The 72,089-nt window shown below is 36.0% G+C and overlaps 3 protein-coding genes and 1 non-coding gene across 9 annotated transcripts; 3 read left to right on the top strand and 1 right to left on the bottom strand.

Moving 5' to 3' along the window:
• The first annotated feature begins 11,429 nt into the window (after positions 1 to 11,429).
• On the top strand, positions 11,430 to 15,616 carry LOC136218623 (cold-responsive protein kinase 1). Of its 2 annotated transcripts, none has more exons than XM_066005628.1 (7): positions 11,430 to 11,580; positions 11,965 to 12,101; positions 12,400 to 12,515; positions 12,622 to 12,832; positions 13,049 to 13,292; positions 13,901 to 14,051; positions 14,919 to 15,616. In XM_066005628.1, the coding sequence occupies exons 2-7, from the start codon at positions 12,035 to 12,037 to the stop codon at positions 15,348 to 15,350; spliced, it is 1,221 nt and encodes a 406-aa protein (XP_065861700.1). In that variant the 5' UTR covers positions 11,430 to 11,580; positions 11,965 to 12,034; the 3' UTR covers positions 15,351 to 15,616. The 2 variants fall into 2 exon arrangements, with proteins under 2 accessions (XP_065861700.1, XP_065861701.1); XM_066005629.1 differs by having other exon boundaries at positions 11,456 to 11,527.
• A 5,316-nt stretch (positions 15,617 to 20,932) lies between these two features.
• LOC136218622 (uncharacterized) lies at positions 20,933 to 34,619 on the bottom strand. Of its 2 annotated transcripts, XM_066005626.1 has the most exons (9): positions 33,419 to 34,618; positions 32,876 to 33,005; positions 31,671 to 32,158; positions 31,123 to 31,203; positions 30,871 to 30,972; positions 27,774 to 27,887; positions 27,606 to 27,689; positions 21,785 to 21,856; positions 20,933 to 21,612 (listed from the first exon to the last, which is right to left on the bottom strand). In XM_066005626.1, the coding sequence occupies exons 1-9, from the start codon at positions 33,737 to 33,739 to the stop codon at positions 21,343 to 21,345; spliced, it is 1,662 nt and encodes a 553-aa protein (XP_065861698.1). In that variant the 5' UTR covers positions 33,740 to 34,618; the 3' UTR covers positions 20,933 to 21,342. The 2 variants fall into 2 exon arrangements, with proteins under 2 accessions (XP_065861698.1, XP_065861699.1); XM_066005627.1 differs by lacking the exons at positions 27,606 to 27,689; positions 27,774 to 27,887 and having other exon boundaries at positions 33,419 to 34,619.
• Positions 34,620 to 47,959: 13,340 nt separating this feature from the next.
• Positions 47,960 to 48,066, top strand: LOC136221238 (small nucleolar RNA R71). The gene has a single exon (XR_010685015.1). It is a non-coding gene; the product is annotated as a small nucleolar RNA R71 (small nucleolar RNA).
• A 12,469-nt stretch (positions 48,067 to 60,535) lies between these two features.
• Positions 60,536 to 71,507, top strand: LOC136218620 (aspartokinase 2, chloroplastic-like). 4 transcript variants are annotated; one of them, XM_066005623.1, is made up of 13 exons: positions 60,536 to 61,298; positions 61,389 to 61,471; positions 61,554 to 61,594; positions 61,777 to 61,931; positions 62,261 to 62,410; positions 62,515 to 62,610; positions 62,866 to 62,982; positions 63,519 to 63,638; positions 63,714 to 63,806; positions 64,150 to 64,266; positions 64,403 to 64,519; positions 70,722 to 70,784; positions 71,131 to 71,507. In XM_066005623.1, the coding sequence occupies exons 1-13, from the start codon at positions 60,915 to 60,917 to the stop codon at positions 71,227 to 71,229; spliced, it is 1,635 nt and encodes a 544-aa protein (XP_065861695.1). In that variant the 5' UTR covers positions 60,536 to 60,914; the 3' UTR covers positions 71,230 to 71,507. The 4 variants fall into 4 exon arrangements, with proteins under 4 accessions (XP_065861695.1, XP_065861694.1, XP_065861697.1 ...); XM_066005622.1 differs by having other exon boundaries at positions 64,150 to 64,272; XM_066005625.1 differs by lacking the exon at positions 64,403 to 64,519.
• The last annotated feature ends 582 nt before the right edge of the window (positions 71,508 to 72,089 follow it).

Below are 72,089 nucleotides of genomic sequence, written 5' to 3'. Positions count from 1 at the left end.
ATAATGAACTTTGATAATATTTATCAAATTGTAATTTTTTCATCTTATATTAATTTCACATTAGAATTTTATATAATTATACTCTTGATTTTAAAATTTTAAAATGCTTACATTTATTTTTTAATGAAGCAAGTTTGATGATAAGTTAAAGTTCTAATTATTATATAAAAGGTAACAAAATAAATAAGTTAAAGTTGTGTTTTTTTAATGCCTTTTATTAATATTTGATTCTGACTCTAGTTTTCTATTTTTTGTACAGGCTCTTATAACTACCATCTTGGTTATCATTTTATCCGTGGAAGGGTAATGGTAATTTATGATCTCTTAACTATGATATTGTAGTTACATGGAACAACTTAAAGATATTATCTACAAATGTTACTATTAAGTTAATACTATGTTCTCTAATTGTTAACTTGTTGGTTGAGAGCATATTTATGCTTAGAAATGTTATATGTTTGAATCACACGGAGAGAAATGATGATTTTTCTTTCTTATTTTAATGTAAGCGCGGAATTTTTTTTTAAACAAAATATTATGTTCTCTAATTATTTTATTTAGGAGACAATTATACAAAAATATGTTAAATTTTGTTATCTTGTAATATTATTATATTAACATGGTTCAAAATATTGTTGTACCATTCATTTCAAATTATGCACAATTGCGTTGTCACCATATAAAAACCAATATCCACTTAAAAGAAATAATAGAGAAAAAAAAACAACGTTAGATATTCTAGTGTAAAAACTCTTCAACAAAAATAAAAATCACGGACCCTCATCTTAGGCTTTTTAAAATCTCAACTATAAAAGATTTACAATTTTTGGATGGATAAAACTGTAGAAATCTCACTCTCACAAATTCAAAATCCAAGTTAAACTCTCTCTAGTTAACTAACATGAGATTGTGATATTCTAACTATTTAGGTATAAAGCCTATTTATAGGAGGAATACCTTTGAGAATCTCACTTCTTGTCAATGTGGGATTTGGAGAGTTATCCCAACAAATCCTTCCTCTACCCAAATCCCCACATATCTCGAGAGTTTTAGAAAGTGAACTCTCTTTGTAACTGTTATCTTCTTCGTTTTGCTAAGAGACCATCCATTCAGATAATAAATATTTTTTCATTCATGTCTTGCGATATCAACGAACACCTTATAAAATTTGATAGTACCAACATACGTGTACCCACGAGAAGCCAATTCATCCAAAGAAACTATGTTTGCTCTAGCACTAGGTACAAACTTTATATCAGCAAATATTTTGACAACATCATTGTAGAGCTTTAGGGAGACTCTTCCAATGCCTTCAATCTCTATTTTTGAATTGATCCTATTAAGTATGTAGCCAAAACCTCCATCTGCATGTAAAGTGTCAAAACAAGCTCGCCTTTATAAATATGAATTCTAGCAGGAGATTCCAACACCCAACCAAAATGGCCTTGAATAAGATTGTTCGCAGTAGTCAACAAAAAAATCACAATCTTCAACCACATTAGCGGAATCGTCAACTTTTTCCTTACCTTTCATCATATCTTGTTGGCTCTTCAATTCTTGCTTGAATTATGGGCAACAAGATTACATGTGACTAGGTTTATTACAATAAAAGCACTCAACAGTACTCATATCTTTTTTCCTAGATATCGATCTTCGATCACTGTCACCCTTTGAAGGAAAATAGACAAGTCTAGACGCAGCGGAATTATAAAATTTTATCTATTTTATCTATTTCCTTTCCCCAAGATCCGTTAATCGTTATTTCATACAAAGAGGGATCAAACAAGTGTACCTTTTCTGAAGATCAATCTACGGTTGCAAACAAAGTGCCCACAACTTCTCAACTGTGTATCACGAACAATGATAACAACAGAAAAGAAAACGATTAGTAACCAGCCACTGAATAGCAATCTAAATTGATTGTCTCTAAAGGAATCGACAAGAGATCAAAGAGAGAGTAAACGAAAGAGTAATTGAGACGGGATGATGTCGGAATAATTTCTAGCCTCCAATGCTTGAGTTGGCCGAAATACCTAGGGGGAGGGGCTATTTATAGTCTCCTCAAATCCTAACCGCAGTTGTATTAGTTTAATTAATTAATTAGAATCGAATTCAGAATAGGATTACTAATTAGATAATTAAATAAATACGCATTATTATCTTAATCATATCCTAATATAATTAGATAATAATTCTAATCCAATTAGATATTAATTTATATTAGGGATAATTAATTAGAGTTATAATCACATTAAAACTTCTAATTAACACTATCACATAATCATATAATTTAATTTACAATTATAATCCAATTACAATTATTAATTAAATTATATTATCCTCATTATTTACAAATTTCAGCCCATATACATCAATCCCTCTAAATTACAATTTTGTCCTTCGGTTCCAAGTCCTATGTACGACCCATTAGGTTCTTACCGCCGCTAGTCATATATATTTATTGGAATTAATTCAACCTGATTAATTTCATCTTATATATAAGGGAATGACTTCGCGAGTTGTTACTAGCAGAACTTTAGACATTCCCCCAGTGCGATAAGAAGCCAGGTTGAATACTGACGTTTACCTTTCCGTATTAAGTCCAGTATAATCCGATCCTTCATCAATTATATCCTTCACACAATTCTTATAACCACAGAACGTGTCATGTTACATAGAACGAAGAGTCTGTTATACTTGTCCAGGTGGAATTAACTCTGAAAGATAAGTTAGTGAAATGTCCATTTCTATTCTTAACTCTACCACATTGCAAGGATTTCAGTCAATTCACCACAAGTGGCCCTTTGGATATATCTCCTACTTATTAGGAGTGACGAATGCTCAATCTATCATTAACTATCCTGTAATTACTTTATGTGATACCCAACCCTGATCTCGCACACCTCAGGGCCTCCCCTGTAGTGGATCGTGCTCGCACAGAATCAAAGCATCACACTCCATAATCCAGAATCACTAATTAATGATTGTTTGAGTCTAAGGATTACTTATACCTACTAACACCAATGAGATGAACATATATCTCCATATCTAAAGCTTGTGAGATCAGCTCTCTGTCTCGACAGAAAACACTGTTACATGCAAGTCTCAACAGTACTATGTCAACCCCTTTAACATATTACTTAACTTATTATAAAGTATAGTCTCACTTCATGCTTGTATGAACACTTTAGAACTACTTCAAACAAACTTGGGATTACTTTTACTTACAAAAGATTAAAGCCTTTCATATATAGTTAATCATATTATATCTTATTAAAACAAATGATTTAAATAAACAATTTATTCATTAATATTTATATTCTAAAACAATTGTCTATAGGACATAAACCTCAACACCTTTCTTATGGTTCCTCCATCTTGCTCTATCCTCTCCGGCTATGAGAATTTTAGGACCATTAACATCTTCTCTCATCACCCTCTCACTCTCCTTCAATACCATCCTCACATTATTCAATTGCAACGTATTTTTTCCTACTAATATTATTTGCACCGACTTTAAAGATCTAGGCAATGACGCTAAGAAGAGAAATGTTTCCTCCTCAATTTTCTCTCCCAAATTCAATAGTTGATATACTAATTGATTACAATTATTAATGTGGTAAAGAATGTTACATCCTCCGTCCATTCTGAGTGTGTACAAATCCATCTTCAGACACAACTAGTTAGCCAATGACTTCGCCAAATTGGTGCTCTCCAACTCTTCCATATATCTTTAGGGGATGATGACTCATTCAATACAATAATTTTAATCTGGGGAGCAAAAGTTAACTTGGTATTGTTGACAAATTTCCTTTGAATTATACGCCAGTCTTCATCTTTTACACCTCTAGGCTTCCCATCTGCTAATATGATATCAAAGCCCTGATGCATGATGCACCTCGAGCTAATGCTCAAAGACTCACTAAGGGATATGTGTACCCTGTCGTTATCAAGTAATAATCGGGAAAGTCCATGTATCAAATCCACAGGATTTATACCGCAAGTACCAGAGTACTCGGTTTTGGATTGTTATTTAGGCCATGGGTAAATTGATTTTGGGTTTTTGTTTTTATATTAATCTACTCCTAATGTGATCTAGAGCAGTTTATAAATTCCCAATAGTGAAAATGGTGTGATACGATAAAACAAATATTTAAACAACATTCCATTTATGATTATAAAGAATTCAATATGGCATAGACATACTTAAAGATTGAACTGACTTATCCTCCTATGGTACTTAGCACGCAATTCTTTTGTTACAGGATGTGACTAACTCAAAGGGTTCATTAATTTAGGTCTGTTACTGTGGTGTCATCAATACCTACGGTCTCCATATTAGCCTCACAATATGTACCTAGAAAATATTGAGACTTTTGAATGATTCAATCAATATGCTACGCAGACATTAAAGAACTCATAAACATGAAAGCTAAACTAAATAGATAATTGTATTAAAGATGAAGAAAAAAAGTGTCTTAGGATACAACCAATTTAGAATTCATAGATAGATCTATAAAACTAAACAGATACAAGAGGGTAAAAATCCCTTTTGAAATATGTCGACTCAAGCGGTCGTCTTTCTGAACTTGGCGTGGATGAAAACTTGAGAGTCTGTGGAATAATGGTGGATGGAGCTTTTTCAGGTGTTAATGGCATAATGGAAGATGATGAATTAATTCTCAAGCGGAAAGAAATTTATAAATAATTCTGAATGCTCAATCATGAAATTTTACAAAGAAAATGGAAAATGGCTAACCATGACTGAAATTTAATACAACCTAATTAAAAAAACTATAAACTAATTAAAAACTATGAACTTATTTCTAATTCCTGATTACAGACTCTGAACTAAAAACTAATTACTGATTAATGAAAAACTAATTTATTCTCTGAAATAAAATTGCTTCACTTTGGAAATGGAAACCTAAGTGTTTAAATAAAAAAATAAAAGCTCCAAATATCCTAAGAATCTGCCATAAATATTTTTGCAGGATTTTTATTCAAATTTGAAAGTGAGACTGAGTCCAATGAATCTAGTTAGAAACTCCCCTGATTCCGAACCTTAAAAATCTCCACTTTAACGGCTAAAAATCTACACATAATCTCATAAAATATCATTAGATAATTACCCAAAATCAATTAATTGTTTTACCAAAAATCTTTTTTAATTACCAAGTCAAAATTGATTTATTTTTTGTAAGTTAATTTCTTAATTTTGGGTATAGATTAAGCTCAAAATAACATATGAAATATTAATTTATTAAAAGTGGCAAAATACTTGATAAAAGTTAGGAATATTTAACAAAATGCTAAAAAAGTAATTAAAACCTAAAATTAACGAAACAAAGATAAATCAATATGAAAGCAAATAAAAAGACAGTAAACGATAATAAAAGACACGAAATAATCTTTGAAACCGTACTAAAATATAGGGGTTTTTCACCCCTATCAAACATCCTCACACTTAAAAGTTTTACACAAATGAAATGAAAATGAGATTGAATCTTAAAATACAAACGATACCTAGGGTTTTATCATTTTTATCATCGATAAACTGGGGTGTGGATAGAGTTTGATTTGCAATATCTCTGTAAAATTACACATAAATGAAATGAAAAAGTGAGATTACAACTGAAAGTAAAAGAGGATTGAAGCTAAAATTACACATAAATAAAATGAAAGTGGGATTGATACCTAGGGTTTCATCCCAACAAACATGCAGAGAGTGTATTTTGTTAAATGCAGATTTAATGATATGGAGATGTAGAAACCCAACATATTAATTTCAGAGGAAGAAACCCTAAACAGATACTTACCAAGATTGTGTCGACTTGATAATGCATGAGGAGGAAGACGAGTTCAGATGCCATAGATGGAGATGGAACCGGATATAAGAATAGGTTTTCCAGAGCTCGATGAAGAAGGTGAGTGTGAAAGAATTAGGTTTTTCAGAAGGTGAGTGTTACAGAATTAAGCTTTTATATCCCGTATAAAATTTGAGGGTGTTTCTAACTTTGGAAAATTTTTGCTCCCCTATGAAACTTAAAGTTTTGCCGCTTTTTAGTTTTCATACAACAATGACAGTGATTTATAAATAGTGGCATCTGATAATGATGTACCTTTTCGGTTAACATCAAGTTTTTATGGGATGGCAAACGTGGCAGCATAAAGTCACATGTAAATTGAGGTTTTTTACGCTTAAGCTTTCAGATGACAAATATTTAAAAAAAAATATATCACTAAAAAAACAATCAGATGACAGGAAAAAAAATTAATGATTATCATATATCTTGTGTCATCTAAAAAGGAAAATGGTGTAGTGTAGATGCACTACGACATCAACTTTTGCATTTAAATTTTACATCTTCATAGTGTGGAGCATGATTGCTTCCACCTTATCCCACTTGACCCTTCTATCCAATTTGCAACGTTCAATTTTTCTTAATAAGTTCTTCAACTTAACCAACTAATATAGAAATCGAGCTAATTTGGATGATTTATAATACATGTCTATGCAAAATCATAAGTATTATTAATTGTACAAATACAAATAACTAACATATATAATCAAAAGCAAATTTTTGATCCATATAAAATCTCCAAAAAGTTATATCTGATGTTTTGGAATTCTTACAAAATTTTCATAATTTCTGGACGATTAAAAAATATTTTCTGTTAATTTAAAATGATGTTAGAATATTCTAAAAATCAAAAATAAATATTCGATCTGTACAAAAATTATACAAAATAGAAAAATTGCAAAGATATAGTTTGGAAACAATTGGAGACCTAACGACCACTACAGGGCACCACACACTTGGCGTGTGGGATCTGTGCCCACCACATTGACTGCATATTGCCATGTGTTGTAGCATGGTTGGCACGTGTGCCATACGTGGCGGACATCTAATTACAGATGTGTGGGATCCATAGGTGGTGTGTGGGGCCCACAAGCCGTCTTCCCATCATTCGTTGCCTCTAGAACTTGTTCCGATTTAGGGTTTTTGGGTCTCTAATCGCGGTTGGCGAAGTTCATTTGTCCATACGATGGACATAATCTAGGGTTTGAGACACACACTTTCGACGGAGACTGAAATTCGTACTATTCCGAATCAGAAACCCTAAATTGCAAAACACATTATTCTTCGCGATTTTGTGTTGTTTTCACACACACACAACAGTCTGAAAAACATATATACATGCCCAATATCTAATACATATATTAAACTTAGTATGCAAAAACTACATTTTTCTTCATATATGTAGATCAAAACTAACAAGACACGAGATTTGTGGCTCTGATACCAATGAAGGTTTATATCACATATATAAATAAATATGGGTTATCGGGTTACCTCTTATAAAGAAGAAGCTTATTGAGTTTATTGCAGTGGAAGAACAGAAATCATGATCTTTGTATTACCAGTCATGAATCAACTACGCCAAGATTAGTCGGGAGAAAACATGATAGATCCACGAACTAATAGCAGTTGTTGAGACTGGGGGAGAGAGAGGCGCATGGGAGGAGGAGAAAGGAGGTTATAGAACTCTTTTTCTAATCTTGTTTATTAGAGTGGGATATGAGTCTATTTATAGCCACCAACTGAGTGTTAACCATAATTACTTTAACATATAGTTGGTTTATTTCCATTACAAGCTGATTATATTTCATCCGCATCAAAATATTTCTAACATAAATTTTAAATATTGTACCACTATTAGCACAACGGTAAACGTTGTTGCCGTGTGACTGAGAGGTCACGGATTCGAGTCATAGAAGCGACCTCTTGCAAAAAAAAAAAAAATTGAAGAAGTTTAATTATAACGTTTTGGAATTTAGGAGTTAGTTTCCATTTTTTGGAGAATTGGGAGAGCTGGTGTTGTATTATGCCACAAAAATCACGTTTAAAATGAATTATTTTTTTATAACATTGTTGTTTGTTAGATGTTAACTCCGCCTGTGAGGGTCACTTGGTGGCCTTTACAGCCGGTCCCAAGCCCGGACAAAGGAGGAGGGTTGCGGTAGGTTTGTGGCGGCCAGCGTAAAACTTAGCCACATCTTATGACATGAACCAGAATATAAATATCGTTGGGGCGTTCCCTACTCAGCGACGCGCTGCACTTCCTAGACCCGGGTGTAGTGATAAATGTGCAAGGGTTGCTAGGTCGTCGCCCCGAAGCGGCGCGCCACCCCAGGACCCGGGGGTGGTGTCAAATATGCAAAGGTTGCGGGTAAATAAGCTAGTCCACGGTAATGGTAGGGGTAGGGGTAAGGGTAGTAGGTTACGCTTTGGGACATGGAACATAGGTTCTTTGACAGGAAGATTAGCTGAAATTGTAGATGTTATGAAGAGGAGGAGAATAAATATACTGTGCTTACAAGAAACCAAGTGGGTTGGAGCCAAGGCTAGAGAGATAGCTCCTTGGGGTTATAAGCTTTGGTACTCAGGAAAGGATAAGGGTAGAAATGGAGTAGGTATTCTTATTGATAGGGAGTATATTGATGATGTAGTAGCGGTGTCTAGGAAGAGAGATAGAATTATGAGTGTTAAGCTAGTGATAGGGGATGAGGTTGTGAATGTCATTAGTGCATATGCGCCACAAATAGGATTAGATGTGTCTATAAGACAAGCTTTTTGGGATGACTTAGAGGAAGTGGTGCAACAGGTTCCTAGGGATGAAAAAATGGTATTGGGGGGTGATCTCAATGGACACGTGGGTTCTAGGCGAGATGGGTTTGAGAGTGTTCATGGAGGGTATGGTTTTGGAGATAAGAATGAAGCAGGAAATGATATTTTGGAATTCGCATCAGCCTATGACTTGAGTATCATGAACACATGGTTTATGAAGAGAACATCCCACTTAGTGACTTATCGGAGTGGCGGTAATGCGAGCCAAATTGACTTCTTCTTAGTAAGGAGTGCTTGGAGAAAGAGTTATATTGATTGTAAGGTGATCCCTGGTGAGAGTACGACAACCCAACATAGAGTAGTGGTGCTAGATTTTCGAAGTAGGAAATGTATAAGAAAACAAACACCACAAGTAGAGACTAAGATTAAGTGGTGGAAATTGCAAGGGGAGAATCAACAAAAATTTGTGGATGAGATGACCAAAAAAGATATTTGGACTTGCAATATGGATTTAGATATAGATTCGATATGGAATAAGATGGAGCATAGTATAAGGGAAGTAGCGAAGGAAGTTCTAGGGGAATCTAAAGGTAGCATGTCACCGGGTAAGGACACATCTTGGTGGACAGAAGAAGTACGACAAGCAGTAAAGAGTAAGAGAGAATCCTATAAACTATTGGGGAAATGTAGGAGCGACGAGAACTACGAAAAATACAAAGAGGCTAAAAGGGAAGTAAAGAAGGTCATACGAGATGCTATAGCAAAGGTGAATCGGGATCTGTATACAAGATTGGATACGAAAGAAGGGGAAAGAGAAATATATAGAATTGCTCGGATGAGAGATAGGAAGACGCGAGATCTCGGAAAAGTTAAATGTGTGAAGGATGTGGATCAGAAAGTCCTAGTTGGAGATAAGGATATCAAGGAACGATGGAGGTCTTATTTTGATGACTTATTTAATGGAGATCGCCAACAAGATGTTGGAGATATAAGTATCCATCACGATATGATAAATCATGAATGCCTACGGAGAATTCAAAAGGGTGAAGTCAAAATGGCATTAAGCAAGATGAAGTTGAAGAAAGCAGTAGGACCTGATGGCATCCCTATTGAGATTTGGAGATGTTTGGGAGAAAGAGGAATCAAATGGTTGACGACGTTCTTCAACAAAATTTGGAGAAACAATAAGATGCCATCAGAATGGAGGAAAAGTATCTTAATCCCTTTGTATAAGAACAAAGGCGATGTCCAAGATTGTGCCAACTATCTGGGAATCAAATTAATGAGTCACACCATGAAACTTTGGGAGCGAGTGATCGAACAAAGGCTAAGGAGGACGGTGAAGATCTCGGAAAACCAGTTTGGCTTTATGCCAGGAAGATCAACTATGGAAGTCATCCATCTAATGAGACAATTAATGGAGCACTATCGAAATAAGAAGAAAGACTTGCATATGGTTTTCATTGACTTGGAGAAAGCATATGATAAGGTACCAAGGGAAGTACTTTGGTGGGCCTTGATAAGGAAATGCATTTCGCGGAAATATATTGACATCATAAAGGACATGTATGAGGGAGTATGCACGAGTGTACGTACTAGTGTTGGGAAGGCTGAAGAGTTTCCTATTACGATTGGAGTGCATCAAGGTTCCGCACTAAGTCCATTTCTTTTTACCATCGTTATGGATGAACTAACAAGTTCACTTCAAGATGGTATACCATGGTGCATGCTGTTTGCAGATGATATTGTGTTGGTTGATGAGACGAAAGAAGGAGTGGAGAGGAAGTTGGAACTATGGAGACAAACTCTAGAATCTAGAGGCTTTAAGTTGAGTCGAAGTAAGACAGAATATTTGGAGTGTAAGTTTAGCGGCCATAGGAGTAGGGAGGCAGGCACAATCACCCTAGATGGGAGAGTTGTTCAGGCCTCGGATTGCTTCCGGTATTTAGGATCTATTATTCAAACGGATGGAGAAGTAGATGGAGATGTTGCTCATAGGATTAAAGCTGGTTGGTCGAAGTGGAAGAGTGCTACGGGTTTCCTTTGTGATCCCGGAATGCCTAATAGATTGAAGGAAAAATTCTACCGGATGGCAATTAGACTAGCATTGTATGGTACGGAGTGTTGGGCAGTGAAACACGGCCACATCCATAAGATGTCGGTGGCGGAGATGCGTATGTTGAGATGGATGTGTGGTCATACGAGAAAGGACCGTGTGCGTAATGAAATAATTAGGACAAAAGTAGGGGTCACATCTATTGAGAATAAAATGAGAGAAAACCGACTAAGATGGTTTGGCCATGTGAGACGTAGAGTGCTTGATGCGTCGGTTAGGAGAACCGAAGAGTGGCAAAGGGATGTAGTGGTGAGGGGTAGGGGAAGACCTAAGCAAACTTGGAGGAGGGTGATCGAGAGTGATATGAGTTTACTGGGAATTGAGGAAAATATGGTAGTGGATAGGACGGAGTGGAGGGAGCGAATTTGTGTCGCTGACACGACTTAATTTCACGGTTTTATAGGATGGTTCATGTTAGCCGATCCCGAATCATTTCGGGACTAAGGCTTTGTTGTTGTTGTTTGTTAGATGTTATGTAGATGTTTTTCTTTTTCTAAAAAAATGATGTTTTTGAAGGTGAAGATTTCATAATCTCATCAAGTTTGTGTTTGTAAATTGTATTTGCATTTGATAATGAAAAATAGAAAAGGGGGAGGTCTAACTCTTTCGTGGATATAGGGTAGAAGATGCACGTGGCAAATGGACCTGACCCGGTCTTCAAATTGGCCGTTGACAACATTAAAATAATAAGTCAGAAAATTCAAAGAATGCGAGCGTTCCTCTGAGGACTGTCGCTTCTTCCCCTTTCTCTATATCCTCCCTCTGCCTTCTCCTTCAGGTCACTTTACTCTCTTTCTTTGCTTCTCCTGCTTAGATGTTCAATTTAATTTAGTAAGTTACTCCTTCTGTTCATCTGTATTTTATTCTCTGGATTCATTTCTCTCTAAAATAATTGGTAGAGGAAGTTAGCTCTTCACTTGTTCAGATTAAATTAGTTATTTGGAATTAGTTTGCTAGTGTTTAAAACTATGTTTCAATTGGTATGCCTTTCATGTATCCAAACACAACACAGTTCCATTACTCTTGGATGCTACAAGTAACGTCCACAGTTTCACTTGGTCACTCTCATTTGAATATTTTCAGTTCAATTTTCCAAACATTGGGTTGGGCATCACTTAAAACATCCAGATCCCAAAGCCATCCTTTGTGCTCTCTTTTTTTTCCTTGTCTCAACTCTTAATTATAACTATGTATTTTTGTGCTTCTGTTATTCAGGTTAGCTGGTCTTTGATTTCAAGCATTTCTTGGCAGTTGATTTCAGAAAAAACCAGTATACCATACAATTATGAGTTGTTTTTCTTTCTTATTTGGTCGTAAGGCTGATTCTCCACCTTCTTTTGGAGTTGATGAAGGTATGATGCAGCTGAAAAATTAGTTTACTTGAGTTTTTCAACGGCTTAGGCATTATAATCAGAGATTTCGCATGTGTCTTAGCTAGAGAAGTCTTCTTCGATGCTTATTCTTCTCAATAATCATATGCACCTAATTTTGGTCTTTGTTCTTTGATAGTTTGTGATAGAGTTCAATTCAAGTGAATTCCGTTTCTTATTATATCTCTTGTTTGTATGTGAATAAAATGATGATTGATTTCTATATTACACTTCTCACAGCTTTCTTATTTTTTACCAATAATAAAGTTTCTTATTGCAGAAGTGGCAGGCATTGACAATGTTAAACTCTACACCTACAAGGAACTAAGAAATGCTACTCAAGATTTTAGTCCAAACAATAAAATTGGAGAGGGTGGTTTTGGTTATGTATATAAGGTAAGTGTGTTATTTTTTTCTAAAACAAATGCACAACCTGGTAGCGATTTTCTTTTTAACTTTCACTTGTGAGAAATACATATTAAGAAATGATGTGCATGTTCAGGGACGGCTTAAAGATGGGAAAATTGCTGCTATAAAAGTTCTTTCAGCCGAATCAAGACAGGGGGCAAAGGAGTTCTTAACAGAGATTAATGTGATCTCAACTATAGAGCATGAAAATCTAGTTAAGCTATATGGCTGTTGTGTGGAAGGAAACCACAGAATTCTAGTTTACAACTATCTGGAAAACAATAGTCTTGCACAAACTCTTCTTGGTAATCATAAAATATTTTCTTCTTCATCTGTTATCCAATTTGTCAGCTCCTTTTTCTCAGTGTTTGTTGATCTGCTTCTTATTGTCCAATTAGAATCAGTGTATGTTATGTATTTATAGATCTAAAAAACAATAGCATTAGTGTGATGCTCGCTTTAATATCTAATTTTGTTTCAGTAAGCTGAATTCAATTACTCAAGTACCTTTTCCCTTTCAGGAGTTGGTCACATTCAGAGTAACATCCAATTTAGTTGGAGAACACGATGTAGAATTTGTATTGGTGTAGCACGAGGACTTGCTTTCCTTCATCAAGAAGTACAGCCACACATTGTCCATCGAGATATCAAAGCCAGCAATATTCTTCTAGACAAAGACCTTACTCCCAAAATTGCAGATTTTGGTTTGGCCAAGCTTATTCCACCCAACATGACTCATGTTAGTACACGTGTGGCTGGAACAATGTAAGTTTCACCTTTCCGTTATCCTGATTTACCTGTAAATTTATTAAGAGTTAAGACGAGATTTGCATTTAGTTTACGTTGACGGTGATAGAACCTTTTCCCTGTAATATTTGTGTTTGGAATCAAAACACATGCATATTCTGCTTCCTGAGTTCTCGTAAATCAAAAATTTCATCCTAGAGATGGTTGATATCAGCAGATTTGAGTTTATTGCCCCCATTTATTCTAGTTTTCATACATTTGAATTATGTATAATATATTCTTTTAGAAAGTGTTGAGCCAATAACACTCTTCTTGTATGTACATAGATAATTGCAACTCTTCAATCGTTTTCATGAAGTCTTCCAGTCATATAGATTATTTTATTCCAAAACCAGAATAAGTTAGTACTCTTGCCTATTGCATATAACCTGGCTTTTATAAGTAAGCATCGGATTGCAGTCCAGTAAAAAGGTTTGAGATTACTTGTGATTCATCTTTTCAAGCTAAGTTTAAGTTCATTTCTATGTGTTTGTGTGTTTACGCATGCGTGCATCCGTATTTTCCTTATGGTGAGTAGCAGATAGTACCTACATACATTGGTTTAATATCTGCATTTGTTGTTTTAGAGGTTACCTGGCACCAGAGTATGCAATAAGGGGGCAGTTGACCCGGAGAGCAGATGTTTATAGTTTTGGTGTCCTCCTTGTGGAAATTATTAGTGGAAGATGCAACACTAATACTCGATTACCTCTTGAAGAGCAATATCTTTTAGAACGGGTATGAATTTTTCAAGTCCTTGCTATTAAGTATTTTAACTAAAATGCAATAAAATAGCATAGGTGAATTGATGTAAATTTTGATTTCCCAATTTGAGTAGTTTTCTTGAACTTTTGTATGTAATTTTTGCATGAACGCATAATACTAGGAATTAATAAGCACTTAAAAGAACATAAGTTATAAGACAAATAGTCAACATGATTGAGAATCATAACTAGGTTAGGTTCAAACTGCATGAATGGCATTGGCAGGTAAGTGGAAAACCAAAAGCAAAGTTTGTATCCTCCAAAGTAGTTGCATAATAGAGTCGTATTTATTATGCTAAAACTGTAGACAAGTCTCACAATTATAGCTGTCAATGGATTGGATTTCAGAAATTGATTAAGGAGTCTTCTAATGAATTTCTATAAAATACTGCATCAAATCCAATCCAATAATTCAGTACACTTACTCCACCTATATATATACACTAACAACCAATTATGCATTAATTTTTAGTATCCAGGACAAATGCTCTTTTTGTCTTCTTAAGAAATGCGTATAAGTTTGTTTGTATTTACATTCAACTCATATAATCAAAACTAATTACAAAGAGAACTAAATGCTAGTACATATCTGTGTCTAAACAGGTCATGTCTCCTATACTTGTTGACTTGTTGGAAAAAAAAAAAAAAAAAACAAGTCATAAACAATTATTTATTCAATCAATGTTACTAAAATCTTCATCTGAAAGGATATGCTAATTAAGACACCTGCTTCAATTAAAAAGGCGGTGTTGGATGAAATTAATTGGAGATCATGATCTAAAGTTAAATTTCAGGAAAATAGAATCTGCATTTTCATCAATTCTTGATTCTCCTTTTGCAGACATGGGAACTTTACGAGCGAAAGGAGCTGGTGGGGCTGGTGGATACAGCACTGAGTGGGGACTTTGATGCGGAGGAGGCTTGTAAAATTCTAAAGATCGGTTTACTCTGCACGCAAGATGCTCCAAAACTGCGGCCTTCCATGTCCAGTGTTGTGAAGCTGTTAAGTGGCAAAGAAGAAGTAGATGACAGAAAGATTACAAAACCAGGTCTAATCACAGATTTCATGGACCTGAAAATCCGAGGTCCTCCTAAAACGAGATCCCAGAAAAAGACAGCAGCATTTTGGCAGGAGGAAACAAAAGATGAAACAAAGAATGCAGCAGCTTCTTATAATGTCTCTTCTGGGTCTGAAAGCATGGAAGATACAACCTTGTCAACGAGTGCAGGTACAACGTTCACTGCACAATATGATCAAAGTAGTACAACATAAGCGTGTCCTTTTTCATTTATTTTTTTTTAGGTTTGCAATTCTGTGTAAATTGTGATGTTTTTGTTTGCAAACGAAATTTGTAGCATGTAAATGATTAAGTGAAATAGTAATAAGTTACAACAGAATCTTTGTTTATACACAAACAAATAAAAGTTAAGAATCTTTGTCTAATGATGTCATAGGCTCTTTGCTTGTATGTTTGTAACTCATATATTATTTGGAAGAACAAAGAGATTGAAGAATAGAAAGAAACTATTGATTCTTAATTTCATTTCATTTGGGATGTCCTAAAATAACCAAGGGTGGATTATACAAATGCCAATCCTATTTTCTATATACATTTTCTAATACTTTCTTCTATCTCAACAAACAAAACTTAACTGCCCATCTACCAATTATAATTTCCTAATTTTCCCTATAACATTACCATAATTCTTGACATCTCTATCAAATTTCCAACCATTGTATGCAATCCTTAACTTTTAGGCTAGACTATTCCTTAATTTTGTAAATATAGCCGCTAACTCTATTTTTTTAAAATATATTAGTCTTTCAGTTTTGTCTAAATCAATTATTTAATGAGTAAACGATTTAGTAGTCAATGTGTTTTAACCTATACCTATTACACTAATCAGTCCATACTTTTATCTTAATCAACTCTGTAATCCTTTTATATATTTTTTAATATGAAAGTACAAAATTCCTCTTAGTTATACAGTAAAACATCTATATATGAATACTCTATATAGGAATAACCTCTATTTTGTTATAAAAAAACTCGGTCCCAACTTGGACCAGTTATAAATAGGAATAACCTCCCAAACGTTATTTGTTATACACTTTTCAAGTCTCACCTTTAGAAACTATGCCTCTATATAGTAATAATTATATATTTATATGTATATATATAATTAAGAATTCAAACTAAATTATAAAATATTAAAAAACACTATTGAAATTATCTATGAGTTGGAAACACAAACTACAACTTGAAATTATAAATATTTAGTATTCTCATGATGTTTACATTTTTCCCATAAAACTCTTCCAATTATCTATATATTGAAAATCTAAACTCTAAATTGAAATTCTAAATATTTTAATTTGTTCCATTAATGTCTATTGTTATACATTATATATAAACCATGCATGCCTATGATGAAAAATTTAAAATTTTATGTGTTGCCGAACTCTATTTAGTAATAACCTCCCAATTGTTATAAAATAGCTCGGTCCCAAATGTATTCCTATATAGAGGTTTTACTATATATAAGTAAAATGTTGTTTTTTTTAATTTTCAAATTTAATCAACATATTTATAATAAAATGTGTGTAGTATATATACACTAATATTTCTATACTTGTATAGATTAGTATAAAAACATTCCATTATTTGTTCTCATTTTTTATTATTATTTAATATAATATTTTCAAACTAATATTAAAACATATTAATCTTTGATAATTTTATAAAATCGTATTTTTTTACATTTTATTATAGATAATTTATTAAAGATAAAAAAAATCATATTTACAATTTTGTATAGTTCTACTCTTAATTTTATAACTTTTCATTTTTAGTGAAACAGATCCTATCGTAGTAAATTAAGAATTTTAGCATTATTAAAAATCAACAAATCAATTACTATATATTATTATGTGAAATAAAAAAAAAACTAAAATAGAAAAAAAATATATATATCATTAAAAAATAGGGTATAGGTTGATTATCATTTAAATTTTATTTTGTTCAATTTGACCATTGACCTGAAAAAGAAAAACTAAAATAGAAAAAATGAATTATCATTCTGAACTGGATTTGGATCCTATCCTGTTGACTAAAAACAGGAGAGGGTCTGTTCATTGAATCCAGACCATCCATTAAATTTCAAGGGTTCAGATGTTATTTTACTATAATTCATTAGTTTTTATTTTTACTGAAAACTCACCCCATCCCTCTTCCATTTATTTATGTAATTTTTACTTGCCCTTTCTTTAAAATAAAGCATAATATCTATTTGGCTCCTCAAACTAAAGTTTTAAAGTCAATTAGCATCTTAAACTATTAAAATTATCAATCAGGTCTCTGAATTAAGTACAAATCGCGAGTGAGTCTATATTCTAAGCAAAAATCATCAATTGAGGTCTCATCGAAATTCAATCGGTTGAACAATTTCAGATCCTTTTCACCAAACACATTTTGAACCAACACAAAGATTATTATAGTCTATATCCAATAGTCACATTTTCTGATTTTAGCATCTGATGGGACTCAATTAATGATTTTTGTTTAGTTCAAAGACGTGACTGGTGATTTTAATAGTTTAGGGTTCTAATTAACTTTAAATTTCTAGTTGGGGGACCCAATTTGGATCCTCTCCTGTTGACTAAAAACAGGAGAGGGTCTGTTCATTGAATCCAGACCATCCATCCAAATCCTTCTGAACTAGGGTACAAGGTAATTATCATTTTTAAATTATTATTTTATCGAATTTAATCATTGATGCTAATATAAAAATTAAAGAGTTGATAAAAATAAAATTTAAGATCTATATAATTATTTTTAATAATATATGAATTGACTATGTAATATGTAAAAACATAGCAACTAATAAATTGCTTACCATTATTTAATCCCTCAATCCATAATTTTGCTAGATCAAAAATTAATAACTTTATGCATAATGATAAATTTACTCTTTCAACGCTATTATATTGTATTTTAGTGGTTGAAAATTACTACTTATGTCACAAATTATTGGAAAAAAATCTTTTGTCCCGAATTCCATGTCCCCTTCTCTGTCCCCCATTTAATTTTTGACACGTGTCCCTTTAACTACACTTTAACCAAAGTTAAGTATATCTAATCATAGTTAGTAGCAATAAAGTAAGATAAAAGGGACACGTGTCAAAAATTGAATGGGGGACAGGGAATTCGGAACAGAAGATTTTTTTCACAAATTATTCTAGCATTTCGTCCCTGATCTTGGATGACTTGGTGGGGGTCAGCTTTTCCAGGCTGATTCCGGGTTAAGTGGCTTTGTTTGTTTGCTTTTCTTTCCTATCCTACCAAAAAAAAAATCAATAATATAACTAATTTTTTTATTACAATGAAAAGAAAAACAAACAAAACACACAAAAAAAAAACAATTAATCGGGGATTATGTGATGGGAGACGGCTCCAAGCTGGTCTTTGAGGATTAAGTGCAGACTTTGGGGTGAGGGTATCTCTAGACGAGTAACACTAAGATCAGAATCATGGACCAAGCTAGGTAAACAATCAGCAACACGGTTTTGCTCCCAATGAATATGTACAATATGAACCTTTTTACAAACATCAATGACTAACGTCGGATACTCCTCACAAGGGTGAGCGAACATGAAGGATAATTCTCCATGGTAATCAAAATAAGAACAACTTCTAAATTGTCAGACTGAAAAACAATGTTTTGAATCTATAATTCTAATGCTAAACGCAATCTAGAAAAGAGCGCCCAAAGCTCGGCTTGCAACAAATTTTCAATGCTAATTTCTACACAAAAAGCAGTCATCCAAACACCCAAGTCAAAACCAATCATAAAACTTTTTTTTATGATATTTTTGTTTTATATTTGGATAAATATCATAAAAAAAACAATTTTATCTTCTCAATATTAATAAATTTTAATTAGCATTTAAACTTTAATTCATATAAATAAACTTTGAAAATCTAATAGATTATATAATTTAAGTTGAATTATAAAATGCATATCATATTATTTTATTATATTTACGTGTTAGTAATATTAATAAAAATAATAACTATTTAGTTTTAAAAGAATATCTTTTTTCAATTTTTATATTCATTGAATTTTAGTAAATTTTTAATATCGTCATACTAAATTTATTAATTTGATATCTCAAAATATTATAATTTGATATTAAAAAAATATTAGTATTAGTATAACTTTTATTTTTATTTTTTTGAAGAGAAAAACTTAATATTAAGCAGGTAGCAAATCGTTAGCGATTACAGACTCTAACCAACTACGAATCTCAAATGAAATAAAAGGACTAGCATTGGAATGGACTCCCCTAGCTAAACTGTGAGCAACGCCATTCGCTAATCTAGGACAAAACTTTACATCACATTCTGTGATGTGAGTAATTAACTCCCTACTCTCTTGAATGATACATCCTAATTCTGACAAATCCGGCTCCTGAGAGTGCAATTTATCAACAATCGTTTTAGCGTCCATTTCGAAGATGACATGAGATAGCTGCAGTGATAATACCCATTCAATACTGCTCTTCAAAGCTAAAGCCTCTGCTAAAGCAAGAGTCGGCAGCCCCTGCTTCGTCTCACTACATACTGCAAGCACCGAACCATCTTCACGTCGCAGGATAGCACCCCATCCATACATTCCAGCTGCGGCAAATAAAGAGGCGTCGAGGTTGCACTTGATGAAGCCTGTCATTGGCCTTTGCCATCCTACCGCAGTTACAGCGCGCCTGGGTGGAGAGTTTGCAGCTGCATTTTGATTCAACTTCCAGCTATTATAAAATGCCATGCTATGTTGGACAGCAAGTTCTGGCGGCATCATTCGTCCCTTCCAAACCCGGTCATATTGTTAATATTGTTAATAATGTTAATATTGTATTATGTTATAAGGTTAAATGTGAATAAAAATATAATTTTTATATGAATTTTTGAACACCGGTTGAACCCCAGACCCTTAATCCTCTGTCTTTTCCATTCCTTGATCAGTCTAATTTTGACAACTATAATTTTTATTATACACATTAATCATGTTATTACATTGGTAACAAATCAAAAACATATGTATACACATCAAAAGAAAAAATTTAAAAGATATATCATGTAATTTGCTTTTATTAGACAAAAAAAATTAAAACCCAAATATTTATCAACTTGAAAGCATTGCATCTTTACATTCCTAAAGTCTTATTTCTTAATGCAGAATAAGAAAACAAAATTATATATTTTTCAATAATGTCTAAAATTAACCCAGCTAACATTAAGTTTTTAATATACTATTTATGACGTTAAGAGGTAAAACTATTATTTGCTAACAACATTAAGAGTATTTTTATATTTTATCACTTTTTTTATAGTTCGTCCGATTTCTCAGTTCAACACTCGTTAAGCATCCTGTAAGTGAATCATTTCCCAATTAAAACTTTTTACATACATTAGAACTCGAACTCAAGATCTAACTTAAACGACTCGAGACTCTTAACCACTCAGGCTAACCTTAATCGATTCCTTATCGCTTATTAATATTCCTTTTTTCAACCATAAAAAAAATATTCCTTTCTTTATACTGACATTAATATAATAAAACAAAAACACTATAAGACTTTATTAAATTTTAAATTTTGTATAAAACTTAATTTTTGGCTAAAAGAACCTAGGAAGCTAATTGATTTTAACAAAGACTTGGACTATTATGTATTTTTGAAAATAAAGAGAATGGTGTAATGTACAAACTTGCTGAATTATTTACCATAAGTTTTAACGACCCTAGTCATGAACATCTTAACTTTATGCGTAGCACAACACGAGACATGGCCATCCCTAATTACTAAACGAATTTCATAAATATTTACCAAATCTCAAACAATATTAATCTATGAGAGAGAAATGCCTATAGCAATTCACATTATATTGAAAATAATATGTACACTAGACGGATATTTGAAATTGAGGCCCCTGGATGCTCTTCCCTTTTTTTTCTCTAGGGGTGTGGGGAGGTTTTTTTGCTCAGGAGGTGAATTAAATTGAATTGCTGTAACAGGCTAAATAGAAGCCCCAAAATGATGATGAAACATTTGTGCATTTGATCTCAAAACCATCTCAATTTTAATCCAGTCTCAGCCGCAAATCACTTTTTGGTAGCCGAAACAATCACCGACAAAAACTGTTTTACTTTTCCTTAGTTTTTGTTGTGGAAATCTTTTTGCTGCTTAGTTCATCCTTCCAACCAACCATTCAAGTTGAAGATCTTCGCCATTGTTTCTTCCCTTTCTTTTGATTCAACTTGAAAGGACTCCAACTCTTTCTCCTAGTGGAAGTCTCACAAAAGAGGCCAGAAGCCAAGGCCTGCTGAAGCCAAATCTCAAATTCTTCCTCATCCTCATCCATCATTTCAGCATCCAAATCCCAGGGATACCTGCTTGAGTTCGATCGTTGCGTCTTTTCCAGGCCTACCATGTTTACATGGAAGCTAGGCCTATGAGTATTAGGCCTACATGCCATTCCCTGCAAAGCCAATCATCAGATTATAGCCAATCAAAGCTCTACCCTCAACCAGTTATCATCCCAAGGACTTCTCCAAAAGTTCATTGCAGACACCCACAAAGAAGTTGAAATTCTCACAAGGCAAGCAAAATAAAACTTAAGCATCAAGATTCAAGCAAAAGGCACTACTGACCTGACAAATAGCCCATTCTGACACGTCAAAAATTTTGCTCTCTGCACAAACAAAAGCACGAGGTATTTCCACCTAACAGTAACAAAAACCAACAGTGAACAGAAGCACATATCTCAAAGTAGCATAACCTGAAATTTAACAAGATAATGCCAGTCATTCAATGGAAAATTGGAAACACATATTTTCTTTCTGAACTTCACGATAAAATAGTAAGATTCATGAAGGATTCCACTATTCCAATCCATGAACCCTCGCCAACCGGATTGGTGAACTGTATATTTCACCTTGTGTAATATCTAAGTTTCCAAATAAATATGTGAAAGTGGAATACACCTTTTTTCATTCTTCTTTTAGAGGGGTGGGAGACAATGAAACAACTATAACAATCAACAAGGGTTGGCTATAATCTTTTTCTCCTCATTTCTGTTTTCTTCTTCAATCCTTTGAAAGATCTAAAATAATCAAAAGGCATTTCAATAACCTTCATCCAAGTTACTCTTGGATTTTCACTCCTTAGTCTCACGCAATTAGAACAGGATTTGTACCGCGTTAAACATATTCAAACCACCTCAAACGTCCTTCTCTAGTTTTATCTTGAATAGATCCCACACCTACTAGATCAATATCTTTTCTTACTTCTTGACACTCATTGTTGGTTGAATAGTTTCTCCTTTCAATCTTTTAGGCATATTTCTATCACATTTACAACACTGCACCTCTCTATTTCAAACATCATGCTTTAGTTCTATGATTGACAGCCTCATCTATATCTCATGTACTATGAATAATAGATCCGAAATAGTGAAACTAGTTACATGAAGTACAGGTAATCCTCCAAGAGATACTAGAGCACACATGTTAGCCTTACTATTTACAATAATTATAACAGTACCTTCTTAATCATTTCTGGATCAATCTCTGAAATATATAACTTTTGCCACACAAATGAAGAGTTATGCTTGATATATTAAATGCGGGTAAATTACATCCATGGCCCCTCAACTTTGACCTTAGTTTCTTTATGGCCCTTGAACTTCAAAACCGGACATAAAAATCCCTAAACTTTGCCCTTTACTAACATAAAAGTCTCTTAACCTTTAACAACTCCAATAGCAGGTAACCTTCCATTGTACAACTGATAGAAATGATATTCTAAGCAACTTTAATTCTTGAACTTTTTGGTTTTGAGGTCATTTAGGTGTTGATTGGTTAGAACACAGAGAAAGTGGTTGTTCAGAGAGAGAAAGCTCTGAAAATGATGATTTGGAAAATTGAAAAAGTGATTCCATGGGAAATGTGGTTCCAAACAACTTTAATTCTTGGACTTTTCAACTTTGAGGTCGCCAGCGGTCATTATGAGGTAGTTTACTTCCATAAGGGATTTTATGTTAGGCAAAGTTCAGGGATTTTTATATGTGGGTTTGAAGTTCACAGGCCATATAAAAAGTAAGGCCAAAGTTGAGGGGCAATGAGTGTAATTCAATCATGCATATAATTCTGATGTTTGAGAGGGTACAAACATTCAATATGAACACAAAAGAAAAGTAAATGTTTACATCCGACACAAATTATTGCCTAATTCGCATCTCTCAGCAAGTTCACACAATCAAATCTTATCAGACGATACAGATCCTTCAAATGACTGATCAAAACAGAGGGATCCATATAGCTGACAAAGCCAGGTTCTTATTGTTGTTATCATTCGCAACTCTCACTTTGGGCTTTTTCAAAGACATCACAAGGATACAAATTTTTCATGCATACTTCCTCTAATCTGAAATTTATCTGCTCCTAGAAAGTTTGATGGTTGTAACAAATAATGTTCCAAGCTGCCAACATTTATGATTTACCTAGGAAAACGATAGTTAAGAAATAATTTTGATTATACAAGATACTGCATTTTTTTCTGAACTGATAGCCCTTTAAATTATACAATGTGTTTAGATCTATTTTATAAAAGCATTTATTCTTTAAGAAAGAAATTTTTTGAAGAGATAAGAAGTAAAATTAGAATATGGGGGATAACTCCTCTCTCATTTTGTAGCCACAATAATGACAATAATAATGGTCCAGCAAACACATCCTCAGCCCTTGAACTTTATTCATTTCTTCTATTGAGTATTTTTTTTACTCTTTTCAGCTAATAATTAGAAAACCCTTTATAGTACTAAAACCAACAACACGATGGCTCAGTAAAACACAGTTGAAATATGAGAACTCAATGGAACAGAATCAGAAGTTCAACATCCAAAAGATGTGTTAACACCTTGAAATAATTTTGGACAAAGCTTGGATACATCTGTGAGCCCTACGGCATATAACCACAAAGAAACAACCATACACCAATAACAAAATAGAAATTCAGCAACTTTTTACAACCCAAACTATTGCAAAAATGTCGAAGGACTTATGGAGTTGAACATGTCTAATTCTCCTCTCAAAGGCCATATATATGGTTTCAAAAGTTTAAATATATCCAACTTAAATTAATAATGATTGCATATAAAAAGAACTAACTCCGCCTGTGAGGGTCACTTGGTGGCCTTTACAGCCGGTCCCAAGCCCGGACAAAGGAGGAGGGTTGCGGTAGGTTTGTGGCGGCCAGCGTAAAACTTAGTCACATCTTATGACATGAACCATAATATAAATACCATTGGGGCGTTCCCTACTCAGCGACGCGCTGCACTTCCTAGACCCGGGTGTAGTGATAAATGTGCAAGGGTTGCTAGGTCGTCGCCCCGAAGCGGCGCGCCACCCCAGGACCCGGGGGTGGTGTCAAATATGCAAGGGTTGCGGGTAAATAAGCTAGTCCACGGTAATGGTAGGGGTAGGGGTAAGGGTAGTAGGTTACGCTTTGGGACATGGAACATAGGTTCTTTGACAGGAAGATTAGCTGAAATTGTAGATGTTATGAAGAGGAGGAGAATAAATATATTATGCCTACAAGAAACCAAGTGGGTTGGAGCTAAGGCTAGAGAGATAGCTCCTTGGGGTTATAAGCTTTGGTACTCAGGAAAGGATAAGGGTAGAAATGGAGTAGGTATTCTTATTGATAGGGAGTATATTGATGAGGTAGTAGCGGTGTCTAGGAAGAGCGATAGAATTATGAGTGTTAAGCTAGTGATAGGGGATGAGGTTGTGAATGTCATTAGTGCATATGCGCCACAAATAGGATTAGATGTGTCTATAAGACAAGCTTTTTGGGATGACTTAGAGGAAGTGGTGCAACAGGTTCCTAGGGATGAAAAAATGGTACTAGGGGGTGATCTCAATGGACACGTGGGTTCTAGGCGAGATGGGTTTGAGAGTGTTCATGGAGGGTATGGTTTTGGAGATAAGAATGAAGCAGGAAATGATATTTTGGAATTCGCATCAGCCTATGACTTGAGTATCATGAACACATGGTTTATGAAGAGAACATCCCACTTAGTGACTTATCGGAGTGGCGGTAATGCGAGCCAAATTGACTTCTTCTTAGTAAGGAGTGCTTGGAGAAAGAGTTATATTGATTGTAAGGTGATCCCTGGTGAGAGTACGACAACCCAACATAGAGTAGTGGTGCTAGATTTTCGAAGTAGGAAATGTATAAGAAAACAAACACCTCAAGTAGAGACTAAGATTAAGTGGTGGAAATTGCAAGGGGAGAATCAACAAAAATTTGTGGATGAGATGACCAAAAAAGATATTTGGACTTGCAATATGGATTCAGATATAGATTCGATATGGAATAAGATGGAGCATAGTATAAGGGAAGTAGCGAAGGAAGTTCTAGGGGAATCTAAAGGTAGCATGCCACCGGGTAAGGACACATCTTGGTGGACAGAAGAAGTACGACAAGCAGTAAAGAGTAAGAGAGAATCCTATAAACTATTGGGGAAATGTAGGAGTGACGAGAACTACGAAAAATACAAAGAGGCTAAAAGGGAAGTAAAGAAGGTCATACGAGATGCTAGAGCAAAGGTGAATCGGGATCTGTATACAAGATTGGATACGAAAGAAGGGGAAAGAGACATATATAGAATTGCTCGGATGAGAGATAGGAAGACGCGAGATCTCGGAAAAGTTAAATGTGTGAAGGATGTGGACCAGAAAGTCCTAGTTGGAGATAAGGATATCAAGGAACGATGGAGGTCCTATTTTGATGACTTATTTAATGGAGATCGCCAACAAGATGTTGGAGATATAAGTATCCATCACGATATGATAAATCATGAATGCCTGCGGAGAATTCAAAAGGGTGAAGTCAAAATGGCATTAAGTAAGATGAAGTTGAAGAAAGCAGTAGGACCTGATGGCATCCCTATTGAGATTTGGAGATGTTTGGGAGAAAGAGGATTCGAATGGTTGACGACGTTCTTCAACAAAATTTGGAGAAACAATAAGATGCCATCAGAATGGAGGAAAAGTACCTTAATCCCTTTGTATAAGAACAAAGGCGATGTCCAAGATTGTGCCAACTATCGGGGAATCAAATTAATGAGTCACACTATGAAACTTTGGGAGCGAGTGATTGAACAAAGGCTAAGGAGGACGGTGAAGATCTCGGAAAACCAGTTTGGCTTTATGCCGGGAAGATCAACTATGGAAGCCATCCATCTAATGAGACAATTAATGGAGCACTATCGAAATAAGAAGAAAGACTTGCATATGGTTTTCATTGACTTGGAGAAAGCATATGATAAGGTACCAAGGGAAGTACTTTGGTGGGCCTTGATAAGGAAAGGCATTTCGCGGAAATATATTGACATCATAAAGGACATGTATGAGGGAGTATGCACGAGTGTACGTACTAGTGTTGGGAAGACTGAAGAGTTTCCTATTACGATTGGAGTGCATCAAGGTTCCGCACTAAGCCCATTTCTTTTTGCCATCGTTATGGATGAACTAACAAGTTCACTTCAAGATGGTATACCATGGTGCATGCTGTTTGCAGATGATATTGTGTTGGTTGAGGAGACGAAAGAAGGAGTGGAGATGAAGTTGGAACTATGGAGGCAAACTCTAGAATCTAGAGGCTTTAAGTTGAGTCGAAGTAAGACAGAATATTTGGAGTGTAAGTTTAGCGGCCGTAGGAGTAGGGAGGCAGGGACAATCATCCTAGATGGGAGAGTTGTTCAGGCCTCGGATTGCTTCCGGTATTTAGGATCTATTATCCAAACGGATGGAGAAGTAGATGGAGATGTTGCTCATAGGATTAAAGCTGGTTGGTCGAAGTGGAAGAGTGCTACGGGTTTCCTTTGTGATCCCGGCATGCCTAATAGATTGAAGGGAAAATTCTACCGGACGGCAATTAGACCAGCATTGTTATATGGTACGGAGTGTTGGGCAGTGAAACACTGCCACATCCATAAGATGTCGGTGGCGGAGATGCGTATGTTGAGATGGATGTGTGGTCACACGAGAAAGGACCGGGTGCGTAATGAAATAATTAGGACAAAAGTAGGGGTCACATCTATTGAGAATAAAATGAGAGAAAACCGACTAAGGTGGTTTGGCCATGTGAGACGTAGAGCGCTTGATGCGCCGGTTAGGAGAACCGAAGAGTGGCAAAGGGATGTAGTGGTGAGGGGTAGGGGAAGACCTAAGCAAACTTGGAGGAGGGTGATCGAGAGTGATATGAGTTTATTGGGAATTGAGGAAAATATGGTAGTGGATAGGACGGAGTGGAGGGAGCGAATCTGTGTCGCTGACACGACTTGATTTTCACGGTTTTATATGATGGTTCATGTTAGCCGACCCCGAATCATTTCGGGACTAAGGCTTTGTTGTTGTTGTTGTTGTTGTTGTTGCAGATAAAAAGAACTCCCTGAGAGGAACATACCTTTTGAGGCCTATCAAAGACCAAAGAACCTTTGTATTCAACCCATCCATCTCCATCTTTGGCTTGATGATATTGGCAGCAATCCTAGAGCCAAAACTAGTCTTATAAATTAAGAAACTAGATGCAGAATTGATGAGAGAATTCAATTATCAAAATGGGAGGACCAACCTGACACCATCTGGCTTTGCCCTTACTCCTATTGGTGCACACCCATATATGTGAATTGCCACACTTCGTGCATTGTATACGCCTTGACTCTTCAGAGCAATAATCTTGGTTGCTCTACCCATCAGAGAAACAAAATTACAACACATCCTCACCGATGTCATAATCCAATATCATCTAGATTAAATAACAAAAAAAACGAACTTGTTTTGCATGTCAGTTTATTCCGGTATAGCATACACATACAAGAGGAATGTAATGGAAAAGAAAACATACCATCACATTTTACATATTTTAAACCCTTCTTTCTCAATCCAATAGTGTATATTTTCATTATATTAGTTTATAACTGGATCTTATAGTCAGGTCATAACTACTTCAAATGTAGTGCTTTTCAGGTTGCAGTTTAGTTTCACGGTTTTAACTGCTAATGAACAGGTTTGAGCAAGGACGGCTTCCAATTTAATTGCATTCTTTGTTGCTTTAAGTTATGTTGCCTCATTTACTTTATCATTTGAACGAACTATCTATTTCGATATGCTACCAAAGTGGAAAATACTCTGATAGTAGGCTGTTAGCTATTTTGTCTCAGTCATTCAAATCTTCTTCTGGACTTGTATTTCAGAACAGAAAGGGGAATGAGAAGTGTTATGTCTTGTCAAAATCTGTTCATTTGAGATCAAAGTGTTTCCTTGAGCACTATATTGTTTTCTTAGTTCAATATATGTAGACAAGGAAGGAGAACTTCCAAGCATAATCTAGTTACAGAATCTTAAGCAATATCCCCGTATGAACATAATAGCATGGTTAGGGGGGTGGGTATGCTATCTAGCTTTGTATATCTATGTCCATAGTAATAAAACATGTTTTGCAACCTAAACAAAACTCCTTAAACTTACAAAATTTACAAGAACAACCTAAATTAATTAAAGAAAAACAAAAGTTATATCATGTCCATGTTTGCAGGATGCTTGTTCATCCCAGCTAAATAAGGAAAATTATCTTTGGGATCTCAAGGGTAATAGCAGAAGAATTTAGAGCACTGAAGCACTAACAACCTTCATACTTTAGTAGTTGTTTGTTTGTTTGTCAATAGGCTTCCCGAGCAAAACTTAGAAGTGTTTCCCCTGATGCACAGAACTGGATTCCAATCTCTGTATCATAGTTGATTTTAAGTTGCACTAGGAATTTAGGTGAAGGAAAGAAAATCTGTCGTTAAATAAAATACCATCATTATCAATCTGGAACTAAAAGCATTTTTTACAACATATTCTGCAATTTATCCTAAATCTCAACAGCCGCAAACTTTATGGTACCAAGTCTATGACCAATTAAACTTGGCAACTTATGAACAAAATTACAGAAAAGTCAAAATGTAAATTGAGAATTTAGGGACCAAAAATAGTACAATTTAGAATGTTAGGGATTAACATGCAGTGAACTATATTTGTATATTTTATTTTATCAATGATTAGAGCCCAAAACATTTGCCAAAACCTGAAGGACCAAATTTGATCATCCTAAAGAGTAAAGGCCAAAAGTGTTTATAAGATTCAATCCTAAACAGGTATTAGCAGTAAACCTTCTTAAGTTCTTGATTAATGCCATATAGATTGAAGTATAACGATATAAGTAAAGCAACACATGATGCCTATCATTTTTTACAATGACAATACATTTTACTACCATTTTAAGCACTGAACTATATTTGTATATTTTGACTAGAGCGCAAAACATTTGTCAAAACCTGAAGGACCAAATTTGATCATCCTAAACAGTAAAGGTCAAAAGTGTTTATAAGATTCAATTTTAAATAAGTAATAGCAGTAAGCCTTTTTAAGTTCTTGATTAATGCCATATAGATTGAAGTATAACGATAAAAAGCAACACATGATGCCTATCATTTTTGACAATGATAATACATTTTACTACCATTTTAAAACTCGCAACACAATATCCTAGCATGAACCAATCAAAATATGGGCAAACTAAACATGGAATAGCCCTAAAATCACAATGAATCATGCCTTAGTCTCACCAAGAAAAAAACCTAAAAAAAGTCAGAATCCTAAATATTTGGTAAGCTTAAACCAATTGTTGCATTCTAAGGCAAAAAAAAAAAAAGTACATTAAAGCATATTTTACTAAGCAATTCCCAATTACAATACTAGGTAACTAGTAAAATTTAATTAAATTTCAGCCCAAATTACTCAACCTTCAAACTGAGTGTACTTCCACATGTGTGTGTGTGTGTGTATACACACACACATATATATATATACATGTTCAGATACAATTTAAAATCAAGTCAGAATAAGGTTCATGTGCCCTAATAAATTTTCAGACAAGGTCATTGTCAATTTGAACCACCATTTTCAGAAACCTTTTCCATTTGGAACAAATGATTCAATCATGATATACATACCATAGTTATATGGTCCATTTGAAAGTTTAGTGGCAGAATGAAACCTCATTGTGCTAAGACATTAAGATGAGTGATTCCACACAACTAGAGCCCTCATGCAAACTCAATCATCGGAATGATATGCATCTTTTTACAGTTGATAGACAAGCGAAGAATGGACAAGGACAAGCTAATCTTCCCAATGATCAACTTCGACATTCAGTTTGACATCCAAGGGTTGAACGGAATTTTTTCTTCACAAAATTGCCTGAAGCCTATGCTTTTTTTAATCCAATTGTAGATGTTATGCCAGTAATCCCTGTACTCTTTCTTCTATTGGCCTTTGTTTAATTTTCTTTGAATGCACGATTGATTTCCGCTCTAAATACTTCACTCAAATATCCTCAAGAATCAAGAGGGTGACAAGTATGAAGGAAATACAACTAAGAATTTACAAATCTTAATTTTGAAAAAGGAATACCTATTCTACATTGGCCAGCAAAGCCATTACATCTATTTGTTGCATAATAAACTTCAAAATTCCAGATCAAGACTTATTTCAAATTGTACTATGCCACTGTTATTGTTTCATTCTTTCATTTTACATTTTTATCATTAGTATCATATCATTAAGTTACAAAACAAGAAACTCAAAATGCAACAATCATAATGTTGAAGATATCATGAAGAAAATACCTGATGGGTGCCATAAGATTTTTGGCACACACTCCTAGTCTTGGACTCTTCCTTCCTTAATTGCTCATCATAGTCCCTCTTCTTAGTCAAGTCTGAAAGAACCTATAAATATATGACCGTTATCAGCTAAAAAAACAGCACCCAACACATTCTTGTCTTTGGTTTTTCTTTTTTCTTTTTCATCTCATGCATACAGGAATACAAAGAGCACAAGAGAGAAAGAGAGAGATTCTTTTGATTGTATATGCTTACCTCATAAGCGCACTGAAGTTTCTTAAAAGATTCACTTGCTATAGGATTTCCCATATTTTTATCAGGATGCACAAGCATGGCCTAGACACAATAAAAGATAATGAAGTAATTAAAAGATCGTAAGTAACTCCATGATTTGCTTAGCATCAAAGTCTAGAAAATTGTGTTTAACACATGCCAGGAATAAAAGAAAAGCAACTGCACAGAATAACATGATTCTAGATGGAAGTAGATTGCTTATCAGAAGGTATTCTAATTTCTAACTGGCCAGTCCAACAACTATCTGTAGCATCAAGCATTTTGTTTACCATCTACTAAAGGGGAGTGTCAATGAATGATGTTAGCAATGGAAGCATAAGCAAAAAGAACAACCCAGAAACAAGCGTGTAAATTTATTTCAATGGAAGGAAAAAAAACCACATATACATACACATCCAAAAAAAACATGAAACAGAAGTTGCGTTGGATGCTTATTCTCCAAATAGTAAACCACAAAAGTTTTAAATCAACATCAATACTCAATCTCTCAATACATTTTTAGCACATACCTTCTTCCTATATTCCTTTTTCAAAACTGCAGTATCAATACGCTTATGACGAGGAAATCCAAGTGCCTCGTAATGATCAATGCTATTCAATATCCTTCTCATCTCATCATTTGAGCTTGTTTCTTTAACTATCTTCGCATCAGAAGACTCATTTTGGTTGCTAGCAACAGATGAAGTAGTAGCCGGCTTGCTTGATGATTTGCATGATTGCAACTTCTCAGGTTCATTAATAGGAACTGAATATTCACTCTCCGCGGAAAAGTCATCTTGCATATCAGTTTCTGATTCCTTCCTCTCCTCAAAGTGTGCATTTTCATTGATATTATCACACCATTGAAGCAAAAAATTTAAAACATCATTTGAGAAAAATGTAAGGTTTATTGACAGAAAAACACCATGCCATCCAACTCGAACTTTCACACAGTAAAAAGCATATATAGCTGCCATTAAGACCACTAAACGTGCATGATTCAGGGAGAACAAGTAACCTGCAATTTCACAAGATAGAAGAGTATTAGATTTCCTACAAAGTTAATGTAAAGAGCTGTCTGCTTTTATGAAGAGCTTAATCCACCATACAACTCTTGAAGTGTATGTTTATAAATTGCATGGCACAAATTCCCAAGGTGCATGACATGTTTACAACTAGCCAACTGCTCATGCCATGAGTTACTATATAAAACAATAATGCTAAGTTACGCATGCAAGGGAACAAAATCAGATGCTATATTTCTTCAAAACAGGCATAAAAATAGCATGGATGAGCACAAATGCAATGGCAGTTTTGTCCGCATTATGCAGATAAATTCAACAATTAGGATGAAATCAATAGACAACCAAAGAAGCTTAACCTGCACGATTTACTTGTTTTATTTCCAACTTCATTTTACAAAGAAATTTTTATGTTGACGAATTTAACTATGCCAGAAATAGCTTATTGAACAAACCTAAATAAATTAGAAAGGTGTCTACGAGACATTATTACACATTAAAACCAAGTTAAAGGGACAACAGAATATATCAGAAAAATCACCTAAGAATCAAATAATATTAGAGTACTTGATTACCAAATATAACATGCACATAAAGAAGTCAATGAGTGATTGAAACAAACATGTCTTAAAAAGACATTTTCAACCCAATTTGTGCATTGAGAGCAATATTGTGATGCTGAAAGCAAATTTGGCAACTGGAATAAGCCATACCTCCAACTATAAATAATGCTCCAGTTATCCAGAAGTTAGCATACATCCATAAAATCAAAATTGCAAAGAGTCCTACAATAAAAAGTCCAGGAGTATAACCCAAATACCGAACAGCAGCTCCTGCAGCTCCCTGAAATATGGGACTGGGTGTCAGTGGTACATATAAAAGTAACTGTTCAATCACATTGATGCTAATACCCTATAATGAAAATGTAACTACATCCCAGTTTGAGTTAAAAGAAAACCTATCTCAGAATCAGATCCATAATCCTGAATGATGAAACAAACACCACTAGTGAAAATTGCAAAATATAGAAAAGAGAACCAAAGATATAAATGCTGCTATAATTTTTTGAGATAGACACATGTGAACCACAAACTCTTTAAAATTCTTTGGTAAACAAGCTACAATAGGCTCTAAAAACCAATCCGCTCCTCACTGGCGCTCAATGGGTGGTGCATAACGATTATGAAATGAAAAGCGTTTATATAAGCATACAAAACTAAATTAAATAATAATAATAATAAGGCATGAACTCTTACCATACTAAGTAAAACATAGACAAGACAAGACATTGAAGTCAGACTAAGAAAGCAACTCCACAATATAAAGAGCAAAGCTGCTGAACCCAGCTTGATTGTTGACTGGGAACCCCTTAGAAAGCAATCTTTCCAATAAATCAATAAGAAACTCACTAACTGGCCAAATCTTACAAACCCATTGCACACCATTGGCCAGTGGCGATCTATGAAATACCCAATCTTGTCCCTCAAGCACAATGCTGCAGTGTTCACTCTTGAGCAGGCATTTTTCTGCGTCTGCAGCCATTTCCATCCTTGCTTAACCAGCCCAATATCCTCCATCACAAACTAACTAAAACCTAAAAGAAATCATGAATAAACCTAAAACCCAGAAGAAGAAAAAAGCTCTGATTTTCAGTAATATAGATGCTATGAATATCCTTCAATGTCAATGCTAGGAGATTCCATCGATCTTAAAGAATATGAAGCAACAGTGAAAATGCTATCCATAATGAGAGGGTTGACGATCTCCAAATTCAGCCGGAAGCATAGAAAGATAAATTTATATTTTTACAATTCACAGATTTCACGGATATCAAGTAACGAAAAAAGGAGATGAAATAAGTGAAGCCCCAATTGTGAAGTGAAAAAGCAGATAGCAGAGTGAGGGAGTTGTCATGTGAAGTAATGAGAGTTAGTTAGATAGTAAAAGAAAACTCAGACTGGATCACATTCAACGCAAATTGCTTCACATGGAAGTTTCGAAAAAGTGCTCTCTTTTACACAAACTTTGTCTCTTTAAGAAAAATATTCGAAGGACGAAAAAAACAAAAGGAAAGAAAGAAATTTGGAAACTAAAAGTAACTGCTGCATTTGACCTCCGTATAAACGAACCAGATCCCTTAGAAGAAATAATGCATCGAATAGAGAAGGAGGATCAGGGAGGAAGTGGGGTCAACTTGAAGAGACAACAAAAATAATCAGAGAAAGAAAGATAAAGACAAGGTAGGAATGGAGCTGCTGAGAAGAGAATCGGGGATATAGCGAGAGGGAGAAACCAAACCCTAACTAGCTCTGGCTCTTGTTCTGGCTTTAGCAGAGAGGAGCTCGTGAAAGGGAATTTCAGAAAGTGACGAAAAGTTATAGATTTTGCTTTTCTTTTTTTTTCTTTACAAGAGGAGGAACAAGGAAATGGAGAAGGGAGAGTTGGCGTCATTTATGATTGAAGGGATTAGATAATGCGGAAAGAGTTTTTGCATAATAATCATTCACTAGGACCCACTTTTTCCTTTTGTTCTTACATGCTCCTGCTTAACTTAAGTAGAGCAACTCTACTTATCTCGAGGATCAATATGTAATTTTGAAAATTTGAGGGAGAGTAGACCTCGTCATGGCCGGGCTGACCGGCCACCGGTCTCGGGCCGGCTCCAACAGGTTTTTATCTAAAAATATTCAGTCCAAGTTCAAATCCAGTGCAGTCCATTGTTAATTTAGATAGGTTCGGGTTCAAAAATCAAATCTCAAACTCAGCTCGGACAAACCCACCTAAATATATATGTATAATTTTTAATAATAAAAAAATAAATTTATACTTCAAAATAAATATTAATATATAAATATATAAATTTATTAACTAATATTAATAGACGGTTCGTGCTATTTTTATAAATCCCGAGTCCGTCCAAAAAAGAGGCGGGCTTTAGCGGGAATTGTCCGGACTGAGCCTAAAGATAAATTTTCATGTCCAACAACAATAAAGAAGTAGAAGAAATCGAAGTGGAAGAAGGAAACCGTTGAAAAAGATTCTAATATATGGTGCGGATGAGAATGTACAAAATTATCAATATCGCACAAAAAAAAACATAATTTTATTAAAATTGAAAGAAATAATTCATGATGTCTTATTGAACAAACAAAAAAGATAAAAGATAAAGACTAAAGATGCAATCCTCCATTCTCATGTTGCTTCAAGGAGCTTTAGGCGTCTCTGCTTCATTAGTGTCCTCAATCTCGATAACTTCTCTTCAACTCCTTTTGATTCATTATGGAGTTCCTCTGCTCAAGGCATTGTTGAAGGATTCACTTACGAAAAGAATCTGGATCACTTATCTTTCCCGCGTCAATAATATCTTGAATCTCATGCTTTAACCTAGTACAATAATTTGTCTCATGACTATGTTTTTGGTAGAAATTGCAGTATCTATTACATTTAGCTCGAGCAGAGGTTAAGCTATCACTAGCTGGCAAGGGATGGAGAAAATTATGCATTTGTAGCCGCTCAAACATTTCAGACAAGGGTTGAGAAAACTGGAGAATTTCCTTTTCATCTTAACATGGTGAGGGTGTGATGAAGGGTGAACAACTTTGTTAAACCTACTGCCCCAATTGGGCGGAACTTGTTGTTGTTGAGGAGTAGGTAAATGTGAGGCAGGTCTTTGTGGAGCAGATGTTGGCGGAGCAAACTATGGTATCAAATGGAAAATATGTTCCACAATAACAGCTTTGGGAGTATCAATGATCAATGACTTATTCATGATCTCTCGGGTCAACTTCTTCACTTCATTATTGAATGCAACGGAATAAAGAATATCAGGGAGGACTTGCTTAATTGTTTCTTTGAGTTTGGGGTCTCTAACCATCCCCTTGGAGCTCTGAGTTTCCTTCCTGGATTCCCTAACTCGGCCAACTACTTCATCAGTCACATAATTCTCAGAAGCATCTTTGATGTTAAGAGCATGCTTGAGCTCATTAGACAGAAGGCACTTCATTAAGCTCTTTTGATCTTCACTCTCAAGATTATGGTCTAAATCACTAGATTGGGCCAGGATTGTGATCTAAACAAGGGGAAGGAAGAGATGCATGAGTGAGACATTCTAGACATTGTGAATTTGGATGATTCAATGCATGTACAAGCTGAATGTCGGAGCTACCTATTTGTGCATTCTATAAATGGATGTATGATTTATGCATGATTTGTGGTGTGTGATCTTTTTTTTTTTTTTTACAAAAAGAAAGAAAAAGAAAACAAAGCCAACAAACGGTCAGTCGTAACACACATAGCACATGTGTTGTCCTCTAAACAGACTCTAGCAAGTGCACTAGATATAAGTAATAAAGTGATAAATAGAGTATCGTCTCCACAGGGATTGATGACCAAATTTTACTAGAAAAATCTTGCAGAACATGGTGTTCGTGGTGTGTGAATTCTTTATGTTGAGAGATATTGTGAATTTGTAACTAAGTAAGTGATTCAACTTATGAAAAGGAGTTTTTGATAATGATAAAAGGTAGAACAAGCTAGGCCACAGCGGAACATGTTACTTTCAGTCTCTAAACATCCTATTTATTCATGAATGACGTAAAGTGAAGTCAAGGTCTCTGCTTTAATGCTCACTTAAGTCAACTCTCGTGTGTTCTTAAGATTCTAAGATATACTACAACCTTAATCGTCCCTAAAGTTGGTTCTTTCTTGCATTACGATCGAAACAGCATTTCTATTAAGAAAACCCTTGATACAACCCCCTAACATTCCTGCTTCGGGGTTTGGATGTTTGACAAATAGATCCGTGAAGATGAAACAAGTTCCCTATCAGGCATCTAACACTAACATACATGCATATAGCAATGGAGTGAAAGCTTTATCAAACATGACATAATATATCATCATTCATTCATAAATAAGAAAATAGAAGACTTACATAACAGGCCCTAACTGGTCGAACCCGTTCAAAACGACTACTCACTCATGCTACAGAGTGAACAGCCTGAGTTGCATTTACAGTACTCCATGAAAGGAGGTCTAAAGATCCTAGAGAGCTTCTCTCTCTAAACTTGTTTAAAACTTATCTATCTTCTGCTCCCAAAAGATGATCTCCTACCTTTTCCTCTTTTACCTCTATAAATAGGAGGAACAAGGGGACAAGTACACAAAATATTAACAAAATATTACAAAGCAGAAAGATTGTTCAAAGTATCCGAGATTTCTAAAAGTGGTTAAAAATTTTTTGACCCTTGAACACTCAAAGGTCGATCAATCTTGTCATCATGTTGCTTTCGCCGCCCATTCCTGTCCGCTCCTGCCTGCCTGTCAAGTCGCTATCCATCATCAGGTACACAGCGTTTAACCGCTGGATCAAAGGGTGCACGTCTCCTCTTGGTTGTTGCAAAACAGGCTACATAACAGCCTTTTTGACTTAAGCTTTTCAAATCTGCATAAAACACTTATTAGTCCTTCCTTTAAGTAATATTACGCCCAAAACACCCCTAATTTATCACAAATAGTATGTTTAATTGTAGTCATATTCAATCCTAACAAATACCCCCAAATTAAATCTTTGCTTGTCCTTAAGTAAACAGAAATAGAAAACAGAACAACTTACTAAAATAATTTAGGTATGAAAGAATACGGAAGACAGATTTGATGAATTTATAGAAAGAACAGGAAAAGAGATTACAATAGATTATTTAGAATGATCAGAAAATGACGCTCAGAAAAATATAAACAGAAATACGCAAGTCAAGATCAAAAATGTGGTTATGCCTGATTTAACTCATGTATCCTTACTCAAGAAATTCCTCAAAGCTTCAAGTTTTACCTCAACTTTCATTTGAACAACTTGTTCACCCGAAATGCCTCACTAAGGAAGGGATGTTTCACTCACTCTCGAATGGCCTTTTTTAGCCATAAAGAAGGGAATGCAACTTCTCTCCCCGGCTCAGTAAATATACCTGTAGGGTGCGAATTTGCTTATCGGTCCTATTTCTATGGATCAAGATTTTTCAAACAACATCAAAAGGTCTTTATGGGTTGTAATGTATGGTTAAGGTATAGGTGTGGACGTGAATGGCTTTTTTATGTGTAAAAATTCTATCCTCATGCACATTACACAAATACCTTAGTCCTACATACCACTATTCACAACTTGTTCAACAGATGAATTACCAAATTTCCTTATTAACATATGCAACTAAACAACCAATCTCACACTTTGGACACTTAATGCAATTGTGTGCCATGTATCATGAGGCATCTTTAGTGATTTATCCTATTGTTTTCCTCTTGATCATCTTCCTTTATTTAGATATTTTATCTCAATGTATGCGCGAGTTTCCTCCGCCAGTTATATTTTCAATCAACACAGCTTGCATGAGGCAAATTCACGGTTCTTTAGGATCAAAGTGATGGGACTGTGGTTATTTAAAGGCTAAGTTAACGAAATAAAAGGGCAAGCTCAAATGGTTTATCCTAACATGTGGGTGCAGTGCACATGGTATGTCTTTTAATGGTTGAGTTGGGTGCCTAAGTGCCTTTATCATTCTATGTTTGTCCAAATTTTTTTTCCATTTCGATAGGGCTTACCAAAGCAAATTCTCCCTAAAGATAGTAAGTACTAGCCCACTCTTCAACGAATCGATGCATTTACATGCAATTGTAGGCTCAAGTTCTCACTATTTTGGGGGTTTCATGCATTAGGACAAAAGATCCCTCAAGTGAATGTTGATTTAAAACTTAAAATTTTTTGGAACTTCAAAGCTCGGGAATTAAAATTATCACCAGGCTTTCACCACACATTTCAAACATAACATGCGCAAACTGTTTACTTAGGAATTACTGCAGGGTCTAAACAATCGAAGAACAAGTTGTTCACAGGATGGAACGAACACAAAACAATAACTATTTACTGAGGATGGACAAAAGTATTACATTTGTACATGCCAAGAGGTCACAGGGGGTAAGTTATTATTCAGAACATACTACAATAACAACCTGTTCAATCTTTTATCATGTTATGCATGCAGATATTGCAATCATTATTGTAATTTCCCCACCCCCAAATAAGAATCGAACATTGTCCCAAATGTTAACACTAAAAAGCAGAGGAAAACATTATAACATGCTATCAGATGAGTTTAAACAAATGAAAAGAAGGTGTACAAGTGTTACCAGATGCTTGGATAGCGACAAATGGAATGTTCAGAAAAACGGGGAAAGAGAGGAATCAACCTCTTTATCCTTAGCAGGGGCAGCGCCATCCCCTTTCGAGGAGGCTGCGGCATTGGTTTCTGTCTCAGGTTTCACTCTTACCGGACTTTTTATTGAGGCACCAGAGGGACTCTCCCGCCCTTGATATTCTTCCACACAAAGGTGCTTCAGCATATCGACCTCGCCTTGCAGCTCGACATTTTTATGTTCCAGAGCATGGATCTGGTCTCGGCAGGTTTTGGTCTATACAAACAGGGCATTGAACTTGGAGAGGATATCTTTGTTGGAGAGCTTTGCGCATTTTTGGTAAAATCCAAGATCCTTGGCTTGTTCAATTTGCTCAGACTCCGATGACACTGATACTACCGGCTCGTTCTTCCGCTTCTTTCTCTCTACCCTCTTCGCCTCAACGAAATCCGACATCCATACCCACTTGCCATTTACCATCTTCCCGAACAGCATGCTTTGTAGGCTTCTCAAATCAATTTGATCTGGGTGGTTCACCACCGTCAGCCTGTTTCGGTCTTCAGGCTTGAAGACCCCTATTGCCTCTGCTATGCGCGTCACTATACTGCCACAACATATGAGGGAAGAGTTTTTCCTCCCAAAAGCACTAATATATTCCCCAAACCAGAACCTTGAGTTAATCATATGCCCATGCATCATGCTCTATAGAGCAGTAAGGTCTGCGTTGGGGATAGTTGCTTGGTTTTCTCTCGCGAAGATGGTGCCGGAAACCAGTTTGTGCAGATAACGGAGGGCATAGTCCTCAATGTTAGATGCTTTTGAGGCACTACCATCATAACTTGGCTGGCCAGAGATTGAGCGCCAGAAAACCGTCGGGTCGAACCCATCCGGGGTTTCAGTGAAAGCCCCCTTGTAGCCGTCCGATTCCAAGTCATCATCATTAGTGGCATCGAGCAGGCTGTTAAATGTGTTCAAAGACGACCGCTGGGTATGGCTCATAAGTTAGAAGCTGAATTTCCCCTCTTCTTCAGGGTCAGTGATCTCTGGGTCATGTTTAAATATAGCCAGAAACTCTAGCGTAAGTTCCTTATAAGCGGGCTCCTTCATCTCAAAGAAACAGCCAAAGTGGCCTGCTTCCATGCGCTTCTTAACACGCTCCGAAAGTTTAAGCTGTTTTAGGGTTTCCCAGCAGATCGTTCTCACTGGCCCGAACTCCAGTTGAGCCAAATCATCATAATACTGCTGCACATTGGCGTCTTTGAACTGTGATAATTTCTTCACCAGTTTTTCATCTGGCACGAAAGCCACTATACTTGTGCCAACCATTTTGCCTTTTGCTTTGTCTTTCTTGGCTCCTTCTATTTTCACTTGCTTTCCAGAGCCGCGAGTCCTCATCTTGAGACTGAGACTAAATAGGTGCACCCAAAATGGTTATCAAAAGAAATATGGGGAACGGTGTGAAAGAGAGATAAGAAAATGTTTACTAGGGTCCGCAATACTCCCCTCGTCCTTTAAATAGAAAAAGTTCGAAATGGCCTGTTGCCAGAACCACCATTATGACGACGCTTCTCTTAACGCCACCTGTACGAGTGGTTGTGGCAATAGCCGCATACAGATGAAAGGACGCCTTGGGAAGGGGTGCGAATGGTTACTTTTGTTTGAAATTAACTACACTCCACCCACTTCGAATTTACCAAGAGAGAGGTGTGAGGAAAAGTACAACAAGTAGCCTCAAAACAGTGTGATTTGACGCCCCCCTTATCCTCAAGTTTTCGATTTAAATTTTTGGTCAATTTATTTTCCCCCCAAGAGCTCTTCTGTCCCCTTTTACTCACAAGTAAAAATTAAAACTTCACCCTAGTGGAAGGGTAAAAGTTTCTATTTTTGCTCGCAATTTAAATGGTGAAAATCAAATTGTTATTTTACGGACCCTCATGACAACACAAAATTAATTTAACTTGACAAGGCAATCATACAAAAAATTTTGACAAAATTATAATAAGGTATAAAAGTCTGAGGTTACTCCCCTGCTGCAATTGGTGTTTGCAGCGAACACCCTGTTCCTGATGCTAATGGCTTGGGGGGTCCTGGAAATTGACAGTGTCAATTGCCCCCTGGTTATCATTCTCGAGATATGGTTTTAATCATTGTCCGTTTACTTTGAAAGGTTCATGACCATCTTTGACAATTTCTATTGCACCATGGTAAAACACGTTGTTTATGGTGTAAGGTCCCGACCATTTGGACTTCAGCTTCCCAGGGAATAGTCTGAGCCTCGAGTTGTACAAGAGGACCCTCTATCCTTCTCGAAAGACTTTCTCCTGTATTTTCCTGTCGTGCCATTTCTTGGTCTTTTCCTTATAATTCACCTCGTTCTCGTATGAAAACAGCCTGAATTCCTCCATATCACATAGTTGCAACCGTCTTTGTTCGCCCACAGCCTGTTTCTCAAAATTCAGAAAAGTTAGTGCCCAGAAGGCTCTATGTTCCATCTATACTGGAAGATGACAAGATTTGCCATACAACAGCCTAAATGGGGACATTCCAATGGGTGTCTTGTATGTAGTTCTATAGGCCTATAAAGCATCGTCAAGCTTGTTTGCCCAGTCCTTGCTAGAATTGCCCACCGTTTTCTCCAAGATTCTTTTGATCTCTCTATTGGAGATCTCTACCTGCCCACTCGTTTGTGGGTGGTAAGGTGTGGCAATTCTATGAGTGACTCCAAGCTTGCCCATTAACTTTTCAAATTGGACATTGCAAAAATGGGTTCCTTGGTCACTAATGATAGCTCGTGGGACACCAAATCGAGCAAACATCCTTTTTAGGAATTTTACAACCACACGGGCATCATTAGTGGGACTAGCTATTGCTTCAACCCACTTGCTTACATAGTCTACTACAACCAACATATACTTATGATCAAAAGACATAGGGAATGGCCCCATGAAGTTTATGCCCCATATATCAAATATCTCACATACAACAATGTTATTGAGGGGCATGGCATTCCTAGCCGAGATATTACCTGTTCTTTGGCACACATTACAAGTAATTACGAACATATGGGCATCCCTAAAGATGGTTGGCCAGAAAAAACCTGATTGGAGCACCTTCGTGGTTGTTCTGCTTGCACTATGATGCCCACCAGCTTCTCGCTCGTGACAATGGCTCAGAAAAGTCTATCCTTCTTCTTGGGTGATGCATCTTCGTATGATCTGATCTGCGCACAACCTAAAAAGATATGGTTCTTCCCAAAAATAATATTTGATTTCTGCATAGAACTTCTTCTTTTGGTTGGTGGACAAGCTGTGAGGTTTAATTGAACTAGCAAGATAATTGGCAATGTCAGCAAACCATGGTGTAAGTTGTAGAGAATACAAATGCTCATCAGGGAAAATCTCCAAGATTTTTGGTTGTTCCTGGCTATTGGTATGAGAAATTCTGGACAGATGATCAGCAACTACGTTTTCTGTTCCTTTCTTGTCCTTGATCTCGAGGTCAAATTCTTGGAGCAAGAGCAACCACCGTATCAGCCTCGGCTTAGCATCTCTCTTTGCAAACAGGTAGCGCAAGGTAGCGTGGTCTGTGTAGACCACTACTTTTGACAAAACCAAGTATGGACGGAATTTGTCAAAAGCATACACCACTGCAAAAAGCTCATTCTCTATCGTGGTATAGTTTTGCTGAGCCTCGTTCATCATTTTGCTTCCATAATAGATTGGTCTAAACTTCTTCTCAATTCTCTGCCCAATAACAGCTCCTACGCATGTGTCGCTAGCATCACACATCATTTCAAAGGGCAATTCCCAATTTGGTGCAGCTAGAATGGGTGAATTGATCAGTTTGCCTTTCAGAATCTCAAATGCCTTTATACAGTCTGTTCCGAAAGTGAAATCCACATCTTTATGTAACAGAGCCGATAGTGGTAATTGTAGGAAAATAGACAAGCCTAGGCGTAGCGGAATAATAAAATTTTATCTATTTTATCTATTTCCTTTTTCCAAGATCTGTTAATTGTTATTTCATATAAAGAGGGATAGAAAGTAATACCTTCGGTGAAGAACTATCTACAATTGCAAACGAAGTGCCCACAACTTCTTATTATCAATCTGTGAGCAACGAACGTTTTTGTTCAACACAGAAAAACAAAACTAATCAGTAATCAACATTTAAAGTATAGCAATCGCAATGATTGCCTCTAACGGAAATCAATACGAGATCAAAGAGAGAGTAAGAATAATGTGAATTAGCCGAGATGACGACGGAACGGTTCCTCCTCCCTTATTTTGTGTTGGCCGAATTTCCTAGGCTAGGGGGTCTATTTATAGACTTCTCAAAACCCTAGTCCTAGTTGTGTTAGGTAATTAATTAATTAGGATCTTATTCCGAATAGGATTCCTAATTAGATAATTAAATAAACACTTTACTATTATCTAAATAATAACTAATTATATCCAGATAATTATTATTAATCAAATTAATAATTAATTAATGTTATGGATAATTAATTAGAGTTTCAATCACATAAAAACTTCTAATTAATATTATCAGATAATCCTTTAATTTAATTCATAACCATAATCAAATTATAATTATTAATCAAACTAATTTATCCCCTAATTAATATATAAATTTCGGCCCATATATACATGTCTCACTAATTACATTTTCGTCCTCCAATTCCAAGTCCCATATGTGACCCATTAGGTTCTTTATTGCCACTAGCCTTATATATCCTTTGAAATTATTCATCACGATTAATTCCAACATATATATAACGAAATACCGTCGCGAGCTATTACTAGCAGAACCTATGATATTCCCCCAGAGCAATTAAGAAGTCAGGTTGATAACTGACGTTAACCTTTATGCATTAGGTACAGTATAATTCGATCCTTCATCAACTATATCTTGTCGGTCCATTCCTTATAACCATGGAATGTGTCAAGGTTACATATAACGAAGAGTCTGGTTTTACTTGTACAGGTTGAATTCACTCTGAAAAGATAAGTTAAGTGAAATGTTCATTTCTACTCTTAACTCTATCACCTTGCAAGGATTTCAGTCAATTCAACACAAGCAGCCATTTGGATATATCTCCCACTTATCGGGAGTGACGAATGCTCAATCTGACATTAACTATTCTGCAATTACTTTGTGTGATACCCAACCCTGCTCTCACACACCCCAGGCTCTCACCTGTTGGATCGTGCTCGCACAGAATCAAAGTATCAGACTCCATAATCCAGAATCACTAATTAACGAATGTTTGAGTCTGAGGATTAGTTATACCTACTAATACCAATGAGATGAACAGTTGACACATTAGATAAATCAATCCATTCTGTTATCTCAAGTCAGGTCCCAATCCCAATGAACTCCTTCACCGGATCCATATAACTGTCTAGATATCTGAATATCTAAAGCTTGTGAGATCAGCTTTCTGTCTCGACAGAAAACACTGTTACATGCAAGTCTCAACAGTAATATGCCAACCCCTATAACATATTACTTGACTTGGGTTTACTTTAAGTCTATTGGTCTATTATAAAGTACAGTCTCACTTCATGCTTGTATGAACACTTTATAACTACTTAAATAAACTTAGGGTTACTTTCTTTATGAAAGATTTGTGCCTTTATATATAGTTACATTTTAATGCTATATATCTGATTAAACAAATGATCAAATAAACAATTTATTCATTAATATTAATATCCTAAAACAATTGTCTTTAGGACACTAAACTCCAACAGTAATGCTATCTTTGAGAAGTCTTTTATGAATCTTCGGTAGAATCTCGTGTGCCTAAGGAAACTTCTAACATCTTTGACATTAGCATGAACAGCCAACTTCTTTATCACTTCCACTTTTGCTTTGTCTACCTTCATTCCCTGTTCCGAGATCTGATGTCCGAGCACAATTCCTCTTGTGACCATGAAATGGCACTTCTCCCAATTTAGGACTAAGTTTGTCTCTCTACATCGTACTAACACGGCCTCTAGGTTGTTTAGACAACTTTCAAATGAATTTCCATACACGGAGAAATCATCCATGAAGATTTCCACAGTTTGCTCCACCATATCATGAAATATAGACATCATGCACCTCTGAAATGTAGCAGGGGTATTACACAACCCAAAAGGCATGCGTTTGAAAGCATAAGTCCCATATGGGCAGGTAAAGGTTGTTTTCTCTTGATCTTCACAATGGATAGCAATCTGATTATACCCTGAATACCCATCAAGGAAGCAGTAAAATGCATAGCCCACCAATCGTTCCAACATCTGATCAATGAAGGGTAAAGGAAAATGGTCCTTCCTGGTTGCCTCGTTGAGCTTTCGGTAGTCCACGCATACTTTCCATCCAGTTATGGTCCGTGTGGGAACCAGTTCATCTTTTTCATTAAGAACAACCGTGGTACCTCCTTTCTTTGGAACTATATGAACATGGCTCGTCCAGACGCTGTCAGAAATGGGATAAATAATTCCTACATCCAATAACTTGATTACTTCTTTCCTCACGGCCTCCTTCATGTGTGGGTTCAATCTGCGTTTTGGCTGGACACACAGCTTGTGGTCCTTTTCTATTAGAATCCGATGAACACACACCGCCGGACTAATCCCTTTGATGTCATCTATCTTCCACGCAATTGCATCCTTGTTTCTTCTCAATACCTCCATGAGTTGAGCTTTCTGATCAGGGGTTAATTTGGAAGATATAATCATCGGGCTTTCGTTTGGTGGTTCGAGGAAGGCATATTCTAAGTGTGATGGCAGAGGTTTTAGTTCATGTTTAGACAACGGCACAGTGTGCATTTCTGGTGGTTCTTAATGAGTGGGAATATTGGAATCTAGAGGGAGCGTTGAAGCTTCTGTCTCGATAGAACAACTTGTTCCTTCACAGAGATTTGCCTCTTCTCCCAAGAGTGCCTCCAATGTGTCCTGTCCCTGTTCCTGCGAATCAGATAAACTTTGGAAATCATCTAAGAAATAACATGTGTCATCACTAGTGTTAGCCCGTCTCATAGCTTCATTCATTTTGAAAATGATTTCTTCCCCATTAATTCTTAAAAATAATTGCCCTTCTCCTACATCAATCAATGCTTTACCCGTTGCTAAGAACGGTCTACCCAGAATAATGGGAACATGCAAATCCTCATCTATGTCCATTATGATGAAATCAACAGGTAGTATAAACTTCCATACTTTGACTAACATATCCTCCACAACTCCCCTAGGGTAGCATACAGACCTATCCGCCAACTGGATGGACATTCTAGTTGGTTGTGGTTCTCCTAGCCCTAGCTTAACATAAACAGAATATGGCATTAGGTTTATACTCGCTCCTAGGTCACATAATGCATTTTCAATGTTTAACTTGCCAATAGAACATGGAATGGAAAAACTCCCTGGATCCTTTAGCTTTTTCGGAAGCTGCTGCTTGTTCTGGAGTATTGACGAGCAGTCCCTGTTTAGTTGGATCATCGAGATGTTTTCCAATTTCTTTTTATTTGACAAGATATCTTTCAAGAATTTTGCATATGTGGGCATCTGGGCAAGTGCTTCAATGAAGGGGTGTTGATATGCAACTTCCTCAAAGTGTCTAACACTTTTGAATTTTGCTCTTTAAGCTTTTTGTTTACGAGCCTCACCGGATATGGTACAAGTGGTACATAGGGAGGAGGTGGATAGTACTTCTTCCCCGGTTCCTCCTAGTTATTGTCAGATGTGAGATCTGTCTCGGCTGGCTTCTCCTGGTCAGGAACAGTTTGTTCCTTTTCCTTCTCAGCAAGTCTGGACCTACCTACACACTCATCATTTTTATTAGTCATCACAGGAGGATTAGTTTCTTTACCAGATCATAGAGTGATAGCCATGACATCTCCCTTAGGGTTTGGTTCGGTATTACTCGGCATCACCCCTTTTTCTTTTGATGATGAAGCAGCCAGTTGATGAACTTGTGTTTCCAATTTTTTTATGGAAGCATGTGTCTGCTTCATAAATTACATCATCATGGTCTTCATATCCTGTTCTACATCCTCCTTGGATGGAACAGGTTGTTTGTATTGCTGTTAAGGCTGCTTCTGATAGTGTCCTCCTTGTTGCTGCTGGTATCTAGGTTGCTCCTGCTGGTTTGGCTAACCAGTCCATCCAAAATTTGGATGATTTCTTGTAGCTGGATTGTATGTATTGGAGTACGGATTTGGTGAGTTCCTTTGATTGTATCCAGCATAATCACATTGTTCCTACTCAACCTTTCTTTGCTTGACTCCAGGGCAGTTGATGTTGAAGTGAGGCCATCCACAAAAATCATAGACATCATTAAATGGTGGTTCACTATGAATAGATGATACATTAATCTTGATGAGCTGCCTTGCAAGCTGTTCCACTTGGGTAGTCAACTTTGAAACTATGTCACCATCTGCCGTTCTTTTTCCTTCACTCCTAGCTGAGTGCCAATTATAACTTATGCTTACCACTTTTTCGATGAGGTCGTAAAAGGCTTGTGGTTCAAGATCCTCGGGGTTACCATTCGCAATGGATTCAATCTGGATTTTGTACGTATTGGTGACTTCATTGTAAAAATTCTGCACTTGCATCCATATGGGGACGCCATAATTTGGTACCCTTCTTAACATCTCTTTGTACCTTTCCCATGCTTCAGCCAAAGATTCATCCTCTTCTTGAACGAAACGGGACACCTCATTTCTGAGTTTGACGGCCTGTCTAGGTGGAAAGTATTTCATCAGAAAAGCACTGGCCATGTCCTGCCATGTTGCGATGGTTTCGGGCTGTAGGTTCTTTAGCCAGTTCTTTGCTTTATCTTTGAGAGAAAAAGGAAACAGCTTCAGCCTTATCACGTCATCGGAGACTCCTCTGTTTGATCGGAAAGTGTTGCACAACGTAATAAACTCATGGATATGTCCGTTTGGATCTTCCGACTGGTATCCATTGAATTGCATGACTGCTTGCAACATCTGTATCATGGATGATTTTACTTCAAACATGTTGTTCCCTTTGTTAGGCAACACAATACATGACAAATGTCCTTCCGTGGTAGGTCTGGAGTAATCTCTGATTCTCAGAACTGGTGGATTGTTGTTCTCTCCTTCTTCTTCAGGAGGAGGTTGAACGGGTTGTTCTGGTTTTCTTCCAGCCATCCTTATTTCTCTTTGTCTTTCTCTTTGTCTTGCTCGTCGAGCTCCCACTTAGTTTCGTCTACACGTTCTTTCTAGTTCAAGATCGATAGGAAAAACTGGTGGTCTAGCTCTGCACATAGACAGTAAGAGAGACCTCTTCTGACAAACAGATTAAAAACACCTTATTTCACAGAAATTTTCAGATAAACTTTGTTGCTTTCAATCCCCGGCAACGGCGCCAAAAACTTGTTGTCCTCTAAACGGACTCTAGCAAGTGCACTAGATACAAGTAATAAAGTGATAAATAGAGTATCGTCTCCACAGGGATTGATGACCAAATTTTACTAGAAAAACCTTGCAGAACAGGGTGTTCATGGTGTGTGAATTCTTTATGTTGAGAGATATTGTGAATTTGTAACTAAGTAAGTGATTCAACTTATGAAAAGGAGTTTTTGATAATGATAAAAGGTAGAACAGGCTAGGCCACAATGGAACATGTTACTTTCAGTCTCTAAACATCCTATTTATTTATGAATGACGTAAAGTGAAGTCAAGGTCTCTGCTTTAATGTTCACTTAAGTCAACTCTCGTGTGTTCTTAAGATTCTAAGATATACTACAACCTTAAGCGTCCCTAAAGTTGGTTCTTTCTTGCATTACGATCGAAACAACATTTCTATTAAGAAAACCCTTGATACAACCCCCTAACATTCCTGCTTCGGGGTTTGGATGTTAGACAAATAGATCCGTGAAGATGAAATCAATTCCCTATCAGTCATCTAACACTAACATACATGCATATAGCAATGGAGTGAAAGCTTTATCAAACACGACATAATATATCATCATTCATTCATAAATAAGAAAATAGAAGACTTACATAATAGGCCCCAACTGGACGAACCCGTTCAAAACGACTACTCACTCATGCTACAGAGTGAACAGCCTGAGTTGCATTTACAGTACTCCATGGAAGGAGCTCTAAAGATCCTAGAGAGCTTCTCTCTCTAAACTTGTTTAAAACTTATCTATCTTCTGCTCCCAAAAGATGATCTCCTACCTTTTCCTCTTTTACCTCTATAAATAGGAGGAACAAGGGGACAAGTACACAAAATATTAACAAAATATTACAAAGCAGAAAGATTGTTCAAAGTATCTGAGATTTCTAAAAGTGGTTAAAAATGTTTTGACCCTTGAACACTCAAGGGTCGATCAATCTTGTCATCATGTTGCTTTCGCTGCCCATTCCTGTCCGCTCCTGTCTGCCTGTCAAGTCGCTATCCATCATCAGGTACACAGCGTTTAACCGCTGGATCAAAGGCCGCACGTCTCCTCTTGATTGTTGCAAAACAGGCTGCATAACAACTTTTTGACTTAAGCTTTTCAAATCTGCATAAAACACTTATTAGTCCTTCCTTTAAGTAATATTACGCCCAAAACACCCCTAATTTATCACAAATAGTATGTTTAATTATAGTCATATTCAAGCCTAACAACATGCCACAACATTATTCCTTCCCACCTTATTCCTCTCATACACATATTGGTTTAGGTCCTTTCCTAGGATTTTTGGCTTTGGTTCGTTTTGCATCAACGGGGGATGCATGGAACCGACGATGTGCATAACTCTCAAAGCGATGTAAATTAATCATCATACAAGGTTGGCCTTTAGGATAGACCGTATCAATTTTTTAGGTCCTATGAGACATGGGATACGACGTGGGCTATCTTAACAGTTAGGGTCTTATTTAGGACAAACTATACCAATCTAGTATGTAGAATTCATTTCTTTCATCATTTGGAGTTTTAAACCTCCTCAGGGTGATTCCAAAACTTAGATGTAGCAAAGGTCGTCCTAGACAAGTCGATGTCCTTTAAAACAAATTATGTCAGCTTTACTTCGAGATTACTTATGGTAGAATTGAAATCTCTACTGGGAGTTTCTCTCGTTCCAAGTATGACACGCACTACTTTAAATGACATGTTCATTTCATTTAGTATAGGTTGTACCAACCTTGATCTCCATTACTGTTTTGATTTGAAAGAGGTGAAAAGCTCTTTTGAGTAAATGGAGACTTCGGGTGTAGTACACACTATACTAAAAGACTCGAAATCCTATTCTTTTGACATATATTATAGAAACTAAAATTTCAATTCTAATATGACATGACTTGAACAAAACATGCCAAAGTGGTCTATTTGAATCATGGTTTGTACCAACCTTAGATTTTATTTTCCCCTTCTTAACAAAAGAGGTAAAATCTCTTTTGGGAAACGTGAAACCTTTTGGTCTAGTATAAGTCATGGTTAAAGAGACTACTTAGTTCCTTTTAAAATAGGTCATGCTAGATTAGAATTTTGCTCCCTCTTTCGGGTTTGAACAAAGGTAAAATCTTTATGAAAGATGTATGGAATTTCAGGTATGTTATAGGCTATAACAAAAGACAAACAAAAGGCCAAAATACATTTGAAAATCAAACCATTACTAGGGTCATGCTTTATCCTAACTAAAGCCATTATATGAGTTTTGGATTGAGACATGGGGTTCATTGCAAAAAGATCAAACTATTCCTTTCGAATGGAGTTAGAATAGTCCAAAACTTTTTACAAGGGGGCAATGACACTAGGTAGGCCCCAAATATCGAATGGATCTTGTAGAACTTTCGTGAGAATTGCTCAAAAGGTTTCTTGTTGTATGGGAATGTTATTCGAGCTTAAAAGAGAGTAATAATAGTTCAAAATGTACAGAAGAAATTGCTTTTCGGAATTAACTTTGTTATATCCCTAGCAAAGTCGCCACTATAGACGAAGCCTATCTTGACAGGCTTTCACCCGCGGGAGGTCCGTCATGACTACTATGATGCTGTTTGGACTCGTGGTCCAATAGAAAAAATGACTAGCTCGGTAGGACCGATATCGGAGAAAGAGTCGCCACCTAGATTTTAGGTCCGAGAATGTTACTGAGATTCCTTGCGGGAAGCAAGTGGGTTTGGAAAGTTAGGTCCACTTGGAGAAGGTTAATATCTCATCGAAATGAAATATTAAGCACCCCCAAAATCGTCTGGTGAACCCACTGACCTCCTACTTAGCATTTCTAAATACACATGGGCTATTAATAACTCTTTTAACCTTTTTAAATTCATTTTGAATGGTTGATTTGTTTGAAAAAATCATTTTTATGTCATATTGCACATTTATACACCAAATCAAATATACAATAAAATATTACAACCCAAAAACAATGAAATAGGTACAAATTAAATATAATTACATCCAGGCATTCCCAGGTCTCCAACTTGCACTCAAAAAATATTCTCACATACTCATATCTACCAAAATAAAAGGTTAGAAACAAATAACATAGCTATACAATTAATTATGGTATAAAAATTGACAAAGGACTAAATTGAATAAACTTAAAAAGTTTATTCATGGACCTAATTGAAAGAAAGAGAAAACTTTAAATTAAGGACAAAAGTGAATAAACTATAAAGTTCTAAAATAGAGACTAGAATGAATAAAATAAAAAGTTCCAAATTATTACTATTGGTAGATAAACGACCGTGAGATAAAATTGATCTCGAATTAGTTCGTTTATCCTAAATCATCGTTACGAATAAAATGAACCAATTAAATCAATAATATTAACTTGTAATATTATTAAAATCAGATTAAAAAATAGCAGTGTAAAAAAGAGCAGATTAATTGGAATAAATAAAAAGATTCAAAACAAGTGATTTAACTGGTAAATCATTACTTTAGGGTTAAATTAAATAAATTTAGGGATCAAATATATACAGAAATATATTTGACAACCTATTGATAATAAAAATCAATAATGAAAAATAAAATAAGAAAAATATGAACAATCAATATTTTGCAGTGTAAAAAACTCAATAATAGACATGATTTGTCACTGATAAACTTTGACATACGTTGTGGGATGATTGGAAAAATCACAAATAATAGAACACGGGTGATGAACGCAAAAAAAATTGCAATTTATTCCAAGTGATTTGGTAGAGTTCCGACTATTTATCAGTGTATTTTCGTCCTCCTAAATATTAAAGTTTTAGGGTTAAACTTGGAATTAATTAAATCTCATTGGGACTAAAAGGTATTTTTTTCAACCTTTCGAAAAGATTATTTAATAACATAATATTTATAAATAATTAAATAGTAGTAATACAAAAATATTAATTGAATTAAAGTAAAAAATATGTATGTGAAATTGCCTAACCACTAGAAGTAAATTTGATTGGAAGTGTTTTTATTTGGAAAATGTTTTTTTGGGTTGAGGTGGCATAGTTGGAGGGTTGAAAACCCTCCAACCAATAAAGATGCTCTAAATAGAAGGAGACGACTGGCACAGCTGTTGACGCAACGTGTCAGCACTGACGTGCCTGCCACGTGTCAGGCGCGTACCTTCCACGCGCCGACATGTGGCCCCACTTCGTCTTTTCTTTAAATACATTTTAGCTCTGAAATTGTCCTTAACGACTTTGGATTTCGATGAATTTTGTTCTGTTGGACTTGTTTCGATGAGACAGACATTTTTGCGTCTACCTAAGGCTAAAAATGACCCAAATTAAGGTTATTGCTCATTTTATCCCGAATTTCATCCAAAAACTTCAATTAGTCACAGATTCTTCGTTAGACCTTCGAATTGAGCATGAAAAAATGTGTTATGACACTTTTGGGGGACACAATGCATTAAGATATCCTAAAATTCAATTTAATGCTCTCGCAAATTTGGTTTTGAATGGGAAAATGGTTGACTTTGACTTTTTAACGACAGATTTTTTCGTGATCCATATTCGATCATAGTTCCAATCATCTTTTAAAGGCTTTCATCATAGAGTTTCAACTCTAGTGTCTACAGGAATCGTGCTAAATAATGTACTTAGCGTATAAAAAGGTACAATTTTTTTTGTTTGTTTTGATGTTAATTTAATTTTCTTCATGAACACACTTGATGAATTAAATTTTTGGCACTGTTGTTCACATTGGTGTGTTTATGCAAGGTTATTTAACCTGACATTCATTTGGTCGTGAAAGATACATCTATATGGGAATGATAATATACAAAGTAACGTCAATGTATATATTAAGATCACATAGTGTATATTCAGATTTGAATAAGACTTATTGCACCACCATGTTTATGTGAAAAATTGGTTTCTATTTTAAACAAATTCGAATATGTTTGTTTAATAATAAAAAATTAAATATTTTCTAAACTTTAGTTATAATAAGCACTGCGTCATTTCTTTGTATTTGGTAAACTTTATATGCTTGATATTGTGATCTAACATAATGAAACCGATAAACTGTTGTACATTTTAAGAAATTTAACCAAAGAGAATTTTAAATATAAGTTTCATTTCTCCAAAAATAATTGAAAAACTTATATCAAATGAAATTCTCAAGTCTTTAGATTTTTTAGATTTTAAAAACTTTGTCAGTTTTAACAAGGGAGAACAAATAAATATACGAAGAAAATCTATCAATGGATGTGTAGCCATTCCTTAAAACATGCAATTAGCATGAATATTACAACTTATATTTTGATTAAAGTACAACCAAAAGCAACAATTTAGACCCATTTTAAGCATTAAAAAGGTGTAACCCTAGCTTAAGCATTTTCATGTGTGTGGTGTCCAGTTAAGGCTACGCCATATAGGCTAAATGAAAAGAAATTGGACTCTACAGTAGTTGGCTGTTATTTTGTTGGCTACTCTGAAAAGTCAAGAGGTTTTAAGTTTTATGATCTTGCTGCTAAGGCATTTTTTGAGACGGACAATGCAATATTTTTTTGAAGATGTTGAATCTGTGGGGGGAAACTTGGTTAAAGATATTGTCTTTGAGGAGGAACAAATAATTATTTCTTCAATTGTTTTTGACAATAATCAAGCTATAAATAAATAGTGTTCCTGACATTGTTGCATAAGCAGATCAGGATCAAGACAATATCATTCCTCCTCTACAAGAAGAACAACCTCAACAACCTCAAGAATATATGCCTTTAAGGAGATCCGATAGAGAAAGAAGAAGTGCAATTCCAGATGATTATATAGTTTTTCTCCAAGAACACGAGGAAATCATTGGCTTGATGGAAGAAGATCCAATCAACTTCCAACAATCAACACAAAGTTCTAATTCTCATAAATGGATTGATGCCATGGATGAGGAAATGAAGTCTATGAGAGAGAACGAAGTTTGAGATATTGTCCTATTGCTAGAAAATGCAAAATCCATTGGTTGCAAATGGATATTTAAGACCAAAAGGGATTCAAAAGGAAATGAGACTTTCTCTCCAGTTTATTTGAAAGAATCTTTTAGAATCATAATGGCATTAACAACATATTTTGATTTTAGTTTCATCAAATGGATATTAAGACTGCATTTCTCAATAACGATATTAATGAAACCATCTATATGGTGCAACTATATATATATTTTTTTTTGCGATCAAAAGCAAAATATTTGCAAATTAAAGAAATCTATTTATGGACTCAAGCAGACATCTCGCTAATGGTATCTCAAATTTCACTAAGTTATTGCCTCATTTGATTTATAGATAACTTGGTTGATAATTATGTATATTTTAAATTCAGTGGGCGCAAATCTGTTTTTCTAGTTAAGGGACTCCAAACTAGGTGATAACCTTATGATTAAAGGAGACAATTTTAGTCTTAAATAGAGTCCAAATAGTTATACATTATTTTTGCGTGCTCGAGTATATATGCATTCAGATATATATTCATATTTGAGATAATGAGCAGATATGCAAATATTTTTGTTCTGAATCTTTAGAAAAGCAACCAATAAAGTCATGCGCTATTTATAAAAAACAAAGCTCAAATATAATAGGTCGGCGTAAAATTAGGTAGAGATCAGTATGTATACTGATTAAGATCATATCAGATGATCGTTTTGTTTAAAGTTAATTCCAGTTTATTGAATGTTGGTCCTATATAACGTGACAAGGTTAGTTCCAAGGGGGGGATAGGAACTAATTAAAATTTTGTCCGTTAAGGCTGACTTCTTTTCCTAATAAAAGGTTTACACAGCGGCGCTAAGTAGTTTTAAGACACAAGCTTAGTCAACTGGTGACTAAGACTGTTTCTTTCTTTGAGTCAGGAGATAGCACTTTGAGTCTATTCCTGAACTTAGCTTCTTAGTGCACTCAACTCAGCGTGAGTTCGTTACTTAGTCAGTTTTATAGCAAGCAATATATAAAGGAGTTTAAGGGTTAGAAATATGTTACTCAGCAGACATATCCTGGTTTGGCCTCTCCGCCTACGTCTAGTCCCCGGAACTCGTTCCGAGCTTTTTGAATTCTCTACTGAGCTCTTTAAAGGTAGAGCACGAAACCTTTTACAATAGAAGCTGAGTATACAAGAGTACATTCCTCTATTCCTCTACTCACTCCTATAACTACCGCTGAGTACTATAACCGATTACTCAGCTTCTCCTTTCTATTTTTCTAGAAATGATAAAGTGTTTGTCCTAAACAACAATTTTCTAAGACACCTTAGATGAATGAAATCACTCTAGACTTTTACACTATGATCGAGAATTGGTGTAAGATTTGCTTTGCTTTTCTCACAGAACTTCAAGTATGAATTTGGTCAGTATTTTGACTTGATTGAAGATCTGCATCGAATGAAGCAATTGAGAGGCCTATTTATAGTGACACTTGAGGCACCGGTGATTTCGAATTTCGAAATAACCGTTGGAGTCAAACGGCTTCCCGTCGCTTTCACTCAGTACGTGCTCAGCGTCTTCGGCCAATCATATTCTTGTATCTTCTGTCTTCTTTAGTGCTCAACAACTTTTGTTAAGCCCAAAATATATCTAAAATATCCTATATAAATACGATAAATTTACATTGAAATCATGTTAATTATATTCATTTGGAATACTTTTACGTCTTTATTTACTTCTTTGATGCAAGGTACCTAAATATTTGGTAAAATCCAAATAGGAGCAAAAACGGAGCTAAAATGGAGGAAAAACCTTAAAAACGTACCGAGAATGCATATCAGTCAGAAGAACGCTCGAAGAGGATGAAAAACAGTCGAACGCCAGGGAGGAAAACTCCCTGTCGCGACTGAGATTCTCAAAATCTCAGTCGCGACTTGCGGAGGCCAGACCGGGGGAAAACAACGTATTCAAGCTCGCCCCTATACCCCCTGTCGTGACTGAGATTTTCAGAATCTCAGTCGTGACAGCAAGTCTCCCTGCACACAAAACACATGTTTAATTCAGAAAAACGCGTCTGTTCGTTCGGATAAAAGCAACCCTTCACCAACGGACACGACCCGTCATTTACAACCCTTCAACAACTATAAATAAGTGATCCATTTCAGAAATCAAGGTTGGTTAAGTTGGAAAAGTTAGAGAAATTAGAGAAGAAAGTTGTTATGTTGAGTTTCTGATTCAGGAAAGAATCAGAAAGTTAGATTTCATTTCTGTAAGCAATCGTGTTGTACACGAATTGTATTTAGATTAGTTATAAACACAATATTAGTTTAGTTTTCATTCTGATAGTGGACGGGACCAGTCTCTATTCCAAAGATCCAGCGAGAAGAATTGACGGCTGAAGCGCATATGGTTTGACGAGCCTACGAAGTTTGAGAGAAAGATTGACGACCCGGATCTCAAAGTCTTCGTTACAATGCTATCCAAGTTTCTACTTCTCTGTTAACTTGTGAAAATTCACATTTCAATTAATGATATACTTATTTGTTCAATATATTCTTACTGTTGTTATTTTGATATTGTTCTGACAAAATGATTTTCAAAATGATATATTGGTGTTTTTATTAAAACGTTCTATTCCATCTTATTCTTATAAGAACTTTGTTGAACACTTAACAAATTTAGTTTTTATGGATGACATGATCGCTGATCGCGGCTTATCAGAAGTAAAACACTAGTTTGATTAAGGTAGGAATCGTCTTTACGCTAGAGGGATTTCTATGGTTCGAAGCCATTTAATTGAGTAAATTATTATATTGTTACATGTCCATAATCTCACAAAGTTAAAGTTGTTTACTTTGCTTTATGAAAATAAGATCTATTCCATTCCGATTACGGAAGTATCTGTTTTGTAATCAAAATTCCAAACGGAATTGTTCTCTAAACTCGATATAATCTTTCTATCTAATCCTAATTTACCAAAACCTATTCCATCAACTAAACGTATTTCTTTTATTAAACCTAAACACGTGATTAAACCGAATTAAATAAAGTTTTAGTTAAAAAGTGTTCCCTGTGGGTTCGATATCTTTTATTACTACAAGCGTATACCGTGCACTTGCGGAAATCGCTCAACAGCTTTTCATCAGATGAAACAGAATGTTTCCACATTTATGGCAAAGTCTTCCAGACAGCTTCCTGCGCCTTCTAAGCTTTACCCAAAGTAGAAATACTTGGTCTCCAAGTTCATTCTGTTCTGCCGCTGACCTGACTACCTTGTCGCTCAACTCAGCAGCTTCGTCTTGAAGCTATTTGGTCGAAGGCTTCTCGATCCTTCTTGTTGCTGGGCTAACGCTTTGCTCAGTACGACGACGTTTTGAGTCTTATTGGGCCGTGAGGCTTTGGTCTGTTGACTTGGGCTTGACTTCCTCTTTTGGGCCTTTGGGCCATCTATCTTAATGTCTTATAAATCAAATAACTCAACATTGAACAAACACATTAGTATGAATAAATCAAAGCATTTAAATTTAATGTGTTGGAATATTTTTATCATTCACATAAATAATTTTGTCAAATCAAAATCATGTGGAAAAGTGTTTCAACATTGAATGGATGAATAATTTCTTTCATCATGACAACTATATTTATAACACATTACGAGGCATCCTGTTTTTTGGTTGACTATGAAATTGTCATCAGGTTGCAATTTTGGTATAGAAATATAATATATTATGACAACAAGTCAATACTTATGTTCTACCAATAATTTAATATCTGATAGAGAATTCAGAATGGATTGGTGTCTAATAAGCATATTGGACCAAACTCCATTATCACAGATCCACTGAGTTAATGATTATCGCACATAGTCTTTCATGAGTATATCGCCCATTTGGGTGTTGTACATTTAAGGATATCTGAGTTCAGTTGGAGTTCGTATTTTGGATATTCTTTAATTTTAGACACATTTGGTTCATTCGGTACTGATTTCGGTTAATAAAATTTTAGATTTATTCCATTCTGCTAGTGTTATTGACCAGTTGGAAATAGACATGTTGAGATTACATTACATGTAATTTACATACTACACATCCATAATTAATTAATGTCATTTGGTTATATTAACATATGTGATAATTGTTGGTAAGGTTACACTAAAGATAACTGTTGGTTCTATATTGGTATGATCAATGGACAAAATTATTGATATTTTGACATCATAATGTTTCAAAATTTATAAGTACATGTTGGGAGATTGCTGGTTTAAAATCCATAATGTGAGCTTTACATATATATTTTTTTGGTAGGAAAAAATTTAGGTAAGGGTAGGTCTACCCACTTCCAAGGCCAGGGCAAACCACAGACCTCGATGAGGGTTTACAGTGGAATTTACAGATCACCTACCAATGAGGACTAAATGTGAGCTTTACATATATAATATAGTAAATTATGAGCTATCATATATTAGTAGTCCATTAAATGATCTAATTTAATTTACGGACCTAAGATATATATATATATATATATATATATATATATATATGTATATATATATATATATATATATAGGCATGAACTTATTTATTTGTAGATACTCCGTCGTAATATACTAATTTGAGCAAATTAGTAATTATATAAACTAGGTTTTATTTATAAATAGATGATTATGGTCCGAAAGACAAAAACATTTTAAATCTACAGTCGCCCAGGGCCGTCTTAAACTTTTTGGGGCCCCTGTGCTAATTTTTTTTAAACCTTTAATAATTAATAGAATTTTGTATTAACGTTGTAAATTTTGAATGGTTGAATATCTAAATCACATACGCACTCAATATAATGAAAACGTGTAAATAAATCTAATTACATTACGTTATTTTTTTTTTAATTTAAGCTAATATCTATATTTGACTAAGTACATCTTAAATTTTGGGGCCCTTATAATTTTGAGGCCCTGTGCGGAAGCGCTCATTGCACACCCTCATCTACTCCCCTGCAGTCGCCCTTATCAAATGTAAATGTGCTAGTTGATATTAGCCCTAGAATACTAATCAATATAAGACGTTTATAATTCTCTTTAATCTGTTGCGCTATGAATTCGAATACGCTTTCACTTTTACTCTCGATGGATTAAATACGAGTTTACAAATGTTTTATGATAATATATATAATTCTCAACCAACAATAAGCAATAAAAAGAAGGGTAAACTTCAAATAAAACCCATGTGGTTTCATTAATTTTCAGATAAAGGACTGTGGTTTACTTTTTGTTAAAACGAGGATTGAGGTTTTCAACTTTAGCAAAATAAGGAATTTTTCGATTGATACTATTAAAGTCACCATTGACGACTTCAAAAATGACATATTTTAAGAACTACTAATATTCTAAACAACTTTAATTCTTCAATTTTTTTATTTTGAGATTGTTTAGATGATGTTTGGTAAAGAGAGAGAAAGTTAATGTTTAGAGTGAGAAAGTTCTAAAAAAGATTATTTTCGAAAATCGAAAATGTAGTTCCATAAAAAATATGACATTGAACAACTTTAATTCTTGAAACTTTTCATTTTCAGGTCGTTAAAGATGGTTTTAATAGCATTAATCTAAGTGCGAAACCTTAATCATCGTTTTGACAAAAAGTAAACCACAATCATTTATCTGAAAATTAGTGAAAACACATGGATTTTATTTGAAATTTATCCTAAAATGAAATGGTAGAATAAAAATACACAAGAAAAAAAACACTTTATTTTACAAATTAAAAAAAAAGAACATGCGAAATGAGGGTAGTTAGAAAAGGGAATGCAAGCTAGAAACATAACATTTTTGTTAATTTACATTTTGGACCATTCCATTCCATTCCCTTCCCACCCAAAACTCACTCTTAAAACCATAAACCTCAACTTTCGTACTGCCGCCCTCTTCTATTTTGTTTCTTCTTCATTTTTACTTCACTGCCGCCGCCTCCCTCTCTACCCACCACCCGCCGTCGCCTGATTCCGCCAACTTATATTTTTGCTTTCAATTTTTTATTTTTTTTATAAATTTCTTCCTCAATTTTTTTAGAAAGAAAAAGATTTTCTCTCATTAGCTTGCTGCAGCAATTTCTTTTAGCCTGATTTTGTGATTCGTGCAGGTGTCATCTGGAATGACTGTATTAGTTCTTGAAATTTGTTCATATTCATTTCTCCAAATAGTGCTTTAGATTAATTATCTAATTTACTATGGCCACTTCTTTTTACTTTCATGGCGGTAAAGTTGCCCTTCCTCCATTTTCAAAGAGAGAATTGCATTGTAAAGCTTTATCGTCACAGCCTCTTAGTTTTGCAAAATCTATAGCTACGAATTCTGGGCTGTGTACAAATTTGAAATTTTCTTGTGCAAAAAGTGTTCTGAAAGTCAATTGTGACGGAAGGAACAAAATTGAGAATGATACTGAATCTGAGTCTGAGAAAAAACTTTTCACCTGTGTAATGAAGTTCGGTGGCTCCTCATTAGCTTCCGCTGACAGAATGAGGGAAGTTGCTGACCTTATTCTTAGCTTCCCGGATGAGAGACCTGTCGTTGTTCTATCTGCCATGGGGAAAACAACTAACAAGCTTTTGATGGTAATTTTCCCCCTTTTTATTTCTCTTCTATATATAGTGTGCATCCGTTTTGAAATGAATATATTGTAAGAATGTTTGTTTGATTATTAGGCAGGAGAAAAGGCAGTCTGTTGTGGTGTTACTAATGTAGATACAATTCATGAATTGAGCTTCATTAAGGAGTTGCATCTCAAGTAAGAGTAGTGAACTTAGTCGTTTTTATAGCAAAATTCTCATTCGATTATTTTCTCACTTTGCATCATGTTATGCTATCAGCACTATTGGGGAGCTGGAAATAGATACTTCAGTTCTTGCAAGTAAGTTTCTTTACAACCATGATTCATTTTGTAGCTTTTGCATCTTTTTTCTTTTCATCGGTTAAAGTAGCAGTGTTGAGTCGAGTGAATATAATATTCTAGTGTAAAAAATATTTATTCCATTATATATTGCTATAATATAATATTGATATACATGGATTATATTATATGGCCTTTTGCAGCTCATCTTGAAGAATTGGAGCAACTCCTAAAGGGAATTGCCATGATGAAGGAGTTCACTCCAAGGACAAGAGACTACATAGTTTCATTCGGGGAATGCATGTCCACGAGGATTTTTGCGGCATATATGAATAAACTTGGTGCAAAAGCCCGCCAAGTAAGTTAAATATATATGTCAAACAAAATTATTTTTCAATTTAACTTATAATTTAGTTAAGGAATGGAATAGCCTAAACAATGGTGAAAAAGCATGTAGTTGTCACAATTTTGGTGGTTATGACATCATTTGATCTATAAATTCTTCTTACTTTTGTCTATTTTTTGTATGTTTTCACATCATTGATAGACATAACTAGAATTTCTACAATAGCATCTTGTTTGGTAGAAAATTGATCTCATTTGATATCCTTTTTCCTTTTACGCATTCGAACATCATCCCATATGATTCCCAATGATGACGTGTTTTTTTTTTCTTCTTTTTTGCAGTATGATGCCTTCGATATTGGCTTTATCACCACGGATGACTTCACAAATGCAGACATTTTAGAAGCAACTTATCCAGCAGTTGCAAAGAGATTACATGAGGATTGGATTAAGGATCCCGCTGTTCCAATTGTTACTGGCTTCCTTGGGAAGGTTTTTCTGCATGCTTAGACAAGCTTTTATGTGAAATAATGTGACCTTGTAAGATTCAGTGCAGTTTCCAATGATGTTTTTTTTTTTTTTTCAATTTCAAATAGGGTTGGAGATCTTGTGCCATTACTACGTTGGGAAGGGGTGGTAGCGATTTGACTGCTACAACCATTGGAAAGGCATTGGGTTTGCGAGAGATTCAGGTAAACGTTGACAAGAACATGTCACTGTGTTTTTAATTAATTCTTCTACTTCTTTTTCTTCATTTGATGGGATCGGAGACCTCTTCTAGCAATTTTACCACTACATAAATGTTACATCAACTACCAGTATGAAAGAATATTATATAGCAGTTTTAATTTTCATTTCTATTGGCAACCTTACAATATTCTAGAATACATATTTGCACCAATTCTCTTTGATGAAATAGAAGGATTTAAGTCTCTGCTACCTTACAGGTGTGGAAAGATGTTGATGGTGTTTTGACATGTGATCCTAATATATATCCACATGCGCAACCTGTGCCATTCCTGACATTTGACGAAGCTGCTGAACTTGCTTATTTTGGAGCACAAGTATGCTATTCTATAGCTTTTGACGTGGTTATCAATGCAGCATCCTTTAGATAGAGTTTCTTGCAATGATTTTTTTTTTATTATTAATTAAATCAATTTCTTTTCTACATTTGGTACCAATGTCATGAATATTTATGCTTTCCTTTTCGTTCTCTCTCTCTCCAACATTTGAGCAGTTGAGCTCGTAAGTAGGACAGAATATGGGGCCCAAATTTGATGCATAACTAATAAATAGTACACTAGATGTGCTGCATTTGGCCTACTATGGAATTACTGTGTCTACTTTGTTTCTTGATCGAACGAGATTGAAATCAGTTACTCTCTTCTGTACTCATTGAGCATGCAAATGGTCTCGGGTAATTGGTCAACTGGATATTTTTCACTACTTGCTTGATGCTGTTGGTTTTTCATTTTTATTTTAACCTTGGAAATGTTTTTGAAATATGTTCCATGTTCTCTGTTTGATGAATTGGCGTGGTCAAGTTTTGATGAAGATATCGATAACTAGTGCAACAATGACTTGTCTAACCTCTTAGGTCTTGCATCCTCAATCCATGAGACCAGCTAGAGAAGGTGATGTTCCTGTTAGGGTTAAAAATTCGTATAACCCAGACGCTCCTGGAACCCTCATTACCAAGGCACGAGATATGAGCAAGGTTTGTATCAAATTAAACAACATAACTTTCTTGTAGACATATTTGATCATTAATTTTTCCTTATCTTAATTTCAGGCAGTGCTAACTAGCATTGTTTTGAAACGTAATGTGACCATGCTGGATATTGTTAGTACTCGCATGCTTGGTCAATATGGCTTCCTTGCCAAGGTAAGAATGCTAATATTTGATTCTGATCCTCTTATCATATGAGTGGCAAAGGGATGTAGTGGTGAGGGGTAGGGGAAGACCTAAGCAAACTTGGAGGAGGGTGATCGAGAGTGATATGAGTTTATTGAGAATTGAGGAAAATATGGTAGTGGATAGGACGGAGTGGAGGGAGCGAATCTGTGTCGCTGACACGACTTGATTTTCACGGTTTTATATGATGGTTCATGTTAGCCGACCCCGAATCATTTCGGGACTAAGGCTTTGTTGTTGTTGTATCCTCTTATCATATGAGGGCTCAACTCTTGGCTTTGGTTTCATCTAGTAATGCAGTTTGTCTATGCAGGTGTTTGCGATCTTTGAAGATTTGGGGATATCGGTGGATGTTGTTGCTACTAGTGAAGTCAGTATTTCCTTGACATTGGATCCATCAAAGCTCTGGAGCAGGGAACTTATTCAGCAGGCAAGAGTATGGCCTTTCTTTTTCAATAAGAATTCTCTATAGAGTCTCTGGGTTGGCTTTATCTTTTGCTTGAGGACTTGGTAAATTTTCATTGTTGAAATCCCGTCTCAATACTTCTTGCACCTATTTTGACCAGGAACTTGACCATGTTGTTGAAGAGCTTGAGAAAATTGCTGTAGTCAATCTCCTTCAGCACAGGTCAATAATTTCTCTTATCGGAAATGTCCAAAGGTCATCATTGATTTTGGAGAAGGTACACTGTTACTCATGCACACTATTAAAAATTATCAACATCTGTATGAACTCAACTTCTCAGAGTGGTATCTGACATGCTTTAGGCTGAGGTTTTTGTAAGGGATAAAAGTGCACTTGCATTAGTAGAGGCGATTAAATAGACTGTGCGCACTCTTGTCTGCGAAGCAAGGTTTTGAAAAACCAGTTACTCCTCTAATAATGGCATCGGCGGAAAGTTTCCTACGGCGAGCTCGAGCAGCCGAAGGCCGGCCAATAAAGCCCTACCCTACTTATATCCAATTCCGGCAAGGTAATCCAATTGGAAAAATCTGACTGAACGTGAGGATGTTATGTCGATTTAATCCGTAGTTAAATATGTTATGTCGGCTTAGCAGCCAGAAGTTGAAGATTTCGGGCTGTAGGTCTAAGCACCTAAACTCCCCTTTTTTGGCATGCTATAGTTATTAAAGTCTCTCGACGGCGGGAATGGGGGATTTCCGATAAGCCAGATGCTTAAGCCTATTCTTGCAAGAGACGTGGCATAATTGCTAAAGAAGTTATTTCCCTCTCTCACAACCTAGTCTGCTCGTGGTCATGGAAAGCCCGTCTTTTTGCTGTTTATTCTTCTACTCCTGAAAAAAGCGCTAATGCCCTTGTGCTATATTCACTTGCTCGTCTCTTGAACTGTGAAGAATAAGACTGCTCGATGTGGATCAATCTATGCTTCCGGTTAAAGGGATTCTTCGGAAACCTACTATAACGCTGGTAAAGCGTACCGATCCTCCCGATGACCGCCATCAATGAATATACTCTGTAACGAATCTGGAATATGTTACGAGAGCACTGTCGGGTATTCGGGTTGGCATTGCAGAACCAAAGGTGCGATTTTCTTCTAATCGCGATTCATTCTTCTCTTATTTGAGTTAGATCAATTCCTTTACACTTTCATCAGTAAATAGCCCCGCCCTATACAGATTTCCTCGATTTTTGTCAATAGCTCTGGATCTGTACATAAGTACACTAAGAAGGCCGCCCACTGTGTTAGTAGCTACTAGTTCAGCATAACTCGCTTAGGTATTTGTAGCTCCTTGAGTCGAGTAACTCGCTTACTACGTATAGAATACGAACTATCGGATTCCCCAGCTTTTCTTTTCAGAAGCTACGAAAAGCTATGTGAAGTCAAAGAAGAAAAGAGGCGTTCCACTACGTTTCATTCCTTTCGTTTCAAGCAAGAAAACTACTACGCTAACGAAGCTTGCTTGCAGCAAGAAAACGCGCGAGAAAACGAGAACGACACGGCCCGACGCGGCGGACGAGCAGGGGCAAGGAAACAGCAGTTAAAAAGAGATTGGATTGAAGGCGCTCGCTCGATAGAGAATCTGGCCCAAGAGGGCTCAAAGGAGATCTTCTACGGTCTCTAGTGAGAAGAGAAGCATTTGAAGTGAAACTTTGAGATGTAAACATCTTTTTTTATAGAATTCTCAGTTGAAATGGATTACCTGATTGCTTACCTTCCGGCGCTTGCTTTCATTTTTTCTACAACTTCAGCAGTTTACAAAAAGCACTGCAAGAGTCTGGAGCTACCGACTATCCAGCTTTCAAACTTGTGTCTTAACTTACGTCTCTTTCTGCTATTGATACAGGTACCACACTCTTGACCCCCGATCGAGCTACAAGCACGAGTAGGTAGGCGGCTAGGGGGGGGATGGGCGGCTGGGCTGGGAAGTAAGGGTTCCCCCTTCTTTTTGCTTCGCGTCAGATGAGATGATGATTAGTGGGTCAGGTCCAGTGTGTGCTCTTGATCACAATCACTAAAGGGGCGGGCTGGCTGGGCTGCCTTTTCAATCAATCTCCGGCCGTTCAGTGCCGCTATTGGTGCGAGTTGTAAGGAATCTTGGTCTCGAGTCGAGCTGGGGCTTTTTTCATTCTCGTAACGGGAGTGAGTGCACCGCAAGACCAGACAAGTTACTCCTTCGCCTCGCAGCGGCGGCATCTGTTAAGTGAAGAAATTACCTAAGACGGCTTCTCTTATTCTACGATAATCCAAGCAGCAGCCCCACAAGTCCGCTCGGAACCAGTCGATTCCTGAGCCATTCGTTCTCCCCTCTCGGCTTACCCTCACTCCTTTCCTCGTGGATTGGCTTGAGACCCCGAATCTTCTTCCTAGCCTTTTTGTTTACCGATTAAAAACCTATCTTTACACTATCCCTCTTTCTCTTCACTTACTTTTCTTCTTTCGTAAACCCTCTATTCCTTCTTTGAAGGAAAGTCTTAGTCTACCCTACTAATTTAGTACTTACAGCGGGAAAAAAGGGGATTTTCTTCTTGTAATCAGCTGAGCGTACCAGTCTCATCATTCAAAGATGGGCCAGGGGCATAAGATCTTCCTCATTCGTTTAGTAATGAGTGGATTGTTTTTCCAATCTTTACCAATTCTGTCTTTGTTCCACGAGTGAGTTATATAGATTTTATAGAAAAGTAAGTCAATTCTTTAGCTTAGCCAAGCCCTGCGCTTAGTGAATCATCTAGCTCTTTACTAGCTCTACTTTCTATATTCAATATCTACGGTAAACTAAAACACCCTATTCGCTCGCTGACAGAAAGAAAAGGGGAAAGAGCCCCCCACGACTAGAAGAAGATCTATCTATAACAGGCTGTCTTTCGTTCCTGCTTAGATAAAAGCAGTAGCCCCTTATCGAAGGTGAAATAAGATTGACTGCATGAACTCTTCTCTTAAAAAAAGGAATCTTCCTATGAGTATGAACATTCTCTGCTGCCAAGACTGCGGAATGCTGCTATTCTATTGCTACTAGTGTAACTGCAAGAGCAAGCGCTGACCCTATCACTGAAATTAGTTAAACTAAATGAGTAGCAGGTGTCAAAGGAATTGCTATGAAAGATGGTACTTAGATTAGACTGGTGAAATTGGCGCAGGAGGCCCTGAACACTAAAAAAACGGACTCGGTTAGACCGGGCAGAACACACTCTACGAGGAAATAGGAAGCTAACATTTTCTTTCATAGCAGAGCAGAGTAGCCCTGATTAGCCCAGGAAAGATATTATACTTAATCTTAGTGGGGAAGGCTATGACGCGAACTTCGCATCTACATTCTCCCTTTTCGGGGGCTCCCGGGAAGTAACTACTCGAAAGCGGAGACCCACTATCTCATCAGGGAACTGCGTGAAATAAATTAGGATATAATCTTCACTTCGCAAGAAAAGAAAGATTTCCTTTAGTCCCCCTCATTGTATAGAACATAAATATGCCCGCCGCCTTCGACAAGAATTTCCTGAGCACGCAAGTCAGTTTGACAGTCTTCAGTTTTGTCACAAGGTAATCAAGGAGATTCTTAACGAAGCCGATTGGGGGAGACCTCTTCAAAAAAAAGGGCATGGGAATATCCCGGCTTCTTTATGTCCAAAAAAACTTTGTTGACCTATTCGAAATCGATAGAGGCGTGGCAGAAAATTGCTTGAACAGCTCGACGATCTATGCGTCGATGAGATTAGTTCTTGTAAAATTGGGAAGGGGAGGATCTTAAGTCCAAAAATGACCGGACCCATCCCCATCCGATTCGAACAATAAGTCGAAGGCTAAGATGAAATGGGGAATCTGAAAGCGTGACGAGAGAATGAAAAAAAATGTCACCAAGGCAAGGGGCTCAACCGCCTTATCAGTAGAGCCCCCTCCGTCCTATCGTACCTCTAGCAAACAACAAAGATGAACTTCGAGCTGCTTCGCGACCGGTTCTTTCAATTAATTGAAAGAAGCAGCGCCACACAGCACGTCTTTCTTTCAATTATTGATTTCCTCCGTTGACACATCTCCGCATGGGGCCTGGGAAAGGAATCCATTAGCTATCTTCACTAGACTGCGCCACAGCGCTTAACTATTTTTTTAAAGTGCTCTATCAGCGGTGTGATCCGAACGAAGACTACGACATGCACCAGGCGGATCCCAATCTCCGGACCTGCTTCTTCTGTAAAGACTAAAATAATAAAGTCTTTCCCCTGCATTAGCTCTTTACCGAATGAAACTTCTTAGCCTACAATCCCTGCCTACAATCCCTACTTACGGGACTGCTTTCAATTGGTCTGGAGATCGAAGAGAAAGAAAGGGCACATCTTTTTTACCCTATGTAAAAGAGACAGCTGGAAAGGCTGGAACGAAGTGAAGTGACTGGTTCGAGAAAGCCAGGAATTGCTATTAGACATGAGATGAGGCCTAAGCACTGCTGCTGATTCTAGAACAGCTTGCCCACTTGACTTGCTTGCTCATTCGCTTAACCCTTCACTTTAACTGGCAGGGCGAAGAAAGGAAAGTAAAAAAAATAGCTGGAAATCCTATTTGCGCTAGCCCACTTTATAACAGTTCAAACGGGAGAAAAAAAGAGAAAAGCACTGCTGGACTGGGCTTAGGAAGTTGCTTTCTTTTCTTTACCGGGGGAACAGACTAGCGAGACCGAAGGGCCCAAGAAAGAAAACTTAAGTAGCTTTACGGGAGAGGGCGGAAAATGGGGGAGAAAGGTGGAAATAAAAAGTTGTTTTACCGGGGAAGAGATTAGCTTTGAAGTAGCTTTACCGCGAGACCTCAAGGCTAGATGAAGCCGATTCCAAGCATCTCCCTAGGGTTACTCACGAACTCACCTACTTGAAAAAGAAGACAAGAAGGAGCTCCTTTTAAACACCGAAGTGATCCACCAGAAGGGACCACTAAAGAAAGCAAAACGCTAGTTCTAAGGCTTTCCTCAGCTGATGCTGGCATGCCTCTGTTGGGCCCTGGAATTCTCATATAGTGTGATTTCGATCATTTTGACTAGCTTGGATTCCCATCGGACTCCCAACGGCTAAGAGCGGGAACCATGATTAGCTTAATGCCTTTCGGCTATAGTAGCATTATAAGTCTACCGGTACCGGGAAAACTATTAGACTAGATCGATCAGCAGCCGTAGCTGCAGTAGAAAAAACAGTAGTTGGAATTGGTACTTCATGCATAATATTGGTGTTTTCTCACTTTCATCCGAAATTAGTCCTACATTATTGAAAAATGGGTAAATTCAATACCCTTGACTTGGGTTTTCCCTATGTTTATGCTACTATCCTTGGTACATATAATTCAAAAATACATACTGTATTGTTACAAAAATAAGTCAATGTAATTAATGAATAGCATGCCTAAGGCTGCTGTAGGGCTGCTAGAGTTTGTCTCCTTGATTGAAAGAGAACCTTGTATATATATGTGTATTGCTCTTAAATAAAAGGCCTAATACATCACCAGCTCACTTGTCCATAATAGTAGATTGGCTCCTTGAACTTTGTTGTAAGTGTCTCACTAGTTCCATAAACTTGCTTATTTCGTATCACCAACTCCCTAAACTTGTCCATAAAAATTTATTAGTTCCCTGAACTTTGCAAGTGTCTCACCAGCTACCTAAACTTGCTTATTCTGTAACAACTAAATACAAAAACTGTAATACTAACTCGGGTTAAGGTGCAAAAATACCCCTAACGTTTTGGGTCAGGAGTAATTTTACTCCTAACGTCTAAAATGATGCAATTTTACCCTTAACGTTGGAAACCAAGAGCAATTTTAACCCTAACATTGATAAATTGAGTTAATTTGAGAAATAATTCATCAAATTGTCTTCTCGGTCATGAATCTTGTCATTTACACTTCACACATGCGTCATTTTATCACTAACAAATCACAAACATATGTTGGGATGTGAAAAAAAATAACGTTAGGGGTAAAAGGTAGGGGAAGGAAAAAAATTGCCTCACAAATAGATGAAGATGTATTTTTAGAATTTAGGTTTAATAGGTTTTTGTATTTAGTTGTTACGGAATAAGCAAGTTTAGGGAGCTGGTGAGACATTTGCAAAGTTCAGAGAGCTAATAAATTTTTATGGACAAATTTAGGGAGCTGGTGATACGAAATAAGCAAGTTTAGGAAGCTCTGGATACTTGCAAAGTTCAGGGAGCCAATCTACTATTATGGACAAGTTCAGGAGCTGGTGATGTATTAGGCCTAAATAAAACATATTCATGTAGGTTCTTAATCTACATGGTATCCCATGTATTCTAGTGTATTACATGATCTGTTACATGTATAAATATCTTGGTATTGTTCTCATGTTAAGTTTGTTGTATAATGATCAGAATTAGCCATCTGAAATTGTAGTGAGGGATTGATCCTTGTTTGGATTTTGCTTTTATGGCAGGCTTTCAATGTTCTCCGAACCCAAGGCGTCAATGTCCAGATGATATCACAGGGTGCATCCAAGGTACTACCAACTAGTAGTGTAATTGAGTCGAGTTAATTAAGATAATGCCCAACTTGAGTGCTGCTTGACTTTGAAATGGTTTTGAGCTCTGCCTACTTGATCAGACTTTTATTTTTCTTTCGAGTGTGAACTCAACTCGGCATAAACTCAAGCTCCATTTGACTTAATTCTATAGTTTTGAAATTTAAATAAACAATTCTGTTACAAAGTCCCCCCTTGGTGGAGCTTGATTTCAATCTATACATGTTTAGGATAAAACGGTGATCTGTGGTATGTGGCATTTGGTTCTATTAAGCATTCATTCTATTGAAACTAAGGATGATTCTATTTTGGTTTTGGTGTATAGGTTAATATATCGTTAATTGTGAATGACGATGAAGCAGAACAGTGTGTCCGATCTCTCCATAAAACGTTCTTCCAAACCAACATTGCAGAGCTAGATTGAGTAAGATTCCAAATATTATACTAGTACAAGTTGAGCTGAATAACTTGGTGGGTTTCTTCTCACAATGGTAATTCATCAATATCTGAGGAAGCTCAAGTGAATTTTGTCTGAGTGGTGGATAAATATGTAGGAGCATAGACTAGAGTTATTGTATTTCTAATTCTAGCAATTTAAACTATGTTTTTTTTTTTGGAAGGAGTAATATGATTTAAGTGTAGGAAGAATTTTGGCACATGCCGCACTTCTACTTTATGATTATTTCACCTGACTTTTGTTTTCCTGGTGGGCAAAATAAGTTTTGTCTGTATTAGTATTTGGTTAAATTATAATTTTTGATTTAATGAGATTTGGTCTTTGAATCTAAGTTTCAAAAGACACCTTAAAAGAAGAATGGTAAAGCAGAGAAGAAGCAAATATTGAGTCCTAAAAGGCTTTACATAGATGGGTCATATCCTCAATCAAATCCATTCAATTCAATTCCCAAAAACAAACATCTTCTTCAGGAATATCAATCTCATTTGCTTCGTTGCACTTTACTAATAATGAATAAACGCATTTTCTTATAAATTTATATAGCAAAAATAAAATAAAAGCCACTTAATAGCAAACCTATAACTTCTCACTTAATTCTCTATCTCGTAACACCATTAAATCTTTGTTATCTGGAATTTATTTTTAAATCACTCTTACAATTTTCATTAAAAAATACTGTTTATTTGAAATGAGAAAAAAAGATGATTGTTATGAAGCTGCTACATCACTAAAAGACCTAAATTTTTTATGAAATTGATGGAAAAAAACAATTTCTTTTAATGGTAGCTATAATCTTCAAAGCAATTAAATATCCTTCTAGTTTAGCT

The sequence above is a fragment of the Euphorbia lathyris genome, chromosome 2 (genome assembly GCF_963576675.1).
Source record: "Euphorbia lathyris chromosome 2, ddEupLath1.1, whole genome shotgun sequence".
NCBI lineage: Eukaryota > Viridiplantae > Streptophyta > Magnoliopsida > Malpighiales > Euphorbiaceae > Euphorbia > Euphorbia lathyris.
Note: the sequence above shows the minus strand (reverse complement) of the source record. Positions and strands in the feature narration are given on the sequence as shown.

Coding starts and splice junctions, on each gene's coding strand:
- LOC136218620 (XM_066005622.1), top strand. CDS start 60,915: ATGGCCACTTCTTTTTACTTTCATGGCGGTAAAGTTGCCCTTCCTCCA. Junction 62,983..63,518: donor TTGCTTATTTTGGAGCACAA/GTATGCTATTCT, acceptor CTAACCTCTTAG/GTCTTGCATCCTCAATCCAT. Junction 64,520..70,721: donor CATCATTGATTTTGGAGAAG/GTACACTGTTAC, acceptor CTTTTATGGCAG/GCTTTCAATGTTCTCCGAAC.
- LOC136218622 (XM_066005626.1), bottom strand. CDS start 33,739: ATGGAGGATATTGGGCTGGTTAAGCAAGGATGGAAATGGCTGCAGACG. Junction 21,857..27,605: donor TCTTTGATAGGCCTCAAAAG/GTATGTTCCTCT, acceptor TGTTACTGTTAG/GTGGAAATACCTCGTGCTTT. Junction 21,613..21,784: donor CAGAATGGGCTATTTGTCAG/GTCAGTAGTGCC, acceptor TTGGCTTTGCAG/GGAATGGCATGTAGGCCTAA.
- LOC136218623 (XM_066005628.1), top strand. CDS start 12,035: ATGAGTTGTTTTTCTTTCTTATTTGGTCGTAAGGCTGATTCTCCACCT. Junction 12,833..13,048: donor TCTTGCACAAACTCTTCTTG/GTAATCATAAAA, acceptor TTTCCCTTTCAG/GAGTTGGTCACATTCAGAGT. Junction 13,293..13,900: donor ACACGTGTGGCTGGAACAAT/GTAAGTTTCACC, acceptor TTGTTGTTTTAG/AGGTTACCTGGCACCAGAGT.